The following is a 72,089-nucleotide window of genomic DNA, read 5'->3' as shown; positions in this document are numbered from 1 at the left end:
CGTCACATGCTAATGTAAAAAGCTGTTTTGATATAAATATGAACTTGATTGAACAGACATGCATGTATTGTATAACATAATGTCCTAGGTGTGTCATCTGATGAAGATCATAAAAGGTTAGTGCTGCATTTAGCTGTGGTTTGGGTTTTGGTGACATTATATGCTAGCTTGAAAAATGGGTGTCTGATTATTTCTGGCTGGGCACTCTCCTGACATCATCTAATGTTTTGCTTTCGTTGTAAAGCCTTTTTGAAATCGGACAGTGTGGTTAGATAAACGAGAGTCTTGTCTTTAAATAGCTGTAAAATAGTCATATGTTTGAGAAATTGAAGTAATAGTATTTCAAACGATTCAAAAATCGCGCCACTGGATTAGACTGGCTGTTACGTAGGTGGGACGAATTCGTCCCGCCTAGCCTATAGAGGCTAAACCCCTACAACTCATCCAGAACGCCGCAGCCCGTCTGGTGTTCAACCTTCCCAAGTTCTTTCACGTCACCCCGCTCCGCCGCACACTCCACTGGCTTCCAGTTGAAGCTTGCATCTGCTACAAGACCATGGTGCTTGCCTATGGCACCTCCGTACCTTCAGGCTCTGATCAGTCCCTACACCCAAAGAAGGGCACTGCGTTCATCCACCTCTGGCCTGCTCGCCTACCTACCTCTGCGGAAGCACAGTTCCCGCTCAGCCCAGTCAAAACTGTTCCCTGCTCTGGCACCCCAATGGTGGAACAAGCTCCCTCACGACGCCAGGACAGCGGAGTCAATCACCACCTTCCGGAGACACCTGAAACCCCACCTCTTTAAGGAATACCTGGGATAGGATTAAGTAATCCTGCTAACCCCCCCCCACCCTCCCCCCAAAAAGATATAGATGTACTATTGTAAAGTGGTTGTTCCACTGGATATCATAAGGTGAATGCACCAATTTGTAAGTCGCTCTGGATAAGAGCGTCTGCTAAATGACGTAAATGTACACTGCTCAAAAAAATAAAGGGAACACAAACAACACATCCTAGATCTGAATGAAAGAAATAATCTTATTAAATACTTTTTCCTTTACATAGTTGAATGTGCTGACAACAAAATCACACAAAAATAATCAATGGAAATCCAATTTATCAACCCATGGAGGTCTGGATTTGGAGTCACACTCAAAATTAAAGTTGAAAACCACACTACAGGCTGATCCAACTTTGATGTAATGTCCTTAAAACAAGTCAAAATGAGGCTAAGTAGTGTGTGTGGCCTCCACGTGCCTGTATGACCTCCCTACAACGCCTGGGCATGCTCCTGATGAGGTGGCGGATGGTCTCCTGAGGGATCTCCTCCCAGACCTGGACTAAAGCATCCGCCAACTCCTGGACAGTCTGTGGTGCAATGTGGCGTTGGTGGATAGAGCCAGACATGATGTCCCAGATGTGCTCAATTGGATTCAGGTCTGGGGAATGGGCGGGCCAGTCCATAGCATCAATGCCTTCCTCTTGCAGGAACTGCTGACACACTCCAGCCACATGAGGTCTAGCATTGTCTTGCATTAGGAGGAACCCAGGGCCAACCGCACCAGCATATGGTCTCACAAGGGGTCTGAGGATCTCATCTCGGTACCAAATGGCAGTCAGGCTACCTCTGGCGAGCACATGGAGGGCTGTGCGGCCCCCCAAAGAAATGCCACCCCACACCATGACTGACCCACCGCCAAAACGGTCATGCTGGAGGATGTTGCAGGCAGCAGAACGTTCTCCACGGCGTCTCCAGACTCTGTCACGTCTGTCACGTGCTCAGTGTGAACCTGCTTTCATATGTGAAGAGCGCCAGTGGCGAATTTGCCAATCTTGGTGTTCTCTGGCAAATGCCAAAAGTCCTGCACGGTGTTGGGCTGTAAGCACAACCCCCACCTGTGGACGTCGGGCCCTCATACCACCCTCATGGAGTCTGTTTCTGACCGTTTGAGCAGACACATGCACATTTGTGGCCTGCTGGAGGTCATTTTGCAGGGCTCTGGCAGTGCTTCTCCTGCTCCTCCTTGCACAAAGGCGGAGGTAGCGGTCCTGCTGCTGTGTTGTTGCCCTCCTACTGCCTCCTCCACGTCTCCTGATGTACTGGCCTGTCTCCTGGTAGCGCCTCCATGCTCTGGACACTACGCTGACAGACACAGCAAACCTTCTTGCCACAGCTCGCATTGATGTGCCATCCTGGATGAGCTGCCCTACCTGAGCCACTTGTGTGGGTTGTAGACTCCGTCTCATGCTACCACTAGAGTGAAAGCACCGCCAGCATTCAAAATTGACCAAAACATCAGCCAGGAAGCATAGGAACTGAGAAGTGGTCTGTGGTCCCCACCTGCAGAACCACTCCTTTATTGGGGGTGTCTTGCTAATTGCTTATAATTTCCACCTGTTGTCTATTCCATTTGCACAACAGCATGTGAAATGTATTGTCAATCAGTGTTGCTTCCTAAGTGGACAGTTTGATTTCACAGAAGTGTTATTGACTTGGAGTTACATTGTGTTGTTTAAGTGTTCCCTTTATTTTCTTGAGCAGTGTATATACAGGGGATACCGGTACAGAATCAATGTGTGGGGGCACCGGTTATTTGAGGTAATATGTACATGTTGGTAAAGTTATTAAAGTGACTATGCAAAGATGATAACAACAAAGAGTAGCAGCGTGTAAAAGGGGGGGGGGGGGGGCAATGCAAAAAGTCTGGATAGCCATTTGATTAGGTCTTCAGGAGTCTTATGGCTTGGGGGTAGAAGCTGTTTAGAAGCCTCTTGGACCTAGACTTGGTGCTCCGATACCGCTTGCCGAGCGGTAGCAGAGAGAACAGTCTATGACTAGGGTGGCTGGAGTCATTGACAATTTGGGGAGTGCTCGGTCCTCTTTTTTCCTGTAGTCCACAATCATCTGCTTTGTCTAGATCACGTTGAGGGAGAGTTTGTTGTCCTGGCACCACACGGCCAGATCTCTGACCTCCTCCCTATAGGCTGTCTCGTCGTTATTTTCGTCGTTTTTTTTTTGTGACTTCCGGTTTGGAGCGAGCAGTCGCACCACGCTTCGCTCCACAGGTAATATTACACTTCGCTACATTACAACGGCTTGATTTGTTTGATCTGAGCAATTCTTCTTAGCTAGCTACATAGCCGTCTTTGTATCAAAGATAATTGTGTAGTTTAGAGTAACTGAGTAATTATCGAGGCTAGCTATCTTCGTCCTCCTAACGTAGTCAACACTGCTAGCTGCTAGCTAGCTAGTCATCACTGTTAGCTAGCCAACTTCTACCGACTAGCAGCACCGCAGAAACTATTACATTACAACGCAACGACTTGATTAGTGTGGTGTTAGTGTTAGTTAGCCAGCTACATATTTGTCTTTGCTGTCTCTGTATCTAAGATAATTGTGTAGTTTGAGTTTGAGTATTATCGAGGTGTGCTAGCCAGCCGCGACGCGGCGCCAGACTTACTCAACACACCTAGTCATCATTAACCCACTGCCAGCTAGCCAACCGTTACCGACTAGCAGCGCTAGCAGCGCTGTAGTTACTAATACTTTACAACGGAACGATTTGACTAGTGCAGTGTTACCTAGCTAGCTACCTAGTTGTCTTTGTCATAGCTTGATAATTGTTAATTGATAATTGTTAGCTAGCCAGCCATCGAGGTTAGCTAGCCAGCTATTTCCGTCCCCCGCGACGCCATTTTTTCTAACCTAGCCAACTATTACCGACGAGCAGCATTGTTGAAACTAAATACACTACAAGGAACGTCTTGATTAGTGTTATGTTAGCTAGCTAGCTACAAAGTTGCTTGTATCATGACAAGGTGTAGTACTGAAACTACCGAGGTTACCTAGCCAGCTACACGTTCAAAGTCAACAACGCAGCCACTGCTAGCTAGCCTATTCCACCAGCCAGCAGTACTGTATCATTTTAGTCAATAACATTTTTGCAACGTAAGCTTAACTTCCTGAACATTCGAGACGTGTAGTCCACTTGTCACTCCAATCTCATTTGCATTAGCGTAGCCTCTTCTGTAGCTTGTCTACTTTGTGTCTGCCTATCCCTGTTCTCTCTCCTCTGCACAGGCCATACAAACGCTCCACACCGCGTGGCCGCTGCCACTCTAACCTGGTGGTCCCAGCGCGCACGACCCACGTGGAGTTCCAGGTCTCCGGCAGCCTCTGGAACTGCCGGTCTGCGGCCAACAAGGCTGAGTTCATCTCAGCCTATGCTACCCTCCAGTCCCTAGACTTCCTGGCGCTGACGGAAACATGGATCACCACAGATAACACTGCTACTCCTACTGCTCTCTCCTCGTCTGACTACGTGTTCCCTAGAGCATCGAGCCAGCGGGGTGGTGGCACTGGAATCCTCATCTCTCCCAAGTGGACATTCTCTCTTTCTCCCCTGACCCATCTGTCGATCTCCTCATTTGAATTCCATGCTGTCACAGTTACCAGCCCTTTCAAGCTTAACATCCTTATCATTTATCGCCCTCCAGGTTCCCTTGGAGAGTTCATCAATGAGCTTGACGCCTTGATAAGTTCCTTTCCTGAGGATGGCTCACCTCTCACAGTTCTGGGTGACTTTAACCTCCCCACGTCTACCTTCGACTCATTCCTCTCTGCCTCCTTCTTTCCACTCCTCTCCTCTTTCGACCTCACCCTCTCACCTTCCCCCCCTACTCACAAGGCAGGCAATACGCTTGACCTCATCTTTACTAGATGCTGTTCTTCCACTAATCTCATTGCAACTCCCCTCCAAGTCTCCGACCACTACCTTGTATCCTTTTCCCTCTCGCTCTCATCCAACACTTCTCACTCTCCCCCTACTCGGATGGTATTGCGCCGTCCCAACCTTCGCTCTCTCTCTCCCGCTACTCTCTCCTCTTCCATCCTATCATCTCTTCCCTCTGCTCAAACCTTCTCCAACCTATCTCCTGATTCTGCCTCCTCAACCCTCCTCTCCTCCCTCTCTGCATCCTTTGATTTCCTCTGTCCCCTATCCTCCCGGCCGGCTCGGTCCTCCCCTCCTGCTCCGTGGCTCGACGACTCACTGCGAGCTCACAGAACAGGGCTCCGGGCAGCCGAGCGGAAATGGAGGAAAACTCGCCTCCCTGCGGACCTGGCATCCTTTCACTCCCTCCTCTCTACATTTTCCTCTTCTGTCTCTGCTGCTAAAGCCACTTTCTACCACTCTAAACTCCAAGCATCTGCCTCCAACCCTAGGAAGCTCTTTGCTACCTTCTCCTCCCTCCTGAATCCTCCTCCCCCTCCCCCCCCTCTGCGGATGACTTCGTCAACCATTTTGAAAAGAAGGTTGACGACATCCGATCCTCGTTTGCTAAGTCAAACGACACTGCTGGTCCTGCTCACACTGCCCTTCCCTGTGCTTTGACCTCTTTCTCCCCTCTCTCTCCAGATGAAATCTCGCGTCTTGTGCCGGCCGGCCGCCCAACAACCTGCCCACTTGACCCTATCCCCTCCTCTCTTCTCCAGACCATTTCCGGAGACCTTCTCCCCTACCTCACCTCGCTCATCAACGCATCCTTGACCGCTGGCTACGTCCCTTCCGTCTTCAAGAGAGCGAGAGTTGCACCCCTTCTGAAAAAACCTACACTCGATCCCTCCGATGTCAACAACTACAGACCAGTATCCCTTCTTTCCTTTCTCTCCAAAACTCTTGAACGCGCCGTCCTTGGCCAGCTCTCTTGCTATCTCTCTCAGAATGACCTTCTTGATCCTAATCAGTCAGGTTTCAAGACTGGGCATTCAACTGAGACTGCTCTTCTCTGTGTCACGGAGGCTCTCCGCACTGCTAAAGCTAACTCTCTCTCCTCTGCTCTCATCCTTCTAGACCTATCTGCTGCCTTTGATACCGTGAACCATCAGATCCTCCTCTCCACCCTCTCCGAGCTGGGCATCTCCGGCACCGCGCACGCTTGGATTGCGTCCTACCTGACAGGTCGCTCCTACCAGGTGGCGTGGCGAGAATCTGTCTCCGCACCACGTGCTCTCACCACTGGTGTCACCCAGGGCTCTGTTCTTGGCCCACTCCTATTCTCGCTATACACCAAGTCACTTGGATCTGTCATATCCTCACATGGTCTCTCATATCATTGCTATGCAGATGACACACAATTAATCTTCTCCTTTCCCCCTTCTGACAACCAGGTGGCGAATCGCATCTCTGCATGTCTGGCAGACATATCAGTGTGGATGACGGATCACCACCTCAAGCTGAACCTCGGCAAGACGGAGCTGCTCTTCCTCCCGGGGAAGGACTGCCCGTTCCATGATCTCGCCATCACGGTTGACAACTCCCTTGTGTCCTCCTCCCAGAGTGCTAAGAGCCTTGGCGTGACCCTGGACAACACCCTGTCGTTCTCCACCAACATCAAGGCGGTGACCCGATCCTGTAGGTTCATGCTCTACAACATTCGCAGAGTACGACCCTGCCTCACACAGGAAGCGGCGCAGGTCCTAATCCAGGCACTTGTCATCTCCCGTCTGGATTATTGCAACTCGCTGTTGGCTGGGCTCCCTGCCTGTGCCATTAAACCCCTACAACTCATCCAGAACGCCGCAGCCCGTCTGGTGTTCAACCTTCCCAAGTTCTCTCACGTCACCCCGCTCCTCCGCTCTCTCCACTGGCTTCCAGTCGAAGCTCGCATCCGCTACAAGACCATGGTGCTTGCCTACGGAGCTGTGAGGGGAACTGCACCTCTGTACCTTCAGGCTCTGATCAGGCCCTACACCCAAACAAGGGCACTCCGTTCATCCACCTCTGGCCTGCTCGCCTCCCTACCTCTGAGGAAGCACAGTTCCCGCTCAGCCCAGTCAAAACTGTTCGCTGCTCTGGCACCCCAATGGTGGAACAAGCTCCCTCACGACGCCAGGACAGCGGAGTCAATCACCACCTTCCGGAGACACCTGAAACCCCACCTCTTCAAGGAATACCTGGGATAGGATAAAGTAATCCTTCTAACCCCCCCCTTAAAAGATTTAGATGCACTATTGTAAAGTGGTTGTTCCACTGGATATTATAGGTGAATGCACCAATTTGTAAGTCGCTCTGGATAAGAGCGTCTGCTAAATGACTAAAATGTAAAAAAAAAATGTAAAATGTTATCCGTGATCAGCCTTAATGATGGTGTTGGAGTCGTGCAGTCATGAGTGAACAGGGAGTACAGGAGGTGACTGAGCATGCACCCCTAAGGGGCCCGTGTTGGGGATCAGCGTGGCGGATGTATTGTTACCTATCCTTACCACCTGGGGGCGGCCCGTCAGGATGTCCAGGATCCAGTTGCAGAGGAAGGTGTTTAGTCCCAGGGTCCTTAGCTTATTGATGAGCTTTGAGGGCACTGTGGTGTTGAACGCTGAGCTGTAGTCAATGAATCGCATTCCCACATAGGTGTTCCTTTTGTCCAGGTGGGAAAGGGCAGTGTGGAGTGTAATAGAGATTGCATCATCTGTGGATCTGTTGGGGCGGTATACAAATTGGAGTGGGTCTAGGGTTTCTGGGATAATGGTGTTGATGTGAGCCATGACCAGCCTTTCAAAGCACTTCATGGTTACAGACGTGAGTGCTACGGGTCGGTAGCCGTTTAGGCAGGTTACCTTAGTGTTCTTGGGCACAGGCACTATGGTGGTCTGCTTAAAACATGTTGGTATTACAGACTCGGACAGGGAGAGGTTGAAAATGTCAGTGAAATTGCCAGTTGGTAAGCGCATGCTCATAGTACACGTACTGGTAATCCGTCTGGCCCTGCGGCCTTGTGAATGTTGACCTGTATAAAGGTCTTACATCGGCTGCGGAGAGTGTGATCACGCAGTCTTCCAGAACAGCTGGTGCTCTCATGCATGTTTCAGTGTTATTTGCCTCGAAGCGAGCATAGAAGTAGTTTAGCTTGTCTGGTAGGCTCGTGTCACTGGGCAGCTCGTGGCTCTGCTTCTCTTTGTAGTCTAATGATTTGCAAGCTCTGCCACATCCAACAAGCATCAGAGCCGGTGTAGTACGATTCCATCTTAGTCCTGTATTGATGCTTTGCCTGTTTGATGGTTCGTCGGAGGGCATAGCAGGATTTCTTATAGCTTCCGGGTTAGAGTCCCGCTCCTTGAATGCGGCAGCTCTACCCTTTAGCTCAGTGAGGATGTTGCCTGTAATCCATGGCTTCTGGTTGGGGTATGTACATACGGTCACTGTGGGGACGACATCATCAATGCACTTATTGATAAAGCCAATGATTGATGTCGTGTACTCCTCAATGCCATCAGAGGAATCCTGGAACATATTCCAGTCTGTGCTAGCAAAACAGTCCTGTAGCTTAGCATCTGTTTCATCTGACCACTTTTTTAAAATTGATCTAGTCACTGGTGCTTCCTGCTTGAAGGAATCAGGAGCATAGAATTATGGTCAGATTTGCCAAATGGAGGGTGAGGGAGAGCTTTGTATGAGTCTGTGTGTGGAGTAAAGGTGGTCCAGAGTTTTTTTCTCCTCTGTTTGCACATTTAACATGTGGATAGAAATTTTGTAAAACGGATTTAAGTTTCCCTGCATTATAGTCCCCGGCTACTAGGAGAACCGCCTCTGGGTGAGCGTTTTCTTGTTTGCTTATGGTGGAATACAGCGCATTCAATGCGGTCTAAGTGCCAGCCTCTGACTGTGGTGGTATGTAAACATCTACAAAAAAAATACAGATGAAAACTAAGATATTACAGTTTTGAATGTCCCATTTGTAGTTTAATCTTCCGCATAGTTCATCTATTTTATTGTCCAAAGATTGCACGTTTGCTAGCAGAATGGAAGGAAGTGGGGGTTTATTTGATCGCCTACGAATTCTCAGAAGGCAGCCCGGACCCTTTTTCATCGCCTCCTCTTCACGCAAATCACGGGGATCTGGTCATTTCCCAGAGAAAGCAGTATATCGTTTGTGTCGGCATCGTCAGACTCGTTAAAGGAAAAAAAATGATTCTGCCAGTCCGTGGTGAGTAATCGCTGTCCTGATGTCCAGAAGTTATTTTCAGTCATAAGAGACGGTAGCGCCAACATTATGTACAAAATAAGTTTAAAAAAGAAGTTAACCTCTCTAGGGTATGTGGGACGAAATCGTCCCACCTACTCAACAGCCAGTGGAATCCCGTGGTGCGATATTCAAATACCTTAGAAATGCTATTACTTCAATTTCTCAAACATATGACTATTTTACACCATTTTAAAGACAAGACTCTCGTTAATCTAACCACACTGTCCGATTTCAAAAAGGCTTTACAACGAAAGCAAAACATTAGATTATGTCAGCAGAGTACCCAGCCAGAAATAATCAGACACCCATTTTTCAAGCTAGCATATAATGTCACATAAACCCAAACCACAGCTAAATGCAGCACTAACCTTTGATCTTCATCAGATGACACTCCTAGGACATTATGTTATACAATACATGCATGTTTTGTTCAATCAAGTTCATATTTATATCAAAAACCAGCTTTTTACATTAGCATGTGACGTTCAGAACTAGCATACCCACCGCAAACTTCCAGTGAATTTACTAAATTACTCACGCTAAACGTTCACAAAAAAAACAAATTATTTTAAGAATTATAGATACAGAACTCCTTTATGCAATCGCGGTGTCCGATTTTAAAATAGCTTTTCTGCAAAAGCACATTTTGCAATATTCTGAGTAGATAGCTCGCCATCACGGGCTAGCTATTTTGACACCCACCAAGTTTGGCCCTCACCAAACTCAGATTTACTATAAGAAAAATTGGATTACCTTTGCTGTTCTTCGTCAGAATGCACTCCCAGGACTTCTACTTCAATAACAAATGTTGGTTTGGTTCAAAATAATCCATAGTTATGTTCAAATGTCCTCTGTTTTGTTCGTGCGTTCAAGACACTATCCGAAGGGTGACGCGCCCGACGCGTTTCGTGACAAAAAAATTATAAATATTCCATTACCGTACTTCGAAGCATGTCAAACGCTGTTTAAAATCAATTTTTATGCGATTTTTCTCGTAAAAAAGCGATAATATTCCGACCGGGAAACCCTGTTTTCGTTCAAAGACGAAAAAATTAAAACATGGAGTCATCTCGTGCACGCGCCCCCAGTCTCATTGTTCTCTGATCGACCACTATCCAAATGCGCTACTGTTTTTCAGCCATGGCCTGCAAAGTCATCATTCAACGTTCTGCCGCCTTCTGAGAGCCTATGGGAGCCGTAGGAAGTGTCACGTTACAGCAGAGATCCTCAGTTTTCAATAAAGAGAGTGTAGAAGGCCAAGAAATGGTCAGAGAGGGCATTTCCTGTAAGGAATCTTCTCAGGTTTTTGCCTGCCATATGAGTTCTGTTATACTCACAGACACCATTCAAACAGTTTTAGAAACTTTAGGGTGTTTTCTATCCAAATCAAACAATTATATGCATATTCTAGTTTCTGGGCAGTAGTAATAACCAGATTAAATCGGGTACGTTTTTTATCCGGCCGTGCAAATACTGCCCCCTACCCTAGAGGTTAAACGCAAATAAACAAGAAAAAAAATATAGAAATCGGTTGGGGGCACGTAAAATGGGTTCCAAGGGTTCCAACCCGCTCTGCCAATAACAGATCGTTATCAATTTTGCCTTCCCCACTCCCAGCAAAATTATTTGAGAAATTGCTCTTTGCCAGTGGTGGAAAAAGTACCCAATTGTCATACTTGAGTCAAAGTAAAGATACCTTAATAAAAAATTACTCAAATAAAAGTGAAAGTCACCCAGTAAAATACTACTTTAATATTTCTAATCAAGTATTTGGTTTTAAATATACTTAAGTATCAAAAATAAATGTAACTGCTAAAATATACTTAAGTATTGAAAGTAAATGTGTAAATCATTTCAAATTCCCTATATTAAACAAATCAGATGGCACCATTTTTTATTTACAGATAACCAGGGGCACACATCATTTACAAACGAAGCATGCCTTTAGTTAGTTCGCAAGATCAAAAGGCAATATGGATGACCAGTGATGTTCTCTTGATAAGTGTGTGAACTGGACCATTTATGTCATGCTAGCCATTCAAAATGCAACGAGTACTTTTGAGTTTCAGTTATACTTAAACTACATATTTAATAATAAGAGCTTTGCAATAGCACGTTGACTTTCAATGATGCGCTAATCTCTAATGAACCATTGAAAGTGTCAACACAAAAGTACAAAGATCTTTTATAGCCAAGATACACCCCTCTCAAAGTACATGACGAACCACAGATACATAGAATGGGTCACAAGGTTAAGTTTTGTATGAAAGATATCTATAAAACATAGCAGACAGCAACTGCTGTGTCAACAGTTGTCATTGTATAGACCAGTGTCTGGTCCTCCTACTCCAAACTGGAACCTTCTCTCCCTGGTATGGTATAGAACAGAACCATTAGCTCCATGTTATCTGGAATGCCCTTTAGGCTTTATTACCCAAAGACATCGTAAATCTCCTCTGTCAGTGCTATCTCATAGAGGCCCATCCTCAGTAGAACACACACACAATAGTTAACAGAATACTCTATTCTGTCGAATATTACAACCATTATAACACAATACAAGCATTATAACATAATCTTGCAATTTTCCACAACATAAGGTACAGACACCCCAAAACTACTTAAGTAGTACTTTAAAGTATTTCTACTTAAGTACTTTACGTCACTGCTCTTTGCTTAGACGCTGTTTATTTTTTAATGAAAACATTCAAATAGAAACAATCACAGCAATGCCTTTCCTGCAGTCAAATGACCAAATTGCCCTCATGGGTGGAATGTTATTAATATTTTTCTTAAACGTTTTTTTTTTACACGTAGAATATCCAGTGTGGCTTTGCCAAACAGTTGTTATATTTCAGTCTTCTATGATGCATGTCTGACATGGCACAGGTGTCTTTATTTTAAAGCCCATAACCATATGTGTGAGGTGTAGACTTTTGTTTCACAGTAGATTTGTTTAAGACTACCAAGATCCACTCTTTGACCCCGATTTAGCCTACTGCTGTAAAAGGTCAATTGTTAACCAGAAATAAGACATTGAGATAAACACCTTCAGTAACTTAAACACCTTCAGTAACTTAAACACCTTCAGTAACTTAAAGTTTGCTGGATCAAATCCCTGAGCTGACAAGGTAAAAATCTGTTGTTCTGACCCTGAACAAGGCAGTTAACCCACTGTTCCCCGGTAGGCCGTCATTGTAAATAAGAGTTTGTTCTTAACTGACTTGCCTAGTTAAAATATATATTTATATAAATATAAAAAATAAACACCATTTCCCTCCAGGGGTACCAACCTTTACAACCTAGAAAAAGAGGCATAGCATTTATAGGATGTTTTACAGTACACTGCTGCTGCTCTTCAAGCCAAACTCAGTTTCAAGTCTCCATGATGTGTAACTGTCTCATTTCATGGACAATTTTCATTACATTGATCACTTTATTACATAATTATTTCAGCTCAAAAAGTGTGTAAAAGATATAAAACAAACAAGTAGTATTTCAGACAGGAAAGAACTCAGAGGTTGATGTTGCATAAGATTTTGAATGGTTCCGGGTGTCATTTTTACAACGGGCACTTAAAAACCTAGCTACAACAGGTCCACATCCAGGTACACTTCTCCTACAGGTAGTGTGTACACAGGTAATAGGTCATCAAGGCACTGTGAGAACATTGCTATGGTGGGTTGCTGGATGTGACCAAATTCCACCCTGGAACATGGTACATTGACAGGATAATATGGTGGTAATAGACATACACGGAAGAGGGTGTAAGTGACTGATTAACCAAAATACCATTTGTAAATATCGTGAACAACCCTGTACTCCTTATGTTTTCCTACATGGTCACAGGCATAACAAATAGCTTGGATGAACTCTTGACTCAGTTGAACCAGATGTCGCTGAGCAGAAAAGTGTTCATGCCACTGAAAGTAGCGCAGATATGCCTCATCATCCTTGTCCAACTTCAGCAGGAATTCAGCCAGGGCTTTTGCATTGGGAAAGTCATTGACATGGATGAAGGAATCTCCCGGGACAAAGTCCTCATAGTTCTGTCTCGGTGGGCCCAATACTACTGGCACAGTTCCTGCCGCAAGTGGTCCGTTTAGCTTCTCAGTGATGTAGTCTCTGTGGACTGAGTTCTCAAAGGAGAGGTAGAACTTACAGCTGGAGAGTGTTGAGTAGTAGTCCTCATATCTCAAGAATCTTGCAAAGGCTTTTCCAAAGAGATCCACCTTAATATGTTTGACAAGTTCTCTGTAATAGTTAGCCCTTACTGCTGTTCCAGTTTCAGGGTTATTGTTACTCACAATCCAGCAAACTAATTTATCCTTCCTGGGCAGCACAAAGTCCTCACCCAGGCCTTTCCTTGCAGTTAAGCGCCAACGTACAGGGATGTCTGCGTCTTCCCTATAACTCAAGGTCAAGTTGAAAAGGTTCTCTAGACCAGGTATCCTAATTGTGTTTGTAGGTGATTCCACATGGTACCAGATCCACTTCTGGAATGGTGGTCGAGGTGATGGAGGCAAGTTGGATAAATCATGTTTGATGGATTTGTGAAAGATGAGCACCCCGTCTGCCTTGTTGTACAGAGACCGGTCATCTGTCAGTTGGCAGCCATCAATGTTGAAGAAAGTGGTGCAATCGCTAAAATCAAACCTGCGGTTTTCAGGCCAGAACCACAACAGCATGATGGGCTTGTCTGGTTCTGGCTGCTTCTTAGACAAGGAGCTGTTCTCAGGTGGCTTTGAGTAATGACGTGGCAAAGCAGGTTGGGGAGGGCAGATCTGAGATGGAGCTGATTGATAGTACATTACAAACAGCGTCAGAAATCCTCCTAGACCAAGGATCCCCACCAAGATGATACGCAAAGGTCCAGTAAGGAATGTACTAGACAGCATTTTGGCTCCTGTAAAGAGCAAAAGAGAAACATTATTACATTCACACAAAGAAATGCAACTAAATTAAGAAGTTTAACTTATTAAACAGCTTATTAAACAGCTTGTGTGTACAGACAAAGTAAAAGAAAATAAGCTGGTGCAGATTAAACACATATATTATATTTAACATTTAATATATTTGCCCTCATCCTGTGCCCGAAAGACAACTCTCTCATAAAAGCGATAAAGAGCTAATACCCAGGAGCGGCAGGTAGCCTAACGGTTAGAGGCAATCCTGGACCAATTCCGTGTCTGACGGTTAAAATCTGGCAGTAAGTGAGCTGGCAACCGGAGGATTGCTGGTATCAAATCCTAGATGCCATTGCCTGCCGTTGTGCCCGTAAGCAAGGCACTTAACCCCCCATGACAACAACTCCCCAGGCACCCAGTGTGGCAGCCCCCCCCACACCTCTCCAAAACACACACACATATTTTGGAGGGGTTAGGTTAAAAGTGGAGGTCAAATTTCAGTTGGACCTTGTGTGCAATTCATCAATAAAGTGATCTTAATATGGCAAAAAAAGTAATAACTATTCAGTCAAATTCTGATTGGAAATAGAAACGACAAAGAAATGTCTACCTGGCTACCTCAGGATTTTGTTCAAGTTTATTTCAGCACAACCTGTTGGAAATATATTCATATTTTTTTGACAATGGTGAGTGAGGTATACTTTAAAACAAGTGATCTCATACCCTCTTACTTTACCAACCTAGGCCCGGTTTTAGGTCACATTGATATTTTCTTTTGCTGAAAAGTATTCTAGAATATAGGCTAAAGAGCTCATTGTAGCTCTTAAATGATCTATGGCTATCCAAAAAAATAATAATGTTGTGTAGCCTATTATGCATTTAAGTGTTTATATTATACTGTATGTTTGCCATGTGTTACATATTCTGTGTTCTCTCATACTCAAACATTGCATACACAATAGTATGTAAAATTGTGCATAATTCAGTGCATGTAAACTTTGACCAAAAACAAGTAAAGCCGAAGTCGCTCATTCCCTCTTTTGCTATAGAAAATATCAATGTGACCTAAAAATAGGTTATGACGACAATGGTTTTCGCAATTGCTCAAATCCTTGTAGCCTAATGAAAGGCAGGAATTAAGCGTCAAGTAGGCCTACAGATTCTACAATTAAAATAATGAACCATGAAGTAGCAAGTGAAGTGACGTTGCCATAGATCTAATATGTTGACCTGTAGATGATTGGTTAGGCTACTGTGAAATGTGTGGGCTTTTAGATAATAGTAGATTATAGCTGGCCTAATAAATACGAATATTGAAGCAACTGATGTAGCCTAATGGCTTAATACTAGGTAGGTCTATCGATTGCACATACATGAGAAAGTGATGTCAATATTTAGCCTAATAATCTATCATATAATTCATACATCTTGGTTTTAATTTGTTTTTTTAAAAGCATCCTTGCTTCGCTTGTTTATAACATTGCAAACTTTTTAGGCTTTATATTCAACAATGAAGTTTTCAGAGGTCAGAGACAGATAAACATCTTCATTCTATGTTTAGCAGAGGTGTGTGTGTGTGTGTGTGTGTGTGTAAAGTGACACAGGAGGGCAAACAGTGGTATAAGACACTTACACCTCGATCACACCGACAGTGTTCTTTCACAAAACGGTTGGCAGATATCTGGATATTTGTGCAACAATAGTTCAACATTCACCTTCTTATACCACTTCTGTCAAGCATACAGTTGAGGCATGTTCGATAAATCCAATGTATGCACCACACAGAACGCACTGCAACTGCCTCTGCAATGCTGCAAGGCAAAAGCAGCGTTTCATTGGAAATGAATGTACTTCTGGTGGACCAAAATTCAATTTTCACTGTCGGTGTAATTGAGGCGTTAGCTGTTCTACAAGTGGTCTGAGGCAGGAGTTAGATTATGAGCGATTTCAAGTGCAACGTTAATAAAAGGCTGTTTTGGGAAATGGCTTGGGAATTTAAAGATGCTCTTACGAAGGTTCTAACGATGAACTTAGCCTTAAGATGTTTTTGGGAAACCAGGCCCTGGTCTGCGTTCAGTAAAAACAGAAACTGTGATTTACTGAATGACCAGTTGTGCTCAAAATGCACCGCTGCCCTTTAAATATGTCCCTCATTGATTAAAGCCACAACCACCAAACATTACAGAAGAGTATAAGGGCCAAGTGAATAAATGTTTTTTTGTGAATAGTGGCAATATTGAGCAGTGGCAATATCTATTTTTTGAGACGAAAGTAAACATTTTTATAATAAAGTGTCAGTTATACAGTATTTCAATATTAATGTAGGGGATATGGTTAAGGGAACGTCTCCATGGCTCCCTGTTGCTGTGCGTGCCACCATTGAAATGCCCGAGTTAGATGACCTGGTGAAACTATACTTTAGAATTGGCTTTAGTAAGGAATTCCTTGATCTTTTAGCACATAATATTATAAGTATTAGGACCTGGAAAATATTGTCACAGATTGTTTTCAGAACGAGGAACTGTGGTCACATACTTTTGGTTATGTAGTGTATGTGGACACCTGCCCGTCAAACATCTCATTCCAAAATCATGGGCATTAATATGGAGTTGGTGGCCCCTTTGCTGCTGTAACAGCCTCCACTCTTCTGGGAAGGCTTTCCACTAGATGTTGGAACCTTGCTGCGGGGACTTGCTTCCATTCAGCCACAAGAGCATTAATGAGGTCGGGCGATTAGGCCTGGTTTGCAGTCTGCATTCCAATTCATCCCAAAGGTGTTCAAATGGGCTTGAGGGCAGTGCTCGGGGCAGGCCAGTCAAGTTCTTCCACACCAATCTCGACAAACCATTTCTGTATGGGCCTCGCTTTGTGCACAGGGGCATTGTCATCTTGAGACAGGAAAGGGCATTCCCCAAACTGTTGCCACAAAGTTAGAAGCACAGAATCATCTCAAATGTCTCTGTATGCTGTAGTGTAAAGAGATTTCCCGTCACTGGAACTAAGGGGCCTAGCCCAAAACATGAAAAACAGCCCCAGACCATTACTCCTCCACCAAACTTTAAAATTGGCACTATGCACCCAGATGCGTCCGTCAGACTGCCAGATGGTGAAGCTTGAGTTATCACTCAGAATGTGTTTCCACTGCTCCAGAGTCCAATGGCGGTGAGCTTTACACCAATCCAGCCAACGCTTGGCATTGCTTCAAGATGGCCTTAGTGATTTATGGAGGTTTGGAAAAAAAATAAAAAAAGTCAAGGCCATCAGTCCCTGTACCTAAGAAAGCAAAGGTAATTGAAATAAATGACTATCGCCCCGTAGCACTCACATCTCATCATAAAGTGCTTTGAGAGACTAGTCAAGGATCATATCACCGCCACCTTATCTGCCACCCTAGACCCACTTCAATTTGCTTACCGCCCCAATAGATCCAGACACCATGCAACCTCCACCACACTGCCCTGTCCCATCTGGACAAGAGCCATACCTATGAAATATAAGTGTTTATTGACTATAGCTCAGCATTCAACACCATAGTACCCTCCAAGCTCGAGGCCCTGGGTCTGAACCTCACCCTGTGCAACTGGGTCCTGGACTTCCTGACGGTCACCCCCAGATGGTGAAGGTAGGAAACAACAGCTCTTCGCTGATCCTAAACACTGGGGCCCCACAAGCGCGTGTGCTCAGCCCCCTTCTGTACTCCCTGTTCACCCATGTCTGCATGGCCATGCACGTCTCCAACTCAATCATCAAGTTTGCAGATGGCACTACAGTAGTAGGCTTGATTACCAACAACGATGAGGCAGCCTACAGGGAGGAGGTGAGGGCTCTGGGAGTGTGGTGTCAGGAAAATAACCTCTCACTCAACATCAACAAAACAAAGGAGCTGATCGTGGACTTCAGGAAACAGCAGAGGGAGCACCCCCCATCCACATCGATGGGACCGCAGTGGAGAAGGTGGAAAGCTTCAAGTTCCATGGTGTACACATCACTGAAACTGAAATGGTCCACCCACAGAGACAGTGTGGTGAAGAAGGTGCAACAGCAGAGGGTGGAGCAGTCTGCCCAACATATTACCAGGGGGGAAACTTTCCGCCCTCCTGGACACCTACAGCACCCGATGCCATAGGAAGGCCAAAAAGATCATCAACCACCCGAGCCACTGCCTGTTCACCCCGCTATCATCCAGAAGGTTGAGGTCAGTACAGGCGCATCAAAGCTGGGACTGAGAGACTGAAAAACAGCTTCTATCACAAGGCCATCAGACTGCTAAACAGCCATCACTAGCATATCAAAGGTAGCTAGCTATAGACATAGATTAGGAATCACTGGCCAATTTTAGAAATGGATCACTAGCCACTTTAATAAGGTTCCGTATCTAGTATTACTCATGTCATACAGTTGAAGTCGGAAGTTTACATACACCTTAGCCAAATACATTTAAACTCAGTTTCACAATTCCTGACATTTAATCCTAGCAATAATTCCCTGACTTAGGTCAGTTAGGATCACCACTTTATTTTAAGAATGTGAAATGTCAGAATAATAGTACAGAGAATGATTTATTTCAGCTTTTATTTCTTTCGTCACATTCTCAGTGGGTCAGAAGTTTACATACACTCAATTTGTATTTGGTAGCATTGCCTTGAAATTGTTAAACTTGGGTCAAATGTTACGGGTAGCCTTCCACAATAAGTTGGGTGAATTTTGTCCCATTCCTCCTGACAGAGCTGGTTTAACAGAGTCAGGCCTGTAGGCCTCCTTGCTCGCACAGACTTTTTCAGTTCTGCCCACACATTTTCTACAGGATTGAGGTCAGGCCTTTGTGATGGCCACTCCAATACCTTGACTTTGTTGTCCTTAAGCCATTTTTCCACAACTTTGGAAGTATGCTTGGGGTCATTGTCCATTTGGAAGACCCATTTGCGACCAAGCTTTAACTTCCTGACTGATGTCTTGAGATGTTGCTTCAATATATCCACATCGTTTTCCTTCCTCGTGATGCCATCTATTTTGTGAAATGCACCAGTCCCTCCAGCAGCAAAGCACCCCCACAACATGATGCGGTTACCCGCATGCTTCACGGTTGGGATGCTGTTCTTCGGCTTGCAAGCATCCCCCTTTTTCCTCCAAACATAACGATGGTCATTATGGCCAAAAAGTTATATTTTTGTTTCATCAGACCAGAGGACCTTTCTCCAAAAAGTACAATCTTTGTCCCCATGTGCAGTTGCAAACCGTAGTCTGGCTTTTTATGGAGGTTTTGGAGCAGTGGCTTCTTCCTTGCTGAGCGGCCTTTCAGGTTATATTGATATAGAACTCGTTTTTCTGTGGATATAGATTATTTTGTACCCGTTTCCTCCAGCATCTTCACAAGGTCCTTTGCTGTTGATCTGGGATTGATTTGCACTTTTTGCACCAAAGTACGTTCATCTCTAGGTGACAGAATGCGTCTCCTTCCTGAGCGGTATGACGGCTGCGTGGTCCCATGGTGTTTATACTTGCGTACTAATTGTTTGTACAGAGGAACATGGTACCTTCAGGCGTTTGGAAATTGCTCCCAAGGATGAACCAGAATTGTGGAGGTCTACAATTTTTTTCTGAGGTCTTGGCTGGTTTCTTTTGATTTCCCCATGATGTCAAGCAAAGAGGCACTGAGTTTGAAGGTAGGCCTTGAAATACATCCACAGGTACACCTCCAATTGACTCAAATGATGTCAATTAGCCTATCAGAAGCTTCTAAAGCCATGACATCATTTTCAGGAATTTTCCAAGCTGTTTAAAGGCACAGTCAACTGAGTGCATGTAAACTTCTGACCCACTGGAATTGTGATACAATGAATTATAAGTGAAATAATCTGTCCGTAAACAATCGTTGGAAAAATTACTTGTGTCATGCACAAAGTAGATGTCCTAACCGACTTGCCAAAACTATAGTTTGTTAACAAGAAATTTGTAGAGTGGTTGAAAAATGAGTTTTAATGACTCCAACCTAAGTGTATGTAAACTGCACTCCACACTATCTTAGTCACTTTAATTGTTGTAAAATTGCATTACCCATTTTATATGTATATACACTGTACTCTATACTATGCCACTATCTTAGTCCAATGCCGCTCTGACACACACAGTATGCATATATATATTAGAGGTCGACCGATTAATCGGAGTGGCCAATTTCAGGTTTTTATAACAAATCGGTATTTGCCGTTTGTTTTTTTGTTTTTTTTACACCTTTATTTAACCTGGCAAGTCAGATTAAATACACATTCTTATTTTCAATGACGGTCTAGGAACGGGGGTTAACTGCCTTGTTCAGGGGCAGAACAACAGATTTGTACTTTGTCACCTCAGGGATTCGTTTTTGCAACCTTCCGGTTACTAGTCCAACTCTCTAACCACCTGCCTAACATTGCACTCCACGAGGAGCCTGCGTGGCAGACTGACTACCTGTTACGTGAGGGCAGCAAGAAGCCAAGGTAAGTTGCTAGCTAGCATTAAACTTATCTTGTAAAAAACTATCAATCTTAACATAATCACTAGTTAAACTAGTAATATCATCAACCATGTGTAGTTATCTAACGTGTCCTGCGTTGCATATAATCGATGCGGTGCCTGTTCATTTCTCATCGAATCACAGCCTACTTCGACAAGCGCATTTGCGAAAAAAGCACTATCGTTGCACCAATGTACCTAACCATAAACATCAATGCCTTTCTTTAAAATCAATACACAAGTATATATTTTTAAACCTGCATATTTAGTTAATATTGCCTGCTAACATGAATTTCTTATAACTAGGGAAGTTGTGTCACTCCTCTTGCATTCCGTGCAAGCAGTCAGGGTATATACAGCAGTTTGGGCCGCCTGGCTCATTGCGAACTGCGTGAAGTCCATTTATTCCTAACAAAGGCCGTAATTAATTTTCCAGAATTGTACATAATTATGACATAACATTGAAGGTTGTGCAATGTAACAGGAATATTTAGACTTAGGGATGCCACCCGTTAGATAAAATACGGAACGGTTCTGTATTTCACTGAAATAATAAACGTTTCGTTTTCGAAATGATAGTTTCTGGATTCGACCATATTAATGACCAAAGGCTCGTATTTCTGTGTGTTATTATGTTATAATTAAGTCTATGATTTGATATAGCAGTCTGACTGAGCGGTGGTAGGGAGCAGCAGGCTCGTAAGCATTCATTCAAACAGCACCTTTGTGCGTTTGCCAGCAACTCTCCACAATTCTTCAAGCATTGCGCTGTTTATGACTTCAAGCCTATCAACCCCTGAGATTAGGCTGGTGTAACCGATGTGAAATGGCTAGCTAGTTAGCGCCCTAATAGCGTTTCAAATGTCACTCACTCTGAGACTTGGGAGTGGTTGTTCCCCTTGCTCTACATGGGTAATGCTGCTTCGAGGGTGGCTGTTGTCGATGTGTTCCTGGTTCAAGCCCAGGTAGGAGCGAGGAGAGGGACGGAAGCTACTGTTACACTGGCAATACTAAAGTGCCTATAAGAACATCCAATAGTCAAAGGTATATGAAATACAAATCTTACAGAGAGAAATAGTCCTATAATAACTACAACCTAAAACTTCTTCCCTGGGAATATTGAAGACTCATGTTAAAAGGAACCACCAGCTTTTAGATGTTCTGAGCAAGGAACTTAAACGTTAGCTTTTTTACATGGCACATATTGCACTTTTACCTTCTCCAACACTTTGTTTTTGCATTATTTAAACCAAATTGAACATGTTTCATTATTTATTTGAGGCTAAATTGATAGTATTTATGTATTATATTAAGTTAAAATAAGTGTTCATTCAGTATTGTTGTAATTGTCATTATTACACCAAAAACAAAAACAGCCGATTAATCGGTATTGGCTTTTTTTGGTCCTCCAATAGTCGGTATCGGCGTTAAAATCATAATCGGTCGACCTCTAATACATATATTTCCGTGTATATGTTGTGAAACTGTTCGATATTACTGCACTTTCGGAGCTAGAAGCACAAGCATTTCGCTATACCCACAATAACATCTGCTAAACACAGGTATGTGACCAATAAAATTTGATTTGACATGGTGAATTTAGGATTGTGTGCGTCTGCTCAGCCATCGAAACCCATTTCCTGAAGCTCATGTGCTGACGTTGCCTTCAGAGGCTGTTTGGAACTCGGTATTGAATGTTGCAACCAATAACAGACGATTTGTACGTGCTACAGCACGCGGCAGTCCCATTCTCTGAGCTTGTGTGGTCTAGCACTTCGCGGCTGAGCAGTTGTTGCACCTAGACGTTTCCACTTCACAATAACAGCACTTACCGTTGAGCGGGGCAGCTCTAGCAGTGCAGAAATTTGACGAACTGATTAGGTGGCATCCTATGACGGTGCCACGTTGAAAGTCACTGAGCTCTTCAGTAAGGCCATTCTACTGCCAATGTTTGTCTATGGAGATTGCATGGCTGTGTGCTCGATTTTATACACCTGTCAGCAACGGGTGTGGCTGAAATAGCCAAATCCACTAATTGGAAGGTGTGTCCACATACTTTTGTATATCTAGTGTAGGTAGAGATAGCAGGTTATGTGTGTATGCAGGTGTGTGTGGGTAGTAAAAAGTAGGGTCAAAAACAAAAATGGCCATCAATCTAATACTGGTTCAAACAGGCATCATTGCGTACCTACGCTAACCAATGGAATGAGTTAATAACTCGCATGCCAAATTTCCCCCTGACAATTTCAGATTATAGGCATTTACTAAACGGCCATGGTGCCTTATGAGCACCAAAAAAAAAGTTATTGGCACTGGTCACGGAATACGAAGAGAAGTGTGGTCGAGTCCCTGTCATCTGCTACAACGTTCTGCTACGTAGCCTAGGCAAACACCTTGCAAATAAATATGTGCACAATGGCAACTATTAACAACTTTATCCATGGTGCTTTACTAACAGTATTATTTCCCCCTTACGGCAACTATCCTTCTAACGACTATAGGCTAGTTGGCTATGTGAGCACACCCAATAAAACAAATTCTCTTGGGATCCTGGAGACCAGAGGCTATGAGCGTGTATGTCCCATGTCAAGCTGCTCTCCAAATTCGCTACACCACCGCTATTTTGCAGCCCATTATAAATCTATAGCGGCACACTAGATTAGCCTACAGGTTAGGGTACTCAATCGTATGTTAGTCGGTAAGTGAAAGTAAATTATAGGCCTATCCAACGGCTGCGGGAGGGTTGAACAATGAAGCTGGGGTTTTACGCAAGAGTCTGTGGGAGAAGAGGCAACTCGAGTAATAAGCATAGGCCTATGAGGCTACGTCATTGGAAGTGTAGCCTACATAAAACACCATGCCATTACGACATATAGGCCGCTGGCCTAGCTGTTACTCTAAAATATACTATGCAGTGTTGGCATATGCAGGGGATTGAGAATAACATTGTAGCGAATTCGAAGGGCACCGTGTCTGCAGGCAACTCCACGCCTCTTCGCAGCCTGACAACGCACAATGGCCGTTAGATTGGTGTTGCTTTGGGGATACCGTGTGTGTGTGTGTGTGTGTGTGTGACGCCTGTTTGAACGACTGTTTCAGACACACATACACACACACCCCCCCCCCCCCCCCCCCGGCATTCTCCAAATTATAAACAGCCACAGGACAACTTTGGTTGAACGTCGTAAAGGACCAGTCGCCAAAACTGAAGAGATATAGCTAGCTAACGACCTTTTCCACATGGGAAAAAAAATATTTGACAGAGGCTTGCTAGCTACGATAGCTAGCTAGCTGGGATCTTCTACAAGGAATCTGCCTCCCGAAAAAAGCTTGTCCCAAGTGGGCGTAACCTACTCCCATTGCCTGCTGCACTGCTGCTTGGATTCCACCTGGCAATCTGTTGACCGTCTGCCCTGTCTCCCCTTGTCTGGTACAGGTACCCCCGCCACACTCCCGAGCTTTCGCTCACCTCCAGCACACACGCACTGTTGGGGCTAGTGACGCTTTGAACTTACAATGGCCTCATGACTCCTGTGTGACTATGAACTTGCTTGTTTACCAAACCGTGGGACAGACTGTTTGTTCCCACACTCGGGACCCCGACTCTATTGGTTACATGGACTCTTGGCCTACCATCCTATTCTAACCACCTCTCACCGGCTTTGTATTCATGTTACCTGATGAAATTGCTGTACAGTATGATCTTGTTGCCATCTGATGCACATTAAAATGTCAAATCAACACTGCAGCGCTCTCCCTGTCCTCTGCCGTGCCCTGGTTGTACTACTGATTATATCTGGAAATGTGCATGTACAACCTGGCCCATCAACTGTTGCTAGCCCCAATTCTGACTTGTGCTCTGATATCTGCTTCACTGATTTCTGCTCTCGTAAAAGCTTGGGTTTTCTGCATGTTAACACTAGAAGCTTATTACCTAAAATGTATCATTTGAAAGTGTGGGTCCACAGCTCCAATCCAGATGTGTTGATCATTACTGAGACGTGGTTAAGAAAGAGTGTTTTGAACACTGATGTTAACCTTTCTGGTTCAAATTGTTTTGAAAAGACAGATCTTCCATAGGTGGTGAAGTGGCAATCTTTACCAAGAAACACCTTCAGTGCTCAGTTGTCTCCAAGTCTGTCCCCAAACAATTTGATTTGCTGGTTTTAAACATTTTACTTTCAAATAGCTCTTTGTTGACTGTTGCTGGGTGCCATCGTCCTCCATCAGCACCGGCCTGTACCCTACCTGCCCTAAGCTCTCTCCTGGCCCCTTACACTAAGTCTGAATTTGTCCTGCGAGGTGACCTAAACTAAGACATTCTTAAACCCCCTGAACAAGTCCTAAAGCAATGGGACTCCCTAAATCTTTCTCAGATTATTACCAACCCGACTAGGTATGACTCCAAACACCCAGAAAAGGCAACTCTAATGTTATCCTCACAAATAATCCTGATAGGTATCAGTCTTGTGTTTTCTGTAATGTCATTAGTGATCACTGTTTTGCAGCCTCTGTTCGTGATGGCTGCTCAGTGAAACGACCTGTCCTGATTTGTCATAGACTCTTGCTAAAAAACTAACGAGCAAGCCTTCCTTCATGAACTGGCCTCTGTAAAATGGTATAGAATCAGCTTGATCCCCTCTGTTGAAGATGCTTGGACCTTCTTTTTTGATATTTTCAGTGGTATTGTTAAACAAGCCCCCATAACGAAAACGAGAATTAAATACAGGTTCAGCCCCTGGTTTGACTGATCTGTCAGAGTTACTCCACTCCAGAATTCCATTTGGCAAAAGGCTCGGGCACACGCATAATCAGGCTGACTGGCTCACGTTCAGTCGAATGAAAAAAAGTGCACTCAGGCTTTCCGGAAGGTCAAAGTTAGTTACTTTAAGGAGCAGTTCTCCAAGAAGTTCTGGAGGTTAAAAACCTGGAGAATAAACCCTCCTCCTCAAAGCTGCCCATGTCCCCTAATGATGTGGTTGTTACTGACAAGGAACACATGGCTGAGCTCTTTAAATCACTACTTCATTAACTCAGCCATGCCTCCTTGCCCGTCCAACATTTCCTCATCTCCCACCCCTTCTAATGCAAATAGCCCTGATGCTCCTCCCTCTTTTTCCCCTACAAAGTTTCTCCCTGCAGGCGGTCACTGAGTCCGAGGTGCTAAAGGAGCTCCTTAAACTTCACCCCCAAAAAACATCTGGGTCAGATGGTTTAGACCCTTTCTTTTTTTAAGGTTGCCCTGGAAGAGTGCAGTGTATAAAGTCAGAACATCTGCTGTCTCAGCCACTGCCTGTCACAAAGGGAGTATCCCAAGGCTCGATCCTAGGCCCCACGCTCTCCTCAATTTACATCAACATAGCTCAGGCAGTAGGAAGCTCTCTCATCCATTCATATGCAAATGCTAGTCTTATACCCCTCCCCGGATTGTGATAAATGCTCTACAACAACGCTTTCTTAGTGTCCAACACCATGTTGTGTTGCTGCCATGCTATGTTGTCGTCTTAGGTCTCTCTATGTAGTATTGTGGTGTCTCTTGTCGTGATGTGTGTTTAGGCCGCCATGATAACAATTTGTTCTTAACTGACATGCCTAGTTAAATAAAGGTTAAATCAAATCATCAGATTTCAAATGTGATTAGTGGCAAAATTGGGAAGAAGTGGAATAATAAAATAAGTGTGGGGAATAACAGTAGTGTTCTTTCTGACAAGCACAGTAATTACCCTCTATATTAGCCCATTGTTAATGAGAATAGTTCCACTGTTATTAAGACTAAATTAAGTAAATAGATAAGTCTCCTTTAGACAAGATTTCAAATCTGCCCCTACACCCTAACCAAATTCTTCTTCTATTCATTGCCTGCCCCCCCTCCCTCCCTAGAATCAAGCTTACACTTTTTAGTTCACAATTATTTGAATAGTTACAAATCAGGTCACCCTACCAAACTTCCCTGCTAAAACATATTGTAGGTCTGTCTGCCGCCTTTTCGTTGTTGCTTCCTAAATGCCAATCACCAAACGAAGGGACTAATGCAAGTGTGGATTAAATCAACTTTAGTACATGCTGTCAAATGTCTGCAATAGGGACGGGAGTAACAGCACTAATTGTGTTAACATTGTACATAAAACAGCACTACCGTGCTCCTCTTTTCTTTTCTTTTTTTTTTACAGTTTTATAAACTCAGCGGAGAACATTCTCTCGCTCCATTCAGCTCCACTCTAATCTTGAGGGGCGTTTCTTTGAAACATGCATTCAATCCCCTTAGATAACTAGACCAATGTGCCGATTTGGAGCACAGTTGAAAAGTTAATGCTCTGACTATAGAATGGACTAATTCAAAAAATATAAGCAGTACTTTTCAAACGAGGTAAAGACAGTTTCAGGTTGGCTAGTCGACGGATATTCACGCTTTCAAATCTTAATAGCCCTCAAACCAGAGACTGCAAATAAGTGTCATGATTTTGGGAAAATTGCACAGGACTTATTTTCACAACTTGGACATGAATTCACTTTCCAAAGATAATAAACATGTGGAGAAGTGAGCAGCATTTGGTATTCCTAGTTGAATTAGGGAGCGTAACCAAAGTACAAACTTTTTTTTTTTACATTCGAATTTCAATAGCTCCTTGGTCATGTGACCTACTGACCTCAAACAAGGTTCAGAATGTACACTCGCATTGCACACCATTTAGTTTGTCCATTTTCATCTCACATGGTTTTACATGAATTTTTCCAACTTTCTAATTTCAATAGCTCCTTGGTCATGTGACCTACTGACCTCACTACTTTCAGAATGTCCACGGACTGGCGGAGACGGGTGCCGTGAGGTGTCCAGTGCAGAAACACAACCGATCCCGGAGAAGCTGGCGGGAGCCCCGGGGAGAGTTCTATTTTCTTTGTGAAGGGCAGGGCGCCCTGGAATGGGTTCGCCCGAGAGAGTCACTCCTTCGCCACCATTGGAAGTTCGTTGTGCGGACAATCTCGTGGTCTCGCAAGGGGCTTTGTGTGGAGGTTTGTCAGGGTGTCTGTCGGCGGACCGGTGGGGTCCGGCGGTTGGCGGCGACTCTGGACACGCGCCCTGCCCCTTCTCGTGGATCTCCCCAGCTACGGCACACGCCGGCCCGTTCGCGCGACACATAGCAGCTGACTTAGAACTGTTGCGGACCAGGGGAATCTTACTGTTTAATTAAAACAAAGCATCGAAGGCCCAAGGTGGGTGTTGACGCAATGTGATTTCTGCCCAGTGCTCTAAATGTCAAAGTGAAGAAATTCAATGAAGCGCGGGTAAACGGCAGGAGTAACTATGACTCTTAAGGAGTCCTTAGCCCAGGACATTGGGGGTCTATGCTTCCCAAAATAATGTGAAGTCGAATACGGGCGACCCCAAACCATACATTGTGTCACCTACTTGCAGGTGGCCCTAACATAACAACAAACTGGAGCAAAAGGTGCCTTCAGGTCGAACGAAACCCTGGTCCGGCTGAGAGTGACTACCTCGGATAGGTTAAGACAGGGGAGGTAAGGGAAGACGGCAAAGTCAGATCCATAACTTCGGGATAAATAGTACCGTAGCCCTTGGGGGGGAGGCTCTTCCAACCCCTACTCTGTGTGTCACCTGTTTGAGGGAGTCTCTCCAACGGCTAGGACACATACTGTCTCTAGCATGTTAGTACAGGGGAGTAAGGGAGATAACGAGGTAGCCCTCTAGCATGTCACCTGTTTTCAGGTGTCGCTAACGATGCAAACCAAACAGGAGTTAGCTGCAGATGGTGACGGCTGTTGATTGTTTATGGAAGGCAGCAGTCGGTCCTGGAATATAGGGCTTTCGGTCAAGCATGAAAATGTGAGGGCGGTTCCACCAGACAATGATTTTCTGCTCTTGTAAACAAATCCTGACCTTGACAGGAAGCCAATCTGAGAATAATGGCTCCAACGCATCCCTGGCTTTGGCTGGGGATGCTTTCTGCTACTAAAATCTGTGAAATGTAGGCTAAACTGACAACGGAGTGAAGAGCAGAAATCTCAACTAGCAAGCAAGTCGCAGCAATGAAGAATTGAGTGTGTGTGCATTGACGCGAGGGGGGGGGGGGGGTTGGCACAACACCGGCCCAACATAGCCTCAACAGCGGCTTCTCGGGCATTATCACTTAAAATATAGAAAGGCGGATATCAACGTAATTGCGCATTCGCAGTATGGATAAATCTAGCGGACTAAAACTCCGCTTGGAAAACCTAGTGTGATCTGTTGCATAGGCAGACTTTACACAGGAAGCACAATTCTGATCTTTGCCTCTAGCCTAATTATTTTCACAATTAAGGCTGCCTGTCTAAACGCAGCATACGAGATCAGTTTACTAAAAAGTAGGTAACGTTCTAAATAGTAGCCTAAAGTATGACTAATAGGCTTGGGGGACCGATTTCACAAAAACATTTTTGGGCTAAATTCATCGTTAGAACCTTCGTATGAGGATCATTACATCTCCGAGCTATTTTCCAAAACCATCGTTTTTAACGTTGCACTTAAACATTCGTAATCTAGGGCTGTCCCAGACCACTAGTGGAACAGCTAAATGTATAGTTAATGCTTTTTTTACCCTCCCGTGTCACTTTATTCACAGATCTCCGCTAAACATATAATCACATGGTTTATCCGTCTTCTCTGTGACCGCGGATAATTTAGGAACAAAAGTTGACGGCAAAAAGTATCAAATGTCTTTGCAATTGATACAAACAAGCGACGCATACAAATATGCTTAAAATGAAAACCGAGATGACTACAATAAAAATACGAGACTATAGGCCTATTTCAATCATATTGAAATATATTGCGTGTTCAATCAATTGAGTTCTATTTTGTTACTTGTAGGCGACTAATTTGTCTCAATATATTTCCGGATGTGTATTAGTGCATTTTCATTGGGCAAACGGAAAAGCCCCTCTATTTGCAGCCGTAGGTGGCCTATTAATCTATAGCAGCTGATTAGTTGTCAGTATTGTGAACGAATTATATAGTTAAGGAAATATTTAAATTGAGAAAGCGGATACAAGTGCTCTTCTTGCGATCTTATCACTATTGACACATGCTCCAACCACGCACCTAGCGACCGTTCTTTCTACGTGGGGTTTTGAGAAACGCATGTTAGGCCTACATCTTCGGCTGCTGTAGGAAACCTGCGTCGTTAAAACACTCGTAAACCTAAATTATATCGCTATCGGGAAACTGGCCACAGCACAGTAGGTGACGTAGTTTGAGTAAGTAGTAGACAAGACATTTCGGACACGGCCTCAGACATATAAAACGGAACTCAACAAGGCACCAATAAGTGAAAGCCTGTAAAACGAAACGATAACGCCTCACCGGTCAACAGGTTGTTCTTGTCACGCCGTATTCAGAGCTTCTGGTCAAGTCATTCATACACATGCCCGATGACAACTATGTAGCTGTGAGATGTTTCTTTGGTAGGACTACTCATCAGTTCAATAAAGCTATAGGAAACCGCGAGAAGCTGTTTCACAAGATCCTCCAAATACATTGGGTGTGAGAAGGAATAAAAAAAAGTCCTGGACACCCTTACAGCTGGAAAATATAGCATTATTGTCAAGGCGAAATAGAGGTTTGCCTCAGTGGGGAGGGGGAAGCCAGATCGCGTTACTTCCTTCTAAGCCACGCCAATAAACGGTAAAGAAAAACATCCTCCATCGGGTTTCTTTGGAAAGTGGTGATGCAAGAAGTTCTACTTCATACATTTCAGACGTCGGTAAGGTTGAAAGTATTGATTATATCGGGTCATAATAACAATAGACAGCGTGGGAGGAAGTGTGCGTGGTTCATATAAAACCGTACACCAGACACGCATTGTCCATTATTTCTTCTCGCAAAGTTATTTTAGTAGTATCATGCACGTTGACTGCTCCGCTGCTCCCATTTCGGATGGCATCTTCCCATGTCCTGTTTTTAGGATATGTTGTTTCTTAACATGACAGCGCATGTTTTATATAATTGACCGTAATTTAAGTTAGGCTATTTGATCGGAGAAACCGGCATGATGTAAAAGGTGTCCGTCTCATTACATTGTCATACATTTTATCTCCAGCCTGTAGGCTACAGAAAAGGCCACATACTCTTTCTACCATATCCTATATCTGCTACATGATATATTTTTGATAATTGTTTTTGACCGAACTTTGGTGGAGCGCCCCAGCTATGAGTCTCTGGAACGGACAAGCAACATATTTTGGTCCCTCCCTTTGACAAAGTGGGAACTGTTTATCACAGGGTGGCATCAGCACTCACATAAAAAGCCCATAAGGCACTGGTTGAGAGAAATTGTCATTGTTTTTTTAGCATAATTATGTTTTATGTGTTGTTGGTGTGAGTTTGGCTCAGAAAATGCCACCCGCGTCAATTTGCCGCCTAATTCTGCCAAATGAGCGGGCCGGCCAAAGTGACAGCTCTCCCCTACCTATCCCCTTTATTGGAGGACATCGGGCTTCCTTGTCTTGTGCTGACTTAGCCCCCCAGCTAGTGTGTGTGTTGGCCACTGTACTCCGGTGCCTACCTTGTCAAGATATCCTACACTGTTGTGTTCGTTATCGAGGCCACCGGGCACTAGTCGTCCTTCGATTATTTAAAACTCCAAAGGGTCACTTCCCTAGATAACCGCGTCTAGGAAGGATGTTAGTTTAGCCAGCTATACAGCGTGAGATTCGGATTGCCTCTGTAACAGGGTTGGTTATGTTTCCACTTGCCTCTAAAGAAAGGTGTATTTAATGTTCAAGCATTCTTATTGGTTGGTTCAATTCCGATGACAATGAGGCGTGTTGTGATTGGCCCCGCTTGCAGATGGGGGAGATCGCGAACGTCAGGTCTCCCCAGTATGAAAATGTGATGCAAGGGGTAGGTCACGTTCTGTGAATACTGTTTTATATTTTTGAATGTGTACACGTTTGCTGTACTTTGCTGGGTTATACATGTGTGGGTATATGGTACCTGTTAGGGATTGAGGGGTTCTCTCGGATGTGCTTTGGTATATGATTGCTGTATATAAGTGTGTTAGCTAGCATGCTGGTCACGTAAGCCCACTGCTAACTGTTGTTTTCATGCTACAGATTTTACCATCGACAGCCATCAACATCATCAAGCCCTGCACAACTAACGTGCTGTTTCCTATTTAACAACAGGTATTTACACGTGTTATATTTTGTATTGTATTTTTGTATTTTGTTTAGTCCCAGTATGAAAATGTGATGCAAGGGATTTTACCATCGACAGCCATCAACATCATCAAGCCCTGCACAACTAACGTGCTATTTCCTATTTAACAACAGCAGATAATAAATAATGTTCAGCTGGGACCACTGGCTGGGGTGATTTATTTGGACGAAACACAACACAAGGAGAGTATGATCAGCATCTGTTACACCTCCCCTAGGCATCCCTCTCCCCTGGTATTACTAGCACGCTAAAAGCTAGCTAGCTAGTTTACCAACTCAACCTAGCTGCCACTGTGTGTTGTCATCTTGGCTTACCAAACATCTGCCATTTGTGCGTGTTTCGCATATATAAGCCTACGTTTCAACATGATATGTTTCCTGCTCCAGCCCTGTGGTCGTAGCTAGGCTCACCCAAAATTATTTTGCGGGTGCTGTACAACTCCCGCCAGATTATTGTAGCTCAATACCTTTACTGTGTATTGTGGTAACTGTTGTAATACAGTCTCCTGTAACTATTATGTTAGTTAATTTGATTAATAAGTATGTTGCATAAGAAATATTTATATTTTATCATTTTTTTCTAAACCTTCTGAGCTGAGAAAACACTGCATCACCATGATGCTGGGCATGCATGGCTGCGCCTCTTGTGGAGCTGAACTACAAGTAGAAGATGGTCATGACCTGTGCTACGCCTGCCGAGGTGTTGGCCACCTGCGTGTGAGGCCTTTTCTGACCCCTGCATTAACTGTGCCATCCTGTTTGTGAAGGTGAGGGAAGCACGGCTAGCCAGAGTTGAGGGCCTGGTTTTCACAGATCATTTACAAGCGTTGTTAGCCAGGACTTGAGGTCGACCGATTAATCGGAATGGCCGGTTAATTAGGGCCGATTTCAAGTTTTCATAACAATCGTAAATCTGTATTTTTGGACGCCGACATGGCCAAATTTGTACATTTTTTTTATTACATTTTTTTTTAGACCTTTATTTAACTAGGCGAGTCTGTTAAGAACACATTCTTATTTTCAATTACGGCCTAGGAACGGTGGGTTAACTGCCTTGTTCAGGGGCAGAAAGACAGATTTTTACCTTGTCAGCTCAGGGATTCAATCTTGCAACCTTACGATTAACTAGTCCAACGCTCTAACCACCTGCTTTACATTGCACTCCACGAGGTTACGCGAATGCAGTAAGAAGCCAAGGTAAGTTGCTAGCTAGCATTAAACCTATCTTATAAAAAACTATCAATCAATCATAATCACTAGTTAACTACACATGGTTAATGATATTACTAGTTTATCTAGCCTGTCCTGCGTTGCATATAATCGCTTAGGTACACGTTGCTCCAACCATAAACATCAATGCCTTTCAATCAATACACAAGTGTATATATTTTTAAACCTGCATATTTAGTTAATATTGCCTGCTAACATGAATTTCTTTTAACTAGGGAAAATGTGTCACTTCTCTTGCAAACAGAGTCGGTATATGGAGCAGTTTGGGCCGCCTGGCTTGTTGCGAACTGTGAAGACTATTTCTTTCTAACAAAGACAGCAGACTTCGCCAAACGGGGATGATTTAACAAAAGCGCATTTGCGAAAAAAGCACAATCGTTGCACGACTGTACCTAACCATAAACATCAATGCCTTTCTTAAAATCAATACACAGAAGTATATATTTTTAAACCTGCATATTTAGCTAAATGAAATCCAGGTTAGCAGGCAATATTAACCAGGTGAAATTGTGTCATTTTGCATTCATTGCACGCAGTCAGGGTATATGCAATACTTTGGGTAATTTGTCAGAATTTTACGTAATTATGACATAACACTGAAGGTTGTGCAATGTAACAGGAATAACGTTTTGTTTTCGAGATGATAGTTTCCGGATTCGACCATATTAATGACCTAAGGCTCGTGTTTCTGTGTGTTATTATGTTACAATTAAGTCTATGATTTGATAGAGCAGTCTGACTGAGCGGTGGTAGGCAGCAGCAGGCTCGTAAGCATTCATTGAAAATAGCACTTTCGTGCGTTTTGCCAGCAGCCCTTCGCAATGCATTGCGCTGTTTGAGTTCAAGCCTGTCAACTCCCAAGATGAGGCTGGTGTAACCCATGTGAAATGGCTAGCTAGTTAGCCAGGTGCGCGCTAATAGGGTTTCAAACGTCACTCGCTCTGAGACTTGGAGTAGTTTTTTCCCTTCCTCTACATGGGTAACAGCCACCCTGCTTCGAGGGTGGCTGTTGTCGATGTGTTCCTGGTTCGAGCCCAGGTAGGAGCGAGGAGAGGGACGGAAGCTATACAGTTACACTGGCAATACTAAAGTGCCTATATGAACATCCAATAGTCAAAGGTATATGAAATACAAATTGTATAGAGAGAAATAGTCCTATAATTCCTATAATAACTACAACCTAAAACATCTTACCTGGGAATATTGAAGACTCATGTTAAAAGGAACCACCAGTTTTCATATTTCTCATGTTCTGACAAGGAACTTAAACGTTAGCTTTTTTACATGGTACATATTGCACTTTTACTTTCTTCTCCAACATTTTGTTTTTGCATTATTTAAATCAAATTGAACATGTTTCATTATTTATTTGAGGCTAGATTGATTTTATTGATGTATTATATTAAGTTAAAATAAGTGTTCATTCAGTATTGTTGTAATTGTCATTATTACAAAAAATAAATAAAATAATCGGCCGGTTAATCGGTAGCGGCTTTTTTTGGCCCTCCAATAATCGGTATCTGTATCGGCGTTGAAAAAAAATCATAATCGGTCGACCTCTAGCCAGGACCCATCCAGGGCCATGAAACCGATGGCGGCCCCCCTGTGAAAATGTCAAAAAATAAGCGCCTCACTCAGAAGGTCAATTCTTTATCCTCTGAGATAGAGCAGCTAAAAACGCTTTGCGTTCCTTCAAGCTCCCTGAGTCGGGACCCTATAGCACTCCCTCTATAGCACTCCCTCCAGCATGGAGGATGCAACAGAGGACTCTGATATCTGTGATGATGACCTTCTCTCCACTCAGTCACTCAGTTACAGACCACCTTAAAGCTTGCACCCTCAACCAGGAGATTACATCTCTTGGAGAAGGGCACGATCACAAAAGTAAAAGCATCAGAACAGCAAGATGGCTTTTACTCAACCTATTTACCTGTTCCCGAAGAAAGACAGAGGCTTCCGTCCAGGTCTGTATTTAAAATGGTTCAATTCTTCCTGAAAGTTCTCCCCTTTCACATGTTGCGGACGGTCAGTGTTCTCTAGACCGTAGCCGCAGGGGAATGGTTCACGTCCCTGGACTTAAAGGATGCTTACATTCACATTCCTGTGTTACCAGAACACAGGCATTTTCTACAATTCGCCTTCCAAGGCTAGGCATATCAGTTCGTGGTATTACCCTACGGCCTCTCCCTGGCGCCTCATGTCTTCACAAAATGCATGAGCGCAGCCCTGAGCCCCCTCCACCTTCAGGGACTCAAGATCCTTCCTTACCTCGACGACTGGCTCATCTGCACTCCTCTCGCGAATGTGTGGCTGAGGGCACAGCGCTGACACTGAACCACGTCACCGCACTGAATCTTACTCTGAACAACGAAAGAGCAACTTCACATCAACCAAAAGGTCACCTTTATTGGCATGGCTCTGAACTCCCACACTATGAGGGCATGTATAACACCTCAGCACGTGGACAGCATTCTTCTTCTGCAACAATTCCAGTTGAACGCGCTGGTGAAGGTACGAATGTTCCAACAACTGATGGGCATGCTCACGGCGGCCTCCGCGGTGACACCGTTAGGCATGCTGTCTTTAAGGCCGCTATAAGTGTGGTTCAACAAACTTCCACCTCCGCTTGGACCCCAAGCGGGACAGAAACACCAGAATACAGGTGACAAGAGCGTGCTACTCTACTCTGTTGCCATGGAGGAAGAGAACCGAACTGACTACTGGTGTCACAACTGACGCTTCACTAACAAACTGGGGAGCACGGGCAGAGCTGGAGGAAAGAGCACATCAACGTGCTAGAAATTCAGAATCACTTTCTGATGGTTCTCAAACACAAACATGTCCTGATACGATCAGACAACACATTGAGTGTTCCACATCAACCATCAAAGGGGAACGAGGTCTGTACAGTCCCTACAGGTGGCTCAACAACTCCTGACATGAGCCCTACCACATCTGGCCTCCCTATGAGCCATTCATCTCCCAGGCAAAGTGAATGAGGTGGTGACTTTTTGACGCGACAGAAACCGCCCCCTGTGGGAATGGAGACTTCACCCGCAACTAGTGAAGATTATATGGCAGCGGTTTGGAAAGGCACATGTGGACCTGTTCGCCTCAGACCAAACATCCCACTGCTCCCTCTGGTTCTCTGGCAGAGTCCAAGAGCCCCCTGGACGTGGACGCCTTAGCCGACACAAGGCCAGAGGGCCTACTGTTTACTTTCCCTCTGATCCCCTGATCTTAGCAACGCTGCACATGGTCTCTCAAGCTCAGCATAGGCTGCTGCTTGTTGACCCCAGATGGCCAGTGAGACCCTGGTTTCCAACCCTGCTCAGTCTTCTGGAGGGAGAACCATGGCAGCTCCCTCAGACAAAACCTGCTCTCACAGATGGATGGCAGGATATGGCATCCCAGCAAAGACCAATTGCAGCTATGGGTGTGGCCTCTGAAGAGCCCGACCCTCTACTGATCAGCTGTGATCCTGCTTTTATCGAGACGTTACAGAATAGCAGAGCCCCATCGACCAGGATGATGTATGCTGGTCGCTAGAAGCTGTTTACCGAATGGTGCTCTACCAGGGCGGAGGAACCGGTGTCCTGCTCTGTACCTGTTATACTGAGCTTCCTTCAGAAACGATTGGACTCTGGTTGCTCTGCCTCTATATTGAAGGTGCATGCTTCAGCCATATTGGCTAACCATTTACGCATCGATAGAAAATCGAATCTGCCAATTCTTAAAAGGTGTCTGGCGGCTGCATCACCCCAGGGCCTGTCCACGCGGCATCTTTGGATCTGCCACTAGTATTGGAGGCTTTAACGAAACCTCCCTTCGAGCATACGAAGGAGCTGGACAACCATTTTATCTCTGAAAATGACTTTCCTCTTAGCTATTTCATCAGTGAACCGTGTGAGTGAGCTCCACGCACTCTCTGAGTCCTGTCTGCCTACAATGGAAGGCAGACAACCTAGGTGTGACCTAATGGCCCAATCCAGCCTTTTTGCCTAAGGTTTTATCACCCCTACTGCCCCTCTCCTTTCCAGAATGTGGAGGAGCGAGCAAATCTCCTGTGTCCAGTCTGTTCCCTCAAACCCTATATGCAAGCCTCGGAGCACTACGGGAAGTCAGACCTACTGTTTCTGTGCTTCGGTGGGAAGTCAAAAGGCCTTGCATTGTCCAAGCAGAGGTTTTCACACTGGGTTGTGTATGTCATTGCTCAGGTCTACAAGGGTGTAGGGCTCTCTGTCCCAGAAGGTGTGATATGTCACTCAACCAGAAGTGTCGCCACATCCTGGGCTGCGCTGAGAGTTGAACCACTGAATGAGATATGTACAGCTGCTACCTGGTCGTCGACCTGCACGTTCTCAAGATTTTGCAAGGTCAATGGACTCTGCCATACCTCCAGTGGCACAGGTGCATTGATCAGAGGTTAATAGTGATATTCCTTGCGACTCTGTTGGTATGAATCATCCATACTTTCAACCGTATTGATGGTCTGAAAGGTATGAAGTAGAATGGAAGTTACGACTAACTATGGTTCTACGAATACCTGGAAGACCATCAGTACTTTCTTGTCACTCGTAATCTTTTGGCGAGAAGATTCTTTGAGGCAATGCGTGGTCTGACATAGGGTTTTATATGATGCTCAGGGACACGTCCTCCCACTCTGTCATGTCACCGGCGTGACTTCGTTGTTATTATTACTCAACCTGTGCGGAGTGCCTTCATGGTCAAATTGCTGCAAAGAAACCACTACTAAAGGACACCAATAATAAGAAGAGACTTGCTTGGTCAGGAAACACGAGCAATGGACATTAGACCGGTGGAAATCTGTCCTTTTGGTCTGGTGAGTCCAAATTTGAGATTTTTTTGTTCCAACCGCTGTGTCTTTGTGAGACGCAGAGTAGGTGAACGGATGATCTCTGCATGTGTGGTTCCCACAGTGAAGCGTGGAATAGGAGGTGTGATGGTGTGGGGTTGCTTTGCTGGTGACATTGTCTGTGATTTATTTAGAATTCAAGGCACACTTAACCAGCAAGGCTACCACAACATTCTGCGGCGATACGCCATCCCATCTGGTTTGTTTTTCAACAGGACAATGACCCAACACACCTCCAGGCTGTGTAAGGGTCATTTGACCATGGAGGAGAGTGATGGTGCTGCATCAGATGACCTGGCCTCGACAATCACCGACCTTAACCCAATTGAGATGGTTTGAGATAAGTTGGACCACGGAGTGAAGGAAAAGCAGCCAACAAGTGCTCAGCATATGTGGGAACATCTTCAAGACTGTTGGAAAAGTATTCCAGGTGAAGCTGGTTGAGAGAATGCCAAGAGTGTGCAAAGCTGTCATCAAGGCAAAGGGTGGCTACTTTGAATCATCTCAAATGTAAAATATATTTCGATTTGTTTAACACTTTTTTTTGGTTACTACATGTTAGCTCTTGTGAGTTTGTTGTGTGGGTCTTTTGACTCACCATGTACACCGGGTACAAGAAAGACTGTTACTTGAAGATGCTAATTTAACCCTTGCTAATTCACTCACACTTTCTCTGGAAATTAAATCCGCCACTGAATGTGCTGCTAAAATAGTTGAAACACAAGCTTACCCCACAACAAGTGCTATTATTACGGTGCAGTCAGTGCAGCAGCTACACACTAGCTATGAAGTGTGTGTGAAACATTCAACCGCCGCAATACAGCTAGCACAGCTTCACCAAGGGTGCCTGCAGAAGCGCTGTGGAAATTGTCGATCTACCCGTCAAGCTTCAAGGGCTCCAGATTGCTTGACTAAGAGCCAGACATGCAGATGTCAAAAATGTTAAATACATTTTCCACACCTGCTATCGCATCAGCGCAACCGCATGCCTACGGCAACCACAACACACAGGCAGTGATCCATACAGTTGGGCCCCACTCAGTGAACTTTAGTATGTGCCCTCTCTACCTGGAAGAGAGCTACGTTCCCGCTCTCCTTGACACTGATGCCAAGGTGTCTTTGCTAAATGCAACAACATACAACCAGTTATTCCAGCACGTACCGCTGCAGCCTCCGTCCACCACACTCTTTGGCTACGGTTAGAGTAAGATGGACATCATCGGCCTCCTCCACCTCACAGTACGTTATGGTTCCAAGGCCTTAGACTCCTTCCCGTTTCAGGTCAGATGCCAGGGCGCAAACATCATGGGCCTGAACAGTTTTGTCCGTCTTGGATTCTCTCTACAAGACAACAGTGGAGCCAAGATACTTCATGTGTCTTCTCTGTGGCATCAACAGTATCCAGAGTTGTTCAGTGGTTTGGGATGCCCGACTGCATTCACACACAAACCGCTCTTGGACCCCAAGGTTCCTCCTGGAATTCAACCTCTGCGTCGGATTTCCTTGGCCCTCCGCATGTTGATGAGGAACTCCAACGCTTCGTGGCAGAGCATCTAATCAAACCCATCGACGCCTCTCTCTGTCGAACCTGGTGATTTTTCAGAAGAAATCAGGGGGCATCAGAACCTGCATTGGCATACAAGCAGCCAACAAAGCAGTTGTGCCTGACAAATATCCAGGAGCTCACAACACACTTCCATGTCTTCTCCAAAATCCACTGTTGACAGGACTATATGCAGGTTCCTCTTCATCCGGAGAGCAGGAACTACCGGCCTTCACCACTCACACTGGACTGTATCGCTACAAGCACATGGTTTTTGGCCTGAGCTCACCACCAAGTTGCTTTCAGAAGATCATGACCAACATCATCGCCGGCTGCCCTGGTGTTGTGGTCTACCGAGATGACATTGTGGTGCATGGGTCAGACTTGCCACTCATGATGAGCGGCTACAGCACGTGTTCACCAGCCTCAACCGCTATCACCTCACACTGAGAAGTCACACTTTTCAGTGTCAGCCATAGATTTTGTGGGGTTCCAGGTGTCATCGAAGGGCATCTCTCCACTGCAGTCGAATGTGGATGCCACCCCCACAACAGCTTCACAGTTGGCATCATTCCTTGGTATGACCGCCTACTACAGTACATGCTGTTTCTACCAGAATATTCCTTCATCACGTCACCCCTGCGACAGCTTCTTAACCTGTTGGGTCTAGGGGGCAGCATTTGCACGTCTGGATAAAAAAAATGTACCCGATTTAATCTGGTTACTAATCCTACCCAGTAACTAGAATATGCATATACTTATTATATATGGATAGAAAACACTCTAAAGTTTCCAACTGTTTGAATGGTGTCTGTGAGTATAACAGAACTCATTTGGCAGGCAAAACCCTGAGACATTTTCTGACAGGAAGTGGATACCTGATGTGTTGTATTGACTTTAAACCTATCCCATTGAAAAACACAGGGGTTTAGGAATATTTTGGCACTTCCTATTGCTTCCACTAGATGTCACCAGCCTTTACAAAGTGTTTTGAGTCTTCTGGAGGGAGATCTGACCGAACAAGAGCCATGGAACGGTGATGTCCCATTAGACACCTGGCGCGCTAGTTCATGTTGGGTACCCTCGTTCCAATACGTTATAAAAGAGTATGCATTCGTCCACCTTGAATATTATTCATGTTCTGGTTAAAAAAGGCCCTAATGATTTATGCTATACAACGTTTGACATGTTTGAACGAACGGAAATATATTTTTTCCCCTCGTTCATGACGAGAAGTCCGGCTGGCTTACATCATGTGCTAACGAGACAGAGATTTTTGGACATAAATGATGAGCTTTTTTGAACAAAACTACATTCGTTATGGACCTGTGATACCTGGAAGTGACATCTGATGAAGAGAATCAAAGGTAATGGATTATTTACATAGTATTTTCGATTTTAGATCTCCCCAACATGACGTCTAGTCTGTATCGCAACGCGTATTTTTCTGGGCGCAGTGCTCAGATTATTGCAAAGTGTGATTTCCCAGTAAGGTTATTTTTAAATCTGGCAAGTTGATTACGTTCAAGAGATGTAAATCTATAATTCTTTAAATGACAATATAATATTTTAGCAATGTTTTCTAATTTTTATTATTTAATTTCTGACGCTGACTTGACTGCCGGTTATTGGAGGGAAACGATTTCCTCAACATCAATGCCATAGTAAAACGCTGTTTTTGGATATAAATATGAACTTGATAGAACTAAAAATGCATGCATTGTCTAACATAATGTCCTAGGAGTGTCATCTGATGGAGATTGTAAAAGGTTAGTGCATCATTTTAGCTGGTTTTATGGTTTTGGTGACCCTGTCTTTGACTTGACAAAACATTACACACAACTCTTGTAAATGTACTGTCCTAACATACTCTAAATTTATGCTTTCGCCGTAAAACCTTTTTGAAATCGTAAAACGTGGTTAGATTAAGGAGATGTTTATCTTTCAAATGGTGTAACATAGTTGTATTTTTGAAAAATTAGAATTTTGACATTTATTTGGATTCAAATTTGCCGCTCTTGAAATGCACCTGCTGTTGATGGAGTGCACCACGGGTGGCACGCTAGCGTCCCACCTAGCCCCAAGAGGTTAAGCAGGACACTCCTTGGAATTGGACTCCGGCCTGTCAGGAGTCGATCAAGGAGCTAAAACGCCTTCTCACCACGTCTCCAACCCCTTGGCTCATTTCCACTTGAACTGCCCCACGCTGGTGACCTGCAACGCCTCAGCAGTGGCTATGATGGCTGTCCTGTCTCAGCTGCATGATGACGTGGATAAGCCCATAGCTTTCGTCTCTCGCGCTCTTTCCGACAGAGCAAAAGCACTCAGTAGGGGAGCGCAAGGCTTTTGCTTGTGAGAGATGGCATCTCTACCTTTTTTTATGGTCGCTCCTTCACCCTCAGAACAGACCTGACAGCCCTGATGTCCAACACTGGCGGGGGACACAGGGCCCTCCATCTCCAAAGGTGGTCAGATTGCCTACAACAGTATGATTTCCAAGTACAGTTTACTCCAGGAAAAGACAATGTAGCAGACTTCCTGTCCCTCCCCATCACCTCGCAGAGCTCATCTACTCAAATGGTGACAGATGGGGAAGAGGAGTTGGTGCATCTTGTCTTCTCTCTACAGAATGCTGTGTCCCTGCAAGAACTCGAGGACGCGTCAACTGCAGAACCATCATTTGGTACACTCATTGAGTACATCAGGAACAGATGGCCTTCCCACATCCCATCAGAACTGGAGTCATTCTCAAGTGTGAAAATCAAACTGTCATGCTGGGGTGATGTCTGCGTCGCACGCTGGCCACTGTGCAGTGATCCCTTTGGCCCTCGGGTCGTGTAATGGCGATGCCGAACTAAGGTCATCTCGGCATTGTCAAACTGAAACAGCGGTGTCGTGACATGTTGTGGTGGCCTGGCCTAGATTGTGACCTTGAAGAGCTCATCAGGTCCTGCACGTCATGCCTCATCAGTGGGAAGACGGGCCCACCTGCTCCTTCCCTTGTACAGCCCCTGGACTGGGCATTTGGAGCACCTACAGCTCGAGGTTTGTGGGGAGCTACACGACGTCTCACACCATCAAAGGTTGCTCATTGTGCTGTATGACCTTCACTCTAAATGGCCCAAAGTCACCCCAATGGACACAGTCACAGCGGAGACCATAGTCAACTTTCTGGATCAGCTCTTTGCTCGCTGGGGCCTGCCTCAGGCCATTACCACGGACAATGGACCCCAGTTCCTGTCGAACCACTTCACCTCTTACCTAACAGGCAAAGGTGTTACCCACATCCGTACTGCTTTCTATCACTCGCAGGCAAACAAGGGGGGTGGAAATATTGAATCGGTCTCTAACAAATGGACTGTGCGCGCACATGGCCGAAGGTTGCTCTCTGGGGACTGTACTCTCCCAGACCCTTCTCCACTACCACACAGCCTGTCACTCCTCTACGGGAATCTCCTCGGCCTCACTCATGTTGGGGCGTGAGCTCTGTGAAAAGGGATCTGCATGGAACCCAAAAGGGATCTACCTAGAACCAAAAATGGTTCTTCAAAGGGTTCTCCTATGTGGACAACCGGAGAACCATTTTAGGTTTCTAAGAGTGTACAGTCGTGGCCAAAAGTTTTGAGAATGACACATTAATTTCCACAAAGTCTGCTGCTTCAGTGTCTTTAGATATTTTTGTCAGATGTTACTATGGAATACTGAAGTATAATTACAAGCATTTCACAAGTATCAAAGGCTTTTATTGACAATTACATGAAGTTAATGCAAAGAGTCAATAGTTGCAGTGTTGACCTTTGTTTTTCAAGACCTCTGCAATCCACCCTGGCATGCTGTCAATTAACTTCTGGGCCACATCCTGCCTGATGGCAGCCCATTCTTGAATAATCAATGCTTGGGGTTTGTCAGAATTTGTGGGTTTTTGTTTGTCCACCCGCCTCGAGGATTGACCACGTGTTCTCAATAGGATTAAGGTCTGGGGAGTTTCCTGGCCATGGACCCAAAATATCAATGTTTTGTTCCCCGAGCCACTTAGTTATCAAATTGTGAGTGAGCCCACTCCCTTGGCTGAGAAGCAACCCCACACATGAATGGTCTCAGGATGCTTTACTGTTGGCATGACACTCGACTGATGGTAGCGCTCTCCTTTTTCTTCTCCGGACAAGCTTTTTTTTCCAGATTCCCCAAACAATCAGAAAGGGGATTCATCAGAGAAAATGACTTTACCCCAGTCCTCAGCAGTCCAATCCCTGTATCTTTTGCAGAATATCAGTCTGTCCCTGATGTTTTTCCTGGAGAGAAGTGGCTTCTTTGCTGCCCTTCTTGACACCAGGCCATCCTCCAAAAGTATTCGCCTCACTGTGCGTGCAGATGCACTCACACCTGCCTGCTGCCATTCCTGAGCAAGCTCTGTAGTAGTGGTGCCCCGATCCCGCAGCTGAATCAACTTTAGGAGACGCTCCTGGCGCTTGCTGGACTTTCTTGGGCGCCCTGAAGCCTTCTTCACAACAATTGAACCACTCTCCTTGAAGTTCTTGATGATCTGATAAATGGTTGATTTAGGTGCAATCTTACTGGCAGCAATATCCTTGCCTGTGAAGCCCTTTTTGTGTAAAGCAATGATGATGGCGCATGTTTCCTTGCAGGTAACCATGGTTGACAGGGGAAGAACAATGATTGCAAGCACCACCCTCCTTTTGAAGCTTCCAGGCTGTTGTTCGAACTCAATCAGCATGACAGAGCAGCTGGTCCTTTTGTGGTAGGGCTGAAATGCAGTGGAAATGTTTTTGGGGGATTCAGTTCATTTGCATGGCAAAGAGGGACTTTGCAATTAATTACAATTCATCTGATAACATTCATAACATTCTGGAGTATATGCAAATTGCCATCATACAAACTGAGGCAGCAGACTTTGAAAATTAATATTTGTGTCATTCTCAAAACTTTTGGCCACGACTGTAGTCTTTGTTGTCTGCAGGTACCAACAACAATGCTCAGACAGAGGAGGCCCAGGAAACGGCCCTGCCGGGGCCAACATCAAACTGGTCAGCTCAACACTTCTCATAGAGCGGCACCTGGTCAAATATCTGCTGGCTGCAGGTGAGCAGAACCGCTCCAACTGGACAGCCTCTCTGTTTGGTTCTCTCAAACCAAACTCTACCAACCTCTATTTGAGATTCTCATCCTCAATTCATACATTCTGGAAATTCATTGGGCTATCACCAAAAACCTCAAGTTTTTCCTTTTGTTAATCAGATCACACAACCCTTGGGGTGTAATTTACACCTGTGTTCTTGTCCTCAGAAACCAATGTCCATGTTGCCACACAGACGTGGCTGACGTGATTCTGCAGACGGGGGCTGACCTGGTGAGACCTCTCCCTAATGCTCTGGCCTGGCCTGATCTCTGGGAAACAGTTCATGTCAGGAACATAGCCTTTTTTGCATGAGTTGTTCACACGTTTGCATAAATGTGGATGAGCTTCCCAAATAGCACCATATTCCCTTTTATAGTGCACTACTTTTATCAGGGCCCGTAGGGTTCTTGTCAAACAGTGCACATTATAGGGAATAGGGTGCCATTTAGGGTGCTGCTTGGGGGTGGTTTAGATGCATGACTGCTTGAATAGGCTCATGTGTTTCCATGTGTCCATTTGACTCACTCCTGTCTTTGTCTGTCTTGCAGAATCATGAATCGAAGAGGGGACCAGAACCCCTCGAATGAAAGTCAAGCACGACCAATGTTTAGTGAGGTCATTTGCACTCACGATTGTAAGCATTGGTTATCCTACTTTTCTGTCATAGTTTTAAGGAAATTCTATTTAGTTAAAACATTATATCTAGTTTGATTTTTGCTCTGTCATGCATGTAATGGCCAAGGGCATAACATGCATGCCTAATGCATGCATTGCATGCCTAATGCAATGCATGCATTTTTTATCAATCAAATTTATTTATAAAGCCCATCTTACATCAGCTGATGTCACAAAGTGCTGTATAAGAAACCCAGCCTAAAACCCCAAACAGCAAGCAATGCAGGTGTAGAAGCACACTAATACAGTCTTCTCACAGTTTGTATTTTTTTTTTGCTGAATGCTCATGCATTTAGATATTTTTGTGTGTTGTTTTTTCATTCACACTGGCCAGAAAGGAGATCCATGAAGTGAACATGGACAGCATCTCTAAGCCTGATTTCTCATAGGAGGACGGTAAGGATGGCTCACCTAGGGAGCTCTACACTCACAATTCCACTTATTTCAGGAACTGAATGGGCATTCTTAAGGAGAAATCACATGTCTTATTCAACTGAATTGAGATACAATTGATCTGTAACTTTTGACTTGCTCGGGCTAATCCCAGGGTTGGACGGGACAGTGCATTTCCTCAAAATCAAGGTAGTCCCTGACAGTTGGAAGATGGACCTGAGCGAGATCTTAGAATCGTCGAGGAGGACAAGGAAGGAAAGGAGAGCGAAGAGGAGAAAGAGGTGCTAAGGGTGGTCACACAATTGTGGTGTCCTAGCTCCTCAACTACCCCAACAACATTGTTTCGGGCCCCATGCCAGACTTATCTCATCTCTCACCCCCCTCCCAAGACACCTCTCAGGTTGGGAACACTGGTTTACAAACAGACAAACATCTACTGTACTTCTACAAACATGTATATATTGACATGAAATTTGTATAATTGATACCAAATATACTTTTGTAATATCTTCCCTAAACCAAATAGGCTCCATGACTTCCATTCCAAGCCCTGGCCATGGTAGTGCCTCCCCAAGAGCCAGACAGGGTACCCTCCAACATCACAATACCTCCACTTGTCATCACAAAAGGTCAGTCCAACAGTAAATACAGGTCTAGCTTTGTTAATTCCCTGACCAACAAGACAACTAGACAGCAGTTGAGTGCCCCAGGCATCAAAGCGTTATGATTACTGTAATATTGTATGGTACTGTACAACCTTGTAGCTAACTGGTTGTGTTGTCCTGTGTGGCTGTCTCACGTGGCTCCATGCAGAGGCTGAGCCCCCTACAGGTTAACGCCGTTGCTGCAGAGTGCATTGTGGAAGAGACTGAGAGCAAGCTGAATGAGTTGAGCCAATGGATCTCAGCCATAGAGAAGGCAGAGCTGCAGCAGAAGAAAATCCTCAAGGAGCAGTTAACCAAAGTGTACATGAAGGTCAAAGGCCTGAAGGATGACCCAGGTAATTTATGTCACATTATCTAAACTCTTACTCATATATCACTTCTAAACTGACAAATTAACATCAAATATACCTTTTACAAATACATTAGCATGTTTAATACATTTGTTTCAAGCAATAGAGCATATGCTTTGAATACTGGTCTGTTGGGCAAATATGAAGTTTTTGGCAAATTCTAATATCACTTTGCTCAATTTGTCGTGTATGGCTGTTGAAATGTGCAGAACATTAATCAGCTATGCCTGCCCCATATGTAAGGCCCTCTGAGTTGTTGCTGGTGACACTTTGCTTTATTGACTGTGTCACAGAGGAACCCAGAATGCCTAGCCCTAACCATGTTTTTCATGGTTAGGGCTAGGCCCCTTAGATCCAGTGAAGGGAAATCTTAATGCTACAGCATACAATAACATTCTAGACGATTCTGTGCTTCCAACTTTGTTGCAACATTTTAGAGAAAGCCCTTTCCTGTTTCAGCATGACATTTCCCCCATACACAAAGCGAGGTCCATACAGAAATGGTTTGTCGAGATCGGTGTGGAAAAACTTGATTAGCCTGCACAGAGCCCTGACCTCAACCCCATTTAACACCTTTGGGATGAATTGGAACACCGACTGCGAGCCAAGCCTAATCGCCCAACATCAGTGTTCAGCCTCACTAATGCTCTTGTGACTGAATGGAAGCAAATCCCCGCAGCAATGTTCCAACATCTAGTGGAAAGCCTTCCCAGAAGAGTGGCGGCTGTTATAGTAGCAAAGGGCGACCAACTCCCATATTAATGCCAATGATTTTGGAATGAGATGTTCGACGAGCAGGTGTCCATATACTTTTGGCCATGTAGTGTATGAAATTAACCCCCCCCCCCCCCCCCCAAAAAAAAAACATCTCACAGGTGTAGCAGGTTGTGAACTCTGCAAACAACGTTTCCACTCCGAGAATGAGAATGGTAAATGACTGTAGGCTTCATTAATCCTTGCATTAACAGAAATGTATGTAACGAAATGACAGGGATTAATGGTAAATGAGGACATACAGTACCAGTCAAAAGTTTGGACACACCTACTCATTCAAGAGTTTTTCTTTATTTTTTACTATTTTCCACATTGTAGAATAATAGTGAACACATTAAAACTATGAAATAACACATGGAATCATGTAGTAACCAAAAAAGTGTATTCTTCAATGTAGCCACCCTTTGCCTTTAAGACAGCTTTGCACACTCTTGGCATTAGAGTATATATACATACATACACACAGTACTACATTAACTTAATACATCTAGATGTTCCGCTAGCGGAACACCTGCTCCAATATCCAATGATAGGCGTGGCGCGAAATACAAATTCCTCAAAAATCCAAAAACGTCCATTTTTCAAACATATGACTATTTTACACCATTTTAAAGACAAGACTCTCCTTTATCTAACCACACTGTCCGATTTCAAAAAGGCTTTACAGCGAAAGCAAAACATTAGATTATGTCAGCAGAGTACCCAGCCAGAAATAATCAGACACCCATTTTTCAAGCTAGCATATAATGTCACAAAAAACAAAACCACAGCTAAATGCAGCACTAACCTTTGATGATCTTCATCAGATGACACTCCTAGGACATTATGTTATACAATGCATGTTTTGTTCAATCAAGTTCATATTTATATCAAAAACCAGCTTTTTACATTAGCATGTGACGTTCAGAACTAGCATTCCCACCGAACACTTCCGGTGAATTTACTAAATGACTCACGATAAACGTTCACAAAAAACATAACAATTATTTTAAGAATTATAGATACAGAACTCCTTTATGCAATCGCGGTGTCCGATTTTTAAAATAGCTTTTCGGTGAAAGCACATTTTGCAATATTCTGAGTAGATAGCCCGGCCATCATGGCTAGCTATTTTGACACCCACCAAGTTTGGTACTCACCAAACTCAGATTTACTATAAGAAATATTGGATTACCTTTGCTGTTCTTCGTCAGAATGCACTCCCAGGACTTCTACTTCAATAACGAATGTTGGTTTGGTTCCAAATAATCCATAGTTATATCCAAATAGCGGCGTTTTGTTGTGCGTTCAAGACACTATCCGAAGGGTAAAGAAGGGTGACGCGCCCGGCGCGTTTCGTGACAAAAAATTTCAGAATATTCCATTACCGTACTTCGAAGCATGTCAAACGCTGTTTAAAATCAATTTTTATGTGATTTTTCTCGTAAAAAAGCGATAATATTCCGACCGGGGAAACCCTGTTTTCGTTCAAAGACTGAAAATAAAAACATGGAGTCGTCTCGTGCACGCGCGCGCCAGTCTCATTGTTCTCAGATCGACCACTATCCAAATGCGCTACATTTTTTCAGCCATGGCCTGCAAAGTCATTCAACAATCTGGCGCCTTCTGAGAGCCTATGGGAGCCTTAGAAAATGTCACATTACAGCAGAGATCCACTGTTTTGGATAGAGGTGATCAAGAAGGCCAAGAAATAGTCAGAGAGGGTGCTTCCTGTTTGGAATCTTCTCAGGTTTTGGCCTGCCAAATGAGTTCTGTTATACTCACAGACACCATTCAAACAGTTTTAGAAACTTTGGAGTGTTTTCTATCCAAAGCTAATAATTATATGCATATTCTAGTTTCTGGGCAGGAGTAATAATCAGATTAAATCGGGTACGTTTTTTTATCCGGCCGTGAAAATACTGCCCCCTATCCATAACAAGTTAAAAAACAGGTAAAAATACACCTTATGGACTGTGAAGAGACGCACACAAAGGTACAGACACACGCACACAAGCGCTAGCACACGCACGTATATTGTAATATTGTTGTATGGTGGTATTATACATTTTATATTGTTCATATGTAGTGATGTAATAATGTTATATGATGTACTGTTTTATCTTTTGTTTAATGTGTGATGTAAGTGCCTTTGTGTTTGGACCCCAGGAAAAGTAGTTGCTGGAGATGATCGTGGACTACAGGAAAAGGAGGGCCGAACAGGCCTCCATTAACATCGACGGGGCTGTAGTGGAGCGGGTCGAGAGTTTCAAGTTCCTTGGTGTCCACATCACCAACAAACTATCATGGTCCAAACACACCAAGACAATCATGAAGAGGGCACGGCAACACCTTTTCCCCCACAGGAGACTGAAAAGATTTGGTATGGGTTCCAAGTTCCTCAAAAAGTTCTTCAGCTGCACCATCGAGAGCATTCTGTCTGGTTGCATCACCGCCTGGCATGGCAACTGCTCCGCATCTGACCGTACCCCCTGTATATAGCCTCGTTATTGTTATGTAATTTTATTGTTACTTTTTATGACATTTTTTACTTTAGTTATTTAGTAAATATTTTCTATATTTCTTGAACTGCATTGTTGGTTAAGGGCTTGTAAATAAGCATTTCACGGTAAGATCTACACATGTTATATTCGGAGCATGTGACAAATAACATTTGATTTGATTTATTTGATTTACTACCTTGACAGCAGCTAAAGGAATCCCTAATAAATACAAATACAAAAAGTATATATTAACAGTATACACAGTATATTATACTGTATATATTGTGTGTGTGCGAGTGCGTGTGTTCCTACTAAGACGGATGGCGTCTCCAAATTAAGAATATGCCACTGACTTCAGAGCAACTGTCTTGGTTTAGCAGGGAGGTTACCTCCAGCCAGGTTGTATGAGCAGAATCAGAGACCCTGACCTCCCTCTGTCTGTCAGTACGTACCAACCACCAACTGGGCTAGCCGGTTAGAGCTGTTTTTATTGGGTCATGAATGTTGTTTGTTTTCATGAGCAATACATGTGAGATCACCTTACATTGCCACGGAGCTGATGTTCATTTTACTGTAGGTGTCTTTTCGTATGTTTGTTTTGTGTATGAAAATGCTATTGGCAAAATATGTTATTGAGACCAATACATCACTGAGAGTAGGCTGGTTTTGAGGGGTGTGTGTGGGCATTGTCCTCTCAGTATCTCGTTAAAGAGCTTTCCCCTGTTTGTTTGTAAGGTTGAAGAGATGTGGGTGAAGAAATGGTGATTTGCAGCCTGCCAGTCTGTTATCAACCACTCATGTTCTCCGCTAACCTAAACATTACTGCAGAATCTTCTCTTCAAAAAGCATCCACCTCCATTCCACTCACTATGAATACAGATGCTACCTTGTCCTTACTAAGCCATGACTACTGGCTTCCCACATGAAAAAATACTATAGTATTCTCTGTAATGTTTTTGCTGACTTTACTGTAGTATTCACTGGAGTAACTAAAGTGCAAAAAGTCTGTAAAACACTAAAGTCAGCAAAAACACTACAGTGAAAACTAGTATTTACTGTAGTATATTGTAGTGAACTGTAGTATTTACAGTTAACTATTGTATAAATACTGTAGTAAAATAAAAGTATTATATACTATAATGATGAATGTAGTGTTTTTACAGATTGCAGTATAATGTAATATTTACTATAGTGTTTTTATTTTATTATCTTTGACATAGGCTTTCCGCTTCAGGAAACCTACTGGAGAAATACTATAGGAGCACATTTTCGATAACCTGTAGGTAGGTATAGGACTTCTGCTGTTTTCCATAACCTGTAGGTAGGTATAGGACTTCTGCTGTTTTCCATAACCTGTAGGTAGGTATAGGACATCTGCTGTTTTCCATAACCTGTAGGTAGGTATAGGACTTCTGCTGTTTTCCATAACCTGTAGGTAGGTATGGGACTTCTGCTGTTTTCCATAACCTGTATGGGGGGGGAATGGGCAGGGTATGTTAAACTGTACTGTTTTTGCAGACAATACTGTAGTATTTTACAGTAAGTACCACACAATCAATGGATAGGACAGTGTGTAGTATACTACAGAATTCTATAGTAAGTACTGTAGTGAACTTGGGACTTCTTGTCTTGCTAGCACACGTGACCGCCTCCTGAAGAGTCTTACCAGTCGGTGCCACGTGAAAAGCTAGCTATTTGCTGGCTTAAGTGGGGACACTTCAGGCTGAGGAGTAAATTCCACACATCCCCATGTGCTATGCACAGAGACACACACACGCGCACACACGACTAGCACAGTCACCCCCCCCACACACACAATATCTCTATCCCCTCTCTTCGCTCGTCTCCTTTGTCTGCCTCACACGCACACACTGTTAGCTGCATTTATATGGCCGTTTACACAATATGTCCCTGCAGGCTCACAGTGGAGAAGTGCTTTGAGTGCCACAGCTCTGCAGGGGACACATTTTAACATGGGAGACTGCACACCTCAACTTGGCATCATCCCACACAGCCTGTGCAACCGCCAGCCAGAGCATTTCCATACCCATGAGAACTGAGATGCCTCCATCTGAAGACAAGTCATCCTGCAGTGTGTCAGTGGTTAGCACTATTGGATAGATGTATTTAATATCTCTCAAGTGAATTCAGAAGGTGGGAGCCTACTCAGCTCCAGGGTCGTTACCATGGCTTGATACGTATACATTACTGCAGGACAAGCTGTGGTAAACTCATGTTGACGTCTTTGCATACTGTGAATAGACACAGCTAGATTCTGTTGGAATGAAGCTGCGATTATTACCCCATCTAGTTGTTTTAATATATCCATGTATGTACTTTCTCATCAGTTTGACAAAGCATCTCCTCAACATCTTTATCCAGGTCCTTATATTGCAAATAAAAAATCATCAGTACGTGTTAAATAATACTTTACATTTGATATTTGTGATGAATAATACTGTCAATTTTATACTTTGTTTAATATCTTGTGTTACAGTCATTGCCTTTCAATAGTTTGGTATAACTGAGTGCTTTAGACGGTCTGCTGTAATATTAATTCAAGGGACACATCTGTCTCAATGTTCTGAGTACAATTTGCATGATGAAAATACATATCCATATTAAACTTTTTTTGTATGGGGTTGTGAGATTTATACTGTCTGTTATTGAAATATATGATCATATATTTAAAAATATGTAATGTTTATACATGGGTTTATCTGAGTACCAGTCAAACGTTTGGACACCTACTCATTCCAGGCTTTTTCTTTATTTTTACTATTTTCTACTTAGTAGAATAATAGTGAAGACATCAAAACTATGAATATAACATATGGAATCATGTAGTTCTTCAAAGGAGCAACCCTTTGGCTTGATGACAACTTTGTACACTCTTGGCATTCTCACAACCAGCTTCATGAGGTAGTCACCTGGAATGCATTTCAATTAACAGGTGTACCTTGTTAAAAGTTAATTTGTGGAATGTCTTTCCTTAGGGATTGTATACAGAAGATAGCCCTCTTTGGTAAAAGACCAAGTCCATATTATGGCAAGAACAGCTCAAATAAGCAGTCATTACTTTTAAGACATGAAGGTCAGTCAATGCAGAAAATTTCAAGAACATTGAACATTGCTTCAAGTGCTATGATGAAACTGGCTCTCATGAGGACCGCCAAAGGAAAGCAAGACCCAGAGTTACCTCTGCTGCAGAGGATAAGTTCATTAGAGTTACTAGCCTCAGAAATCGGCAAATGGTTGCACCTCACAGAGTTCAAGTAACAGACACATCTCAACATCAACTGTTCAGAGGAGACTGCGTGAATCAGGCCGTCATGGTCGAATTGCTGCAAAGGAACACTACTAAAGGACACCAATAAGAAGAGACTTGCTTGGGCAAAGAAACACGAGCAATGGACATTAGACCTGTGGAAATCTGTCCTTTTGGTCTGGTGAGTCCAAATTTGAGATTTTTGGTTCCAACCGCCGTGTCTTTGTGAGACGCAGAGTAGGTGAACGGATGATCTCCGCATGTGTCATCGCCACTGTGAAGCATGGAGGAGGAGGTGTGATGGTGTGGGGGTGCATTGTTGGTGACACTGATTTATTTACAATTCAAGGCACACTTAACCAGCATGGCTACCACAGCATTCTGCAGTGATACGGCATCCCATCTGGTTTGCCCTTAGTGGGACTCTCATTTGTTTTTCAACAAGACAATGACTCAACACCTCCAGGCTGTGTAAGGGCTATTTGACCAAGAAAGAGAGATGGAATGCTTCATCAGATGACTTGGCCTCCACAATCACCCAATCTAAACCCAATTGAGATGGTTTGGGATGAGTTGGACCGCAGAGTGAAGGAAAAGCACCCAACAAGTGCTCAGCATATGTGGGAACTCCTTCAAGACTGTTGGAAAAGCATTCCAGGTGACTACCTTGTGATCCTGGTTGAGAGAATGCAAATCTGTAATCAAGGCAAAGGGTGGCTACTTTAAAGAATCTAACATCTAAAATATATTTTGATTTGTTTAAGACTTTTTGGTTACTACATGATTCCATGTGTGTTTTTTCATAAGTTTGATGTCTCCACTATTATTCAACAACGTAGAAAATAGTAAAAATAAAGAAAAATGCTTATATGAGTAGGTGTGTCCAAACTGGTACTGTATATGATCATGTATTTTAAAATGTATGTCACATTTTACATATGGGTTTTAAATACATTTTAAAATATATGGTAGTATATTTAAAACACAAAATGTGACATACATTTTAAAATATATGGTAATATATGTCATGTTTTATATATGGGTTTTAAATATATGATCATACATTTTAAAATATATGTCACGTTTATACAGTGGCTTGCGAAAGTATTCACCCCTCTTGGCATTTTTCCTATTTTGTTGCCTTACAACCTGGAATTATCATTTGATTTACAGAACATTCCTACCACTTTGAAGATGCAAAATATTTTTTCTTGTGAAACAAACAAGAAATAAGACAAAAAAACAGAACTTGAGCGTGCATAACTATTCACCCCCCACGGTCAATACTTTGTAGAGCCACCTTTTGCAGGAATTACAGCTGCAAGTCTCTTGGGGTATGTCTCTATAAGCTTGGGACATCTAGCCACTGGGATTTTTGCCCATTCTTCAAGGCAAAACTGCTCCAGCTCCTTCAAGTTGGATGGGTTACGCTGGTGTACAGCAATCTTTAAGTCATACCACAGATTCTCAATTGGATTGAGGTCTGGGCTTTGACTAGGCCCTTCCAAGACATTTAAATGTTTCCCCTTAAACCACTCAAGTGTTGCTTTACCAGTATGCTTAGGGTCATTGTCCTGCTGGAAGGTGAACCTCTGTCCCAGTTTCAAATCTCTGGAAGACTGAAAAGGTTTCCCTCAAGAATTTCCCTGTATTTAGCGCCATCATGATTCCTTCAATTCTGACCAGTTTCCCAGTCCCTGTTGATTTAAAAAAAAATCCCCACAGCATGATGCTGCCACCATGCTTTACTGTGGGGATGGTATTCTCGGGGTGATGAGGTGTTGGGTTTGCGCCAGACATAGCGTTTTCCTTGATGGCCAACAAGCTCTATTTTAGTCTCATCTAACCTGAGTACCTTTTATATGTTTGGGGAGTCTCCCACATGCCTTTTGGCGAAAAAACGTTTTTGCTTATTTTTTTTCATTAAGCAATGGCTTTTCTCTGGCCACACTTCCGTAAAGCCCAGCTCTGTGGAGTGTACGGCTTAAAGTGGTCCTATGGACAGATACTCCAATCTCTGCTGTGGAGCTTTGCAGCTCCTTCAGGGTTATCTTTGGTCTCATTGTTGCCTCTCTGATTAATGCCCTCCTTGCCTGGTCCGTGAGTTTTGGACTATTTTGTGTATGTCCATTACATGAAATCCAAATAAAAAGCTATTTAAATTACAGGTTGTAATGCAACAAAATAGGAAAAATGCCATTGGGGATGAATAGTTTTTGCAAGGCACTGTATATGGGTTTTAAATATATGATCAGTGTCATAAAAGTTGAAGCGGTGTTGTATGGACCAAACTGCAGACGGAATGTGGATACTCATCTTTTAATATAATTAAGTAAAGTATACACAGAAAACAATAAACACTCACGACAGGCTACTTACAAACAAAACAAATAGCAGTGTTAACTCAACCACCCACAAACCCAAGTGACAAACATACTCCTAATTATATGACTCCCAATCAGGAACAACGATCACCAGCTGTCCTTGATCGGGAGCCACACAGACCCACATAGAAATACAACACCCAGAACACACATACACAGACATACTCTGCACGTCCTGACCAAAACTACACAACAACACCCTCTGCTGGTCAGGACGTGACAATCAGATATTTTAAAATGTATGATCATATATTTAAAACCCATATATAAACGTGACTTACATTTTAAAATATATGTCACGTTTATATATGGGTTTTAAATATATGATCATATATTTTAAAATGTATGATCATATATTTAAAACCAATATATAAGCGTGACATTTTAAAATATGGTCATATATTTAAAACTCATATATGAATGTGACATATTTAAAATATATGATCAAAATGTATGTCATGTTTGATATATAAGGCCATATTATTTTTCTGTATGGGATTCATTTCATGTGCATATCTGTTTCATTCATTTGATGTCAGATTCAGATTTTCTAAGATTAAAACAACACAGAAGTCTGCAAAATGTGAATATATTTTTATGAGTTGCCTGTGTATTTAAGAAGACTCATAGACTACTCTACTTCAATACCTTCCAAACGTGATCTGATTATTGGGCTATTGACCTCATGAAAATGGCGTCTGTCTATCTTCATTTTACTTTTTACACTTGACATGCACTTTAAAGTCAGCGTGGATAGGGCTTTCTGGAGACTGCTGTCCAGATTAACTATACAACTGCAAATGTTCTGTAGCTCACTGTGACGTTTTTGAATAGCATAAGAGGAGTCATCGATACGCATATAAACAACAATTATTTGGGAGTCAGTCAGTCCATTTCACAAGTGACGTTTTTCTTTTAATAATGGGTTCGATGAAGAAGATGTAGCATGATCGCGTTGAATAAGGTACTATGGGAAAATAATAGGCTACTTATTTGGGCTATTTTAATTGAGTTCTTCATCAATAACTTATTTATTTCACATGTCTTTTTTTTATTCAGATGCACAATGCGAAATGTTTTTTTTGCGTAGATCTGAGACACAACTGTTTCATTTTTGGGTGGCGCGAAACCAGTGAGCTCGTGGATGATGATGTAGGCTGTTTGCCGTGGTGATAATTCTAATAAGACCGAGAAAGAGCGCAAATCATGTCCTTTGAATGACACATTTTCAGTAAATTTAAAATAGTACCTGACTCTTAAGTTAAGTAGAAAGTAGAACAACACAAATATTGTCAGTGCATCATCATCCCTGATATTTTGGTCCTTGTTGTTTTGTATTATACATAGGCTACATATAATGCTTAGGTATGCTGAAGATAGCATCACATTTCTTGATTTATTTAATTAGTGGTGGTGTTTTGTTTGGACTGTATTTAAATGAGTTATAAAATAGGCCTATAGGCTAGCCTACTGTGGGACTAGCCTACCCATCAAACTCACCAAACTGGCATTCTAAAATCCATCTTTCAGATTGGGCCCCCTCCCCCTACTCCCAATTTCTTCTCTTACAAATAGCCTAATATTTAATTGATAATGCCAGAGAAGCTGGTGTTTGGAGGATATATTGGCACGGGTGCTGTTAGGAAACCGTGCCAATACATCCTTCAAACACAAGCTGTGTTTGAATACCCATACTAACATACTGTATACTACATACTTAATGAGTATATACTACATACTATATACTATTCATTTTAGTATACTGTAAAACGAACAGTATGCTTTCAGTTGAGCGTACTAGCTCTTCGCCTGTCTAGCAAAACAAATTACTAGTTAGACATTTTACGACTTTGGGTGTGTTCTTAAATTCAATCTGTAGTGCCAGAGTGCGAGCGTTGTCAGATTGTCTGTTTGTAAATTCAGAGCATTTCGCTCTTAGAGTGCACACTGGACGCTCTGCCCGAGGAGTAGGGTTAATTTAAGTGTTCTGACCTTACAAGGCAGTCAAGCACCCAAGCTAATGTTGGCTAGCTACTTCCAGACACACATGAGACCACTCTGACTATTTTACTCGCCCTAGCAGAGCTGGTTATCCAGAGCGTTGGTGACTTTAACTGTGCTGCTGGCAACAATTTAGTTGCGCTTTTTTGCTGACGTTTACTGACATCGACCATATTCAACAGGTGTTATTCTGCACTCTGGTACACTCAGATGAGAGTGCTCTGAAATCGGAATATATAGCCAGAGCAAATTTACAAAAGCACCCGAATGTCCAGCTAAGCTAAGAATGACGGAATAATCAAGTCAATAAACGTTGGGTAGTTCGTTAGATAGCCTATAGTTAATATACTAGCAAGTTTGATGTATAGGTAGCCAACTGTAATCCAAGATGGCATAGCAGTCAGACGTTTTTGTCCTCGTCTTGTCGTGTCCCATGTATATATATTTTTTCTTCGCATATCTTTTTTCATATTTTTCTAAACCTCCACTTTAAAATACTCTCCTGCAACCCGCCTCACCCAATGTGGTGTGGATCTGCTTTTTTCTAAAGTATTTTTCTTTACTTTTGAACCGGAACCCCAACAGAAGCTAGCCAGCTAACTAGCTAGTAGTCAGCTAACCACTACTAGCGGTCATCAGCTAACCTTTAGCTCGGAAAACTCTCGCCAGTTTGCACAACGCAATTCAAACCAGAGCATACAGGACTTATTTTCTCTTCATATCCCCGGATTCCTACCGCAAGCTCTGAAGCTTTTCACCTGGATCATCGCAGCTAGCTAGCTGCAATCCGAATGGCTACTCCTGGCTAACGTCTCTGTCCCGAAGCAAGCACCAATTAGCCTGTAGCTAGGCCCATCTCCCGGCTAGCTGAAGAGGTCCATGAGCCACTAGTCGGCTACAATACCTATTTTGCCAATTGGCCTGGACCCCTTTTACTGCCGGTTTGTAGCCCCGCCGATCCTTCACGACTGGACTACCGACGTAATCTGCCCGAAGGTGTTCTTCAACTGGCTACAACGTTGCGACATCCCCTGAATGCTCATCTGCTGCCCGCTAGCTGTCTAGAGCATATCGGACTGTTAGCTGAAGAGATCCATCGGCCATTTTCTTGGGCCACTATACCTATTTTGCCGATTGGACTGGACCCCTTTACTACACGGAACCCTACTAATCCATCACGACTGGTCTGCCGACGTAACCGCATGAGGAGGGTATAACAGACTTCTCCCGTTGCGATGTCCCTCTAAGGCCCTTCTGCTAGCTTGCTAGCCCTGGCCCGCTAGCTGTCTGAATCACCGTGTCTCTAACCAGCCTAACTACTCACTGGACCCCTATGATCACTCGGCTACGCATGCCTCTCCCTAATGTCAATATGCCTTGACCATTGCTGTTCTGGTTAGTGATTATTGTCTTATTTCACTGTAGAGCCTCTAGCCCTGCTCAGTATTCCTTAGCTAACCCTTTAGTTCCACCTCCCACACATGCGGTGACATCACCTGGTTTAAATGATGTTTCTAGAGACAAAACCTCTCTCATCGTCACTCAATGCCTAGGTTTACCTCCACTGTATTCACATCCTACCATACCTTTGTCTGTACATTATGCCTCGAATCTATTCCATCGCACCCAGAAATCTGCTCCTTTTACTCTCTGTTCCGAACGTACTAGACGACCAGTTCTTATAGCCTTTAGCCGTACCCTTACCCTACTCCTCCTCTGTTCCTCTGGTGATCTAGAGGTTAATCCAGGCCCTGCAGTGCCTAGCTCTACTCCTATTCCCCAGCTGCTCTCATTTGTTGACATGTGTAACCGTAAAAGCCTTGGTTTCATGCATGTTAACATTAGAAGCCTCCTCCCTAAGTTTGTTTTATTCACTGCTTTAGCACACTCTGCCAACCTGGATTTCCTAGCCGTATCTGAATCCTGGCTTAGGAAGACCATCAAAAACACTGAAATTTCCATCCCCAACTATAACATTTTCCGACAAGATAGAACTGCCAAAGGAGGCGGAGTTGCAATCTACTGCAAAGATAGCCTGCAGAGTTCTGTCTTACTATCCAGGTCTGTACCCAAACAATTCAAGCTTCTACTTTTAAAAATCCACCTTTCCAGAAACAAGTCTCTCACCGTTGCCACTTGCTATAGACCACATTTTGCCCCCAGCTGTGCCCTGGACACCATATGTGAATTGATTGCCCCCCATCTATCTTCAGAGCTCGTGCTGCTAGGTGACCTAAACTGGGACATGCTTAACACCCCGGCCATCCTACAATCTAAGCTTGATGCCCTCAATCGCACACATATTATCAATGAACCTACCAGGTACAACCCCAAATCCGTAAACACGGGCACCCTCATAGAAATCATCCTAACCAACTTGACCTCCAAATACACCTCTGCTGCCAAGATTTCAGCGATCACTGCCTCATTGCCTGCATCCGCAATGGGCCTGCGTCAAACGACCACCCCTCATCATTGTCAAACGCTCCCTAAAACACTTCAGCGAGCAGGCCTTTCTAATCGACCTGGCCCGGGTAACCTGGAAGGATATTGACCTCATCCCGTCAGTAGAGGATGCCTGGTTATTCTTTAAAAGTGCCTTCCTCACCATCTTAAATAAGCATGCCCCATTCAAAAAATGTAGAACCAGGAACAGCTATACCACTTGGTTCACTCCAGACCTGACTGCCCTTGACCAGCACAAAAACATCCTGTGGCGTACTGTATTAGCATCGAATAGCCCCCGTGATATGCAACTTTTCAGGGAAGTTAGGAACCAATATACACAGGCAGTTAGGAAGCTAAGGCTAGCTTTTTCAAACAGATATTTGCATCCTGTAGCACAAACTCAAAACAGTTCTGGGACACTATAAAGTCCATGGAGAATAAGAGCACCTCCTCCCAGCTGCCCACTGCACTGAGGCTAGGAAACAATGTCACCACCGATAAAACCACTATAATTGAGAATTTCAATAAGCATTTTTCTACGGCTGGCCATGCTTTCCAACGGGCTACCCCTACCCTGGTCAACAGCCCTGCACCCCCCACAGCAACTCGCCCAAGCCTCCCCCATTTCTCCTTCACCCAAATCCAGATAGCTGATGTTCTGAAAGAGCTGCAAAATCTGGACCCCTACAAATCAGCCGGGCTAGACAATCTGGACACTCTCTTTCTAAAATTATCCCCTGAAATTGTTGCAACCCAATCTTTCGTATCATCCGAGATTCCCAAAGATTGGAAAGCTGCCGCGGTTATCCCCCTCTTCAAAGGGGGAGACACTCTAGACCCAAACTGCTACAGACCTATATCTATCCTAACCCTGCCTTTCTAAGGTCTTCGAAAGCCAAGTTAACAAACAGATTACCGACCATTTAGAATCCCACCGTACCTTCTTCTCCGCTATGCAATCTGGTTTCCGAGCTGGCCATGGGTGCACTTCAGCCACGCTCAAGGTCCTAAACGATATCCTAACTGCCATCGATAAGAGACTATACTGTGCAGCCTTATTCTTCGACCTGGCCAAGGCTTTTGACTCTGTCAATCACCACATTCTTATCGGCAGACTCAACAGCCTTGGTTTCTCAAATGACTGCCTCGCCTGGTTCACCAACTACTTCTCAGATAGAGTTCAGTTTGTCAAATTGGAGGCCCTGTTGTCCGGACCTCTGGCAGTCTCTATGGGGGTGCCACTGGGTTCAATTCTCGGGCCGACTCTCTTCTCTGTATACATCAATGATGTCGCTCTTGCTCCTGGTGATTCTCTGATCCACCTCTCCGCAGACGACACGATTCTGTATACTTCTGGCCCTTCTTTGGAGACTGTGTTAACTAACCTCCAGACGAGCTTCAATGCCATACAACTCTCCTTCCGTGGCCTCCAACTGCTCTTAAATGCAAGTAAAACTAAATGCATGCTATTCAACCGATTGCTGCCTGCACCTGCCCGCCCATCCATCATCACTACTCTGGACGGTTCTGACTTAGAATATGTGGACAAGTACAAATACTTAGGGGTCTGGTTAGACTGTAAACTCTCCTTCCAGATACACATTAAGCATCTCCAATCCAAAATTAAATCTAGAATCGGCTTCCTATTTCGCAACAGAGCATCCTTCACTCATGCTGCCAAACATACCCTCGTAAAACTGATTATCCTACCGATCCTCGATTTCGGCGATGTCATTTACAAAATAGCCTCCAACACTCAACTCAACAAATTGGATGCAGTCTATCACAGTGCCATCCGTTTTGTCACCAAAGCCCCATATGCTACCCACCACTTCAACCTGTACACTCTCGTTGGCTGGCTCTCGCCTCATACTCGTCGCCAAACCCACTGGCTCCAGGTCATCTACAAGTCTTTGCTAGTTAAAGCCCCGCCTTATCTCAGCACACTGGTCACCATAGCTGCACCCACCCGTAGCACGCGCTCCAGCAGGTATATTTCACTGGTCACCTCAAGTCAATTCCTCCTTTGGCCGCCTTTCCTTCCAGTTCTCTGCTGCCAATGACTGGAACGAACTACAAAAATCACTGAAGCTGGAGACCCATATCTCCCTCACTAACTTTAAGCACCAGCTGTCAGAGCAGCTCACAGATCACTGCAACTGTACATAGCCCATCTGTAAATAGCCCATCCAACTACCTCATCCCCATACTGCATTTATTTATTTATCTTGCTCCTTTGCACCCCCATATCTCTACTTGCACATTCATCTTCTGCACATCTGGCACACCAGTGTTTAATTGCGATATTGTAATTACTTCGCCACCATGGCCTATTTATTGCCTTACCTCCCTTATCTTACCTCATTTGCACACACTGTATATAGACTTTTTCTACTGTATTATTGACTGTATGTTTGTTTATTCCATGTGTAACTCTGTGTTGTTGTTTGTGTCGAACTGCTTTGCTTTATCTTTGCCAGGTCGCAGTTGTAAATGAGAACTTGTTTTCAGCTACCCTACCTGGTTAAATAAAGGTGAAATAAATAAATAAATAGCTACCTAACGTTAGTTTTTATTTATCTAACAACATACCGGTACATACTGCTGTAATGATATGCTATATGGTTCGTAAGGACAGTATAGCTAACAAATTGTCAGCCAATGTAACGTGTAAGGTCACTCATTACTTTATTACATTGCTCAACATTTTCTTAAGATTTGTCATAATTAGTTCAAGAAATGAATTTCTATCCACTCTGGTTGTACTTCGACTGCATATTTTTTGCCATTTCCTTCAATTCTCGAAACGATGTGAAGCCACGCCCATTTCCTGAAGATTTGCATTTTGGGCCTTAAAGTACGGCAATAGTGTCCTCTGCGTGTATTCTTCATATTTTGACGAATTTAGTACGACATCCGGGAACTTTTGGCATACTAACTATAACTATGACCAATAACCATACTATATACTCAATTCAGGTCACAAATAGTACGGTTAGTGCAGTTAGAGTATTCGAGCACAGCTACAGGCTTTGAGGGCATTATCACTTTTATACAACGGGTTACCAACATATTCAAATAATGACTGACATATTTTCATAAAAATGTTTATGATTTTTTTCATACTATTTTATCCTTCCACAAGATATACGCTACCATTCAAAAGTTTGGGGTCACTTAGAAATGTCCTTGTTTTTGAAAGAAAAGCACATTTTTTTGTTCCTTAAAATAACATCAAATCAATCAGAAATACAGTTTGGACGTTGTTAATGTTGTAAATGACTATTGTAGCTGGAAACGGCAGATAAAAAAAAAAAAAAGGGAATATCTACATAGGCGTACAGAGGCCCATTATCAGAAACCACCACTCCTGTGTTCCAATGGCACGTTGTGTTAGCTAATCCAAGTTGATCATTTTAAAAGGCTAATTGATCATTAGAAAACCCTTTTGCAATTGTTAGCACAGCTGAAAACTGGCCTTCTTTAGACTAGTTGAGTATCTGGAGCATCAGAATTTGTGGGTTTGATTACAGGCTCAAAATGGCCAGAAACAAAGTACTTTCTTCTGAAACTCGTCAGTCTATTCTTGTTCTGAGAAATGAAGGCTGTTCCATGTGAGAAATGGCCAAGAAACATGAAGATCTCGTACAACGCTTTGTACTACTCCCTTCACAGAACAGCTCAAACTGGGTCTAACCAGAATAGAAAGAGGAGTGGGAGGCCCCACTGCACAACTGAGCAAGAGGACAAGTACTTTAGAATGTCTAGTTTGAGAAACAGATGCCTCACAAGTTCTCAACTGGTAGCTTCATTAAATAGTACCCGCAAAACACCAGTCTCAACGACAACAGTGAAGAGGCGACTCCGGGATGCTGGCCTTCTGTCAGAGGCCTTCTGTCAGAGACGCGACCCAGTTGTTCAGTCTTTTTGTTCTGTATCTGTGGACGCGAACCAGTTGTTCATTCTAAATGTTCCATTGCCGTACTGTCTGGCAACATTCTTATTCCTTGCTTGCTAGCTAGCCAACTACAGCTAACTTACAGTCAAGTCAAACAGTGCAGTCAGACGAACAGCAAGGTAGCAGCATTTGTGTTGGTTTAAGTTGTTTTCTAGTGACATTTATTTGGATACATCCATAACAATGAGCTAATGATGCGCAATTTTGCCTGGCATAGAAATGTGCTTTCTTGTCAGGACACTGTTGTTCAGAGGAGCTAGCCAACAACACAGCTAACACAATCACTTCAAACTGAAGCTGGAAAGACTGCAAACTAGCTGTTTTTCGTTTCACATGTTTTCTATTTACATTTATTTGTATATATCCATAAAAATTATGCCAGCTGATTCATGATTTCGACTGGCTGAGAAAAGCTGTCTGCCTGTCTGTCTCATCCTGACTCCCGACACATTCATTACTATGGGACAGCAGCAGGTCGAATTTCAATATTGAAACAATGTTGCAAATGTCGGTGAGTCAGGCAGAAAGGTTTATACAAATTTCCGTTGTTGTTAACAAAATGCTAGTGTAAAAGAAATGTGAGATAATGTCTAGATGCTTTCTATAGTGGAGATCAAGTTAATCCAGGCTGCATCACATCCGGCTGTGATTGGGAGTTCCATAGGGCGGCGCACAATTGGCACAGCTTTGTCCGGGTTTGGCTGGGGTAGGCCGTCATTGTAAATACTAATTTGTTCTTAACTGACTTGCATAGTTAAATAAAGGTTAAATTAAATAAAAGAAAAAGAAATTGCCAGGCTGGGCTGATGAGACAGTGGATAGCGCAGTGAGATGGAACAGAGTAAATAGGAATTTCAACGTCATAGCTTTAGCCAGTGGTAACTTGTGGAATAGACACCGGCTGGAATGCAGTTTTAACCAATCAGCATTGAGGATTAGACCCATCCGTTGTATAACAACAATATACTTACTGGTATGCTTGATATCCAACACATCATACATTTGAAATTGTAATGCGCTCATGGTCTCACGGTGTCTTGTCATAGTCAGTTACTATCTACACTTGTTCATTGTGGACCTCTCCCCCCCATTCAACACATCTACAGTTGAAGTCGGAAGTTTACATACACCTTAGCCAAATACATTTAAACTCAGTTTTTCAGAATTCCTGACATTTAATCCTTGTAAAAATTCCCTGTCTTAGGTCAGTTAGGATCACCACTTTATTTTAAGAATGTGAGATGTCAGAATAATAGTAGAGAGAATGATTGATTTATTTCAGCTTGTGTTTCTTTCATCACATTCCCAGTGGGTCAGAAGTTTACATACACTCAATTAGTATTTGGTAGCATTGCCTTTAAATTGTTTAACTTGGGTCAAACATTTCGGGTAGCCTTCCACAACCTTCCCACAATAAGTTGGGTGAATTTTGGTCCATTCCTCCTGACAGAGCTGGTGTAACTGAGTCAGGTTTGAAGGCCTCCTTGCACACACATGCTTTTTCAGTTCTGCCCACAAATTTTCTATGGGATTGAGGTCAGTGCTTTGTGATGGCCACTCCAATACCTTGACTTTGTTGTCCTTAAGCCATTTTGCCACAACTTTGGAAGTATGCTTGGGGTCATTGTCTATTTGGAAGACCCATTTGCGACCAAGCTTTAACTTCCTGACTGATGTCTTGAGATGTTGCTTCAATATATCCACATAATTTTTCATCCTCATGATGCAATCTATTTTGTGAAGTGCACCAGTCCCTTCAGCAGCAAAGCACCCCCACAACATGATGCTGCCACCCGCATGCTTCACGGTTGGGATGGTGTTCTTCGGCTTGCAAGCCTCCCCCTTTATCCTCCAAACATAACTATGGTCATTATGGCCAAACAGTTCTATTTTTGTTTCATCAGACCAGAGGGCATTTCTCCAAAAAGTACAATCTCTGTCCCCATGTGCAGTTTCAAACCGTAGTCTGGCTTTTTGAGCAGTGGCTTCTTCCTTGCTGAGCAGCCTTTCAGGTTGTCGATATAGGACTTGTTTTACTGTGGATATAGACACTTTTGTACCTGTTTCCTCCAGCATCTTCACAAGGTCCTTTGCTGTTGTTCTGGGATTGATTTGCACTTTTCGCATCAAAGTACATTCATCTCTAGGAGACAGAACTCGTCTCCTTCCTGAGCGGTATGATGGCTGCGTGGTCCCATGGTGTTTATACTTGCGTACTATTGTTTGTACAGATGAACGTGGTACCTTCATGCGTTTGGAAATTGCTCCCTATGATGAACCAGACTTGTGGAGGTCTACAATTTTTTTCTGAGGTCTTGGTTGATTCCTTTTGATTGTCCCATGATGTCAAGCAAAGCGGCACTGAGGTTGAAAGTAGGCCTTGAAGTACATCCACAGGTACACCTTCAATTGACTCAAATGATGTCAATTAGCCTCAGAAGCGTCTAAAGCCATGAGTTAATTTTCTGGAATTTTCCAAGCTGTTTAAAGGCACAGTCAACTTAGTGTATGTAAACTTCTGACCCACTGGAATTGTGATACAGTGAATTATAAGTGAAATAATCTGTCTGTAAACAATTGTTGGAAAAATGACTTGTGTCATGCACAAAGTAGATGTCCTAACCGACTTGCCAAACTAGAGTTTGTTAACAAGAAATTTGTGGTGGTTGAAAAAACGAGTTTTAATGACTTCCGACTTCAACTGTATATTCTGTAGTGACTCAACTTCATTAGCTAGGCCTACTATTTCTAAACAAATGTATTCATTTGTCACAGGTGTTACCATGGCTACTATGGACACGCTGCTGCCTTTTCCTTGACAATAACCCAGGTAAGTGGCATGGGAGGGGCGGATACACTCTACCAAATAAGAAAATATTTTCATTATTAGACTGGAAGCAGCAACCAGCACTTAAGCAGCATTGATTGGACAGAAGCGAAACTGAATGATGTTGAGTGCTTCAACACCAGCTGACATGCCAGCTAAGATAGCTAGACAAGGTACTCTAACTTGATTGATAGCCTGAAATGGCCTTGTTAGCTAGTTATGAGATTGGGAACCTACTGTATCTAGCTGCCTCGCTAAAGCCAATTTCATAAAATTGCTAGATGGCTACCCACTGGGCAACAACTGGTTGAATAAACATTGTCTCCTCATCATTTCAACCCCAAAATGATATGTGATGACGTTGAATCAACATGGATAACTGATTGGATTTGCAAAAAGTCATTAACATAAGGGAATTTCAGTGAGGGAAAAACATATTTGATCCCCTGCTGATTTTGTACGTTTGCCCACTGACAAAGAAATGATCAGTCTATAATTTTAATGGTAGATTTATTTGAACAGTAAGAGACAGAAAAACAACAAAAAAATCCAGAAAAACGCATGTCAAAAATGTTATAAAATGATTTGCATTTTAATGAGGGAAATAAGTATTTGACCCCTCTGCAAAACATGACTTAATACTTGGTGGCAAAACCCTTGTTGGCAATCACAGAGGTCAGACATTTCTTGTAGTTGGCCACCAGGTTTGCACACATCTCAGGAGAGATTTTGTCCCACTCCTCTTTGCAGATTTTCTCCAAGTCAAGGTTTCGAGGCTGACGTTTGGCAACTCGAACCTTCAGCTCCCTCCACAGATTTTCTATGGGATTAAGGTCTGGAGACTGGCTAGGCCACTCCAGGACCTTAATGTGCTTCTTCTTGAGCCACTCCTTTGTTGCCTTGGCCGTGTGTTTTGGGTCATTGTCATGCTGGAATACCCATCCACGACCCATTTTCAATGCCCTGGCTGAGGGAAGGAGGTTCTCACCCAAGATTTGATGGTACATGGCCCCGTCCATCATCCCTTAGATGCGGTGAAGTTGTCCTGTCCCCTTAGCAGAAAAACAAAGCATAATGTTTCCACCTCCATGTTTGACGGTGGGGATGATGTTCTTGGGGTCATAGGCAGCATTCCTCCTCCTCCAAACACGGCGAGTTGAGTTGATGCCAAAGAGCTCCATTTTGGTCTCATCTGACCACAACACTTTCACCCAGTTGTCCTCTGAATCATTTAGATGTTCATTGGCAAACTTCAGACGGGCATGTATATGTGCTTTCTTGAGCAGAGGGACCTTGCGGGCGCTGCAGGATTTCAGTCCTTCATGGCGTAGTGTGTTACCAATTGTTTTCTTGGTGACTATGGTCCCAGCTGCCTTGAAATCATTGACAAGATCCTCCCGTGTAGTTCTGGGCTGATTCCTCACCGTTCTCATGATCATTGCAACTCCACGAGGTGAGATCTTGCATGGAGCCCCAGGCCGAGGGAGATTGACAGTTCTTTTGTGTTTCTTCCATTTGCGAATAATCGCACCAACTGTTGTCACCTTCTCACCAAGCTGCTTGGCGATGGTCTTGTAGCCCATTCCAGCCTTGTGTAGGTCTACAATCTTGTCCCTGACATCCTTGGAGAGCTCTTTGGTCTTGGCCATGGTGGAGAGTTTGGAATCTGATTGATTGATTGCTTCTGTGGACAGGTGTCTTTTATACAGGTAACAAACTGAGATTAGGATCACTCACTTTAAGAGTTTGCTCCTAATCTCAGCTCGTTACCTGTATAAAAGACACCTGGGAGCCAGACATCTTTTGGATTGAGAGGGGGTCAAATACTTATTTCCCTTATTAAAATGCAAATCAATTTATAACATTTTTGACATGCGTTTTTCTGGATTTTTTTGTTGTTATTCTGTCTCTCACTGTTCAAATACACCTACCATTAAAATTATAGACTGATCATTTCTTTGTCAGTGGGCAAACGTACAAAATCAGCAGGGGATCAAATACTTTTTTCCCTCACTGTAAGTGTATTTCCACCCATCTTTTAACCTAAATCCAATGACATGGTGAGATTTTTAGTTGACCAAATGTAAATCAAATCTAGGTGTTGAAATGACATCTGTGCCCAATGGGTAGTATTACAGAGAAACGTACAACAAAATATTTTAGTTTTATTTATTCATCAAGAATAAATCATTTCTCAAATAAATGGATAAATGAAATGGGGTAGGAGATAATGTTACCTAGTAATTATGATAAAACGGGGGTTTAGTAATTAATTTAACATTTGAAAATAAAAATAAATCAAACAGGACAGATCTGAGGGGGCACATGCCCCTTGTGCCCCCTAAGGGCACAAAGGTCTCTCTTTATGTAGTGTTGTGGTGTGTCTCTTGTCGCTATGTGTGTTTTGTCCTATATTTTTATTTTGAATCCCAGCCCCCGTCTCTGCAGGAGGCCTTTTGGTATGCCGTCATTGTAAATAAGAATTTGTTCTTATCTGACTTGTCTAGTTAAATACAAAATAAAGTAAAAAGCGCATGACACCTCTGTGTACAGTTGCATCGAGTGTTACTGTAGAATGTATGGTCAATGGTTCAATGCTTTATAGCATTTTTTCTCTACATTTTAAAAGAATCTTCGTAAACAGGTTTACAGGTCTTGGTGAAGGTGGTGGTTTATGCCTATCATTTATGTTAATGTACTTCTTTATATTAACATTTAAAGTGTTGTGAGTAATGGTAATGGAGTGATTATGCATGTGTGGTGCAATAGTCATGCGCCTAAGGAGCTGACATTAGATTTTTTACAGGACACACACACACACACACTTTTATACTTTTTACACATTCTAGATGAACTGATTGTTAATCTCTCCTTATACAAGGACGGGTCGGGAGGCCTACAGTAAATTGTCCAATCAGCAGCATACCGCCTGTCTTTCACAGTAAGTCAGGGAATCAGTGTTACCATGCTTTTTGATGATCAGAACCAGCGATGGAGGACTGTTCTGAGCGTTCCTTATCGCTGCTCCTCAGGCCTTGCATTTTATCTAGCCTGACTCATCAGATTCTGTAAATTGTGCATGTTAATCACTTCAGTATAGATCATCTAACAAATCTACTGCATCTCCTGCCTGAGAAACTGGAGAGGATGGGGACAATATAGGAACGTCGGAGGGCTGTTTAAGCCAATGTGTGTATCTATTGAAGAACTGAGGGTAAAATCAACCAGCAAAGATTTTCAAACAACTTTTTCAATCATATCAACACAGATCTAAATATTTGTATATATGAAATGCTCTTATTTGAAAGATTTGTAACACTGTACTTGTTCGCAATAACAAAATCTTACTCTACCTGCGCTCTTACATTACGGGGACTGTCAACCTCTGAGTTACAGCACTAGGTGGCGCTATCGCCTTTGATGATGAACACATCCAATGAACCAAGATACTTACCAGGGTGGCACAAGAACCAGTCAGTGTGGCAGTCAGATTCATTTAGGCCCACATATGTGCAATGTTTGGCTGGTTGGTTTGCAATGTGTGGGCTTGTGGGGAATCACTTCATCAGTGTCCCAATGCAATATGTTTGTGATATTCTAGGTCAGCACTAGTACAAACACATCTGCATGTTAATATCTACATTTACTCTAGAGGGTAATCTAGAGCAGTGTTTCCCAACCAGGAGTACTAGGACCCGTGGGGGTACTTGGCCTATCCACAGGGGGTAATTGAGAAGACTCGTGAGACAATAGACTTACTGGTCAAATGCACATGAGGGGTACTTCAGGGGTACTCCGGGCAGAGCACAATTTAGTTGGTGGTACGGTAACCGAAAAAGGTTGGGAATGAACTACTGATCTATCCTAATAGACAGTGAGTGTCAATATAGAGACAGTATCTTTTCTCATTCCTTCACCATCTAATTTCTATAGGGGTTGTATTCATTACGGCATGTAATGGAAAACTGAGCTGGAAAATGAGTGTTTCTTACTGGACAAGTACAAGTAGTCCGTCCCTGTTTCAGCTGTTTCCCTCTGTTTGGTGCCTGATGAACACAACCCTGCTCTATTGACCTGCCTCTCCCGTGACACCAGCCTAAACATCATAATACAACCACATCTCTAATTACCTTCAAATGGATCAAATAAAGACCGGATGCACTTTTAATTAGAACCATTTTTCGCTTTGTATTTGTGGCTCGGAGAATTGAGCGGTGTTTCTTTGGAGCGGAGCCATTTGTCAAGCGCGACGCTCTGTCTTTGAGTGAGCAGGGAGCGGTTACCGCACCTGCTTTTTCTGCCCCTTGGTGCCATAATTAATGCTCACCTTAATCAAATGAGGAGCATGAACAAAATAATACAGGGCCTTTGAGGTATGCCTCAGGAATTAATGTGGGGGAATGAGATTCTCTGTTCCACGTTTGGTGTTTTTGAGGGCAATTATCATATTGTAGGCCTGTAGTTTAGATTGCTTGACTTGTGACCATGGGGACAATTCAGGTCAAGTGTGGAAGATCTAAGATTTTTGTATGGAGCAATGTTGTCTTTCTCTGGAGTAATTCTTTCGACCAGAAGTTCAGTACTGGATTACAGATAAGATAATATATATTTGGCTGAGATATTGATGAGAAGGTAACTTTTCACAGTGAAGTTTTTGTATGCGAAATACATTTTTTTGAGACTTCCAAATTAGCAGGATATTTCTGTAGTTATGGCACTGGCTTCTCTTGAGGTGAAGTGCAGGATCTTTAAGACCCTATAGGGCCCTCAGACATTTTAGTCATTTAGCAGACGCTCTTAACCAGAGCAACTTACAGTAGTGAATGCATACATTTCATAATTTTTTTTCTCCGTACTGGTCCCCCGTGGGAATTGAACCCACAACACTGGTGTTGTAAACACCATGCTCTACCAACTGAGCCAACATCTTGTCACAACTTCTACTGAAGTCGTTTCCTCTCCTTGTTCGGGCGGTGTTCGGCGGTCGGCGTCACCGGTCTTCTAGCCATCATCAATCCACTTTTCGTTTTCCAATTGTTTTGTCTTGTTTTCTTACACACCTGTTTTCCATTTCCCTTATTAATTGTTGTGTATTTAACCCTCTGCTCCCCCCATGTGCTTGTACTCTATGCTACTGGTGTGCGTCGGGTTTTGTGCCTATGTAGGTTCTTTTGTATTGCCGTGGGTTTTGTATTAAACTGCTCCTTCTATTACCTATTTCTGCTCTCCTGCGTCTGACTTCACTGCCACCAGTTCCGCAACCCTTACATATCTCCCTCCCTCTTCTCCCCTTTAGCCCAACGCTACAGTGTACCCACAGCACAACCTTTTCTGCAGCCCTATTCCCTTAGTAGCATCTCTCCCCTGTCAAGAGGGCGTGCACTCTCATCCCTCAGAAGATAGTGTCCACTCCATGAGACTACCAATAAACTACATTAACTCC

The 72,089-nt window shown here is 43.5% G+C and overlaps 1 protein-coding gene and 1 long non-coding RNA gene across 6 annotated transcripts; one reads left to right on the top strand and one right to left on the bottom strand.

Annotated features, from left to right (window-relative positions):
* Positions 1-12,437: 12,437 nt before the first annotated feature.
* On the bottom strand, positions 12,438-31,157 carry LOC106608151 (4-galactosyl-N-acetylglucosaminide 3-alpha-L-fucosyltransferase 9). 3 transcript variants are annotated; one of them, XM_014205912.3, is made up of 2 exons: positions 30,980-31,157; positions 12,438-13,927 (listed from the first exon to the last, which is right to left on the bottom strand). In XM_014205912.3, the coding sequence occupies exon 2, from the start codon at positions 13,917-13,919 to the stop codon at positions 12,801-12,803; it is 1,119 nt and encodes a 372-aa protein (XP_014061387.2). In that variant the 5' UTR covers positions 13,920-13,927; positions 30,980-31,157; the 3' UTR covers positions 12,438-12,800. The 3 variants fall into 3 exon arrangements, with proteins under 3 accessions (XP_014061387.2, XP_045577013.1, XP_045577014.1); XM_045721057.1 differs by lacking the exon at positions 30,980-31,157 and adding an exon at positions 29,779-30,034; XM_045721058.2 differs by lacking the exon at positions 30,980-31,157 and adding an exon at positions 27,199-27,357.
* On the top strand, positions 29,892-50,900 carry LOC106608195 (uncharacterized). Of its 3 annotated transcripts, none has more exons than XR_014392740.1 (11): positions 29,892-30,178; positions 31,530-31,601; positions 43,930-44,042; positions 44,262-44,383; positions 44,588-44,651; positions 44,969-45,054; positions 45,430-45,491; positions 45,643-45,888; positions 46,015-46,117; positions 46,302-46,488; positions 49,426-50,900. It is a non-coding gene; the product is annotated as an uncharacterized LOC106608195 (long non-coding RNA). The 3 variants fall into 3 exon arrangements; XR_014392739.1 differs by lacking the exon at positions 29,892-30,178 and adding an exon at positions 31,054-31,317; XR_001329408.3 differs by lacking the exons at positions 29,892-30,178; positions 31,530-31,601 and adding an exon at positions 31,613-32,401.
* The last annotated feature ends 21,189 nt before the right edge of the window (positions 50,901-72,089 follow it).

Source organism: Salmo salar, chromosome 06 (genome assembly GCF_965601325.2).
Source record: "Salmo salar chromosome 06, fSalSal1, whole genome shotgun sequence".
NCBI lineage: Eukaryota > Metazoa > Chordata > Actinopteri > Salmoniformes > Salmonidae > Salmo > Salmo salar.
The sequence above is the reverse complement of the archived record's forward strand: the minus strand, read 5'-3'. Positions and strand labels throughout refer to the sequence as shown.

What these genes read in the sequence shown, in the direction of transcription:
- LOC106608151 (XM_014205912.3), bottom strand. Translation starts at nt 13,919, where the DNA reads ATGCTGTCTAGTACATTCCTTACTGGACCTTTGCGTATCATCTTGGTG.